This window comes from Ahaetulla prasina, chromosome 1 (genome assembly GCF_028640845.1).
Source record: "Ahaetulla prasina isolate Xishuangbanna chromosome 1, ASM2864084v1, whole genome shotgun sequence".
NCBI classification, from domain to species: domain Eukaryota; kingdom Metazoa; phylum Chordata; class Lepidosauria; order Squamata; family Colubridae; genus Ahaetulla; species Ahaetulla prasina.
The window spans coordinates 123,759,016-123,831,104 of record NC_080539.1 but is presented as its reverse complement, the minus strand read 5'-3'; the positions used below and the strand labels follow the sequence as shown (position 1 = coordinate 123,831,104).

General features: G+C 38.1%; 1 protein-coding gene across 4 annotated transcripts; it reads right to left on the bottom strand.

Annotated features, from left to right (window-relative positions):
- Nucleotides 1-20,498: 20,498 nt before the first annotated feature.
- FBXL4 (F-box and leucine rich repeat protein 4) lies at nucleotides 20,499-63,598 on the bottom strand. Of its 4 annotated transcripts, none has more exons than XM_058174948.1 (8): nucleotides 63,194-63,598; nucleotides 49,453-50,038; nucleotides 47,921-48,269; nucleotides 44,195-44,439; nucleotides 40,768-40,981; nucleotides 35,293-35,364; nucleotides 33,413-33,725; nucleotides 20,499-24,210 (listed from the first exon to the last, which is right to left on the bottom strand). In XM_058174948.1, the coding sequence occupies exons 2-8, from the start codon at nucleotides 49,959-49,961 to the stop codon at nucleotides 24,047-24,049; spliced, it is 1,866 nt and encodes a 621-aa protein (XP_058030931.1). In that variant the 5' UTR covers nucleotides 49,962-50,038; nucleotides 63,194-63,598; the 3' UTR covers nucleotides 20,499-24,046. The 4 variants fall into 4 exon arrangements, with proteins under 4 accessions (XP_058030931.1, XP_058030923.1, XP_058030947.1 ...); XM_058174940.1 differs by having other exon boundaries at nucleotides 63,356-63,598; XM_058174964.1 differs by having other exon boundaries at nucleotides 63,443-63,594.
- Between the last annotated feature and the right edge of the window lie 8,491 nt (nucleotides 63,599-72,089).

The following is a 72,089-nucleotide window of genomic DNA, read 5'->3' as shown; positions in this document are numbered from 1 at the left end:
ACCCAGTTTAGCAAAGTCACGATATGTCACGTAATTTATTTTATTTATTTTATTTTATTTTATTAAATTTCTATACCGCCCTTCTCCCGAAGGACTCAGGGCGGTGTACAGCCAAAATAAAACACCGAATATATACAATTAAAAGAATTTAAAATGAACTATTACTATGCGGCCGATAATTAAAACATTTAAAAATTTAAAATATTATTAAAACCCCAATTTAAAAACAACTATTTATGCCAGTCCTGCTTGAATGAATAAATATGTTTTAAGCTCACGACGAAAGGTCCGAAGATCAGACACTTGACGTAAGCCAGTGACGTAATGACACTGTGATGATGGGAGTTTGACACCCCTGGTTTAGATTTTATTAGAGACTTGTAAAACATATTGGATTTCCTTAGTACAATACATAACATGAGAACTTGGGAGGAGACATTAAAAGTTATTTTTTAAACTATGCAGTGGGAGCGGTGGCTGTCAACAACTATTGGAAAACAACAGCATTTAACATGGGTCACAGCATCATAGTGCTGATGATCCTATAGAGCAAGGTCCCCAAACTCCTTAGCTCTTCAATGCCTTGATTGTTTCATCTGAACGTTCATCTGAACATTTATTATAGGAAAGTAATTTAATAATTACTACTGTAATCAATAGCGTTACAAATATAAGAGCGTTACAAATATAAAATATATTTATATATTTATAAATATATTTATAAATATATTTATAAATAAAAATATATTTATAAATATAAGAGCGTTACAAATATAAGATATATTTATATATTTATAAATATATTTATAAATTTATAAATATATTTATAAATAAAAATATATTTATAAATATAAATAGTGTTACAAATATAAGAGCACAAAAGTGCCTACCGTTCCTGTCCTATTGTTCTCTTTATTATATCTAATTAATATAGCTATGCATATCCTTTACATATATATATATATGTGTGTGTGTGTGTGTGTGTGTGTGTGTGTGTGTGTATTTCATGATATGTTTTTCTTTTTTTTTTACTATGACAATGTTTATGTATACTGTTGTGACAAAATTAAATAAATTAATAATAATAACAGCATCAACCCCTTGGTAGAGTGGATTAGCTGGATACATCTAGTTATTTACTGTAATTTGACTAGTATAGTGCGTGCATATGGGACGCTATCTGAAGAACCTACAGAAAGGTGTCATTAACAAATTAGAAATAAATTATTTCATCCTTTGCTTTCATTCTAGTAAATAAAATGGGAACCACACATTCATACACCAAAGTAACTTTGGTTCCCCAATCCATGCACCACCATTAGATAGGTATGGTTCAAAGGTTACTGAATAACAACTCTTAAGCATCACTCCCATTGCATTATTTTCTGAGACACTCAGATTTGTTCAGGAACTGGAAAAGCATTGATGTTCAGAAAAAAAATCAGGTTTCAAGATCTAATGTGGATATTTGGTATTTTTCTTAAAAATAATAGTCCCCTTTTCTATCATCTGGGTGATGTAATGACTGAGCAGTTAAAACCCTCGGCTTGTTGACTGGACAGCCAGCAGCCCAGGTTCAACACCTAAGTGCTATATGATGGGACAAGCTCCCATCCTTGCCCCAGCTCCACCCACCTAGCAGTTTGAAAGCATGCAAATGCAAGTAGATAAATAGGTACCACTTCTGTGGGAAGGTACAGTAACACTGCTCTATGACAACAAGCTGGCTACATGACTGCAGAAATGTCTTTGGACAGCACTGGCTCAATAACCTTGAAACAGAAATAAGTACCACCTACTATAATTGGCAACAACTAGTGGAGTAAAATCCACAGGGACTCCTTTATCTTTTACTTTTTCTATCATCCTGCTCCTCTTGCACTGTTTATCTCATCTATGTAAGACTGGGATGGATGGATGGATGGACGGACGGACGGACAGACTGATGGACAGACTCTTCCAACCAATGGCATATATAATACTGGAAATGAAATATATAAAAGTGATTGGGACTCTGTCAGCAAGACAACTCTCTGAAAACATGGCAGAACAAGTTCAAATTTGATGTGGGAGAAGAAGCCAACAACAGAAAAAGGAAGCTTGAAAATGGGTCTGGCGAAACAGTTACAGGGGAAAAATAATCCAGAAAATCAAACTATAACTCATTTCTTCCTATCAATCTAGCCTTAATATACAGTAGATTCAGAATATAGACTGAATAAATCAGAAATGAGTATACAGTCTTGTCTCACTCATTTTACCTGGATGCTATCTTTTTAGGCTGTGCTAATATGATATGTTGTTAGGTTGTGTTGTGTTGTCCCTCACACCTTCCTCCTCATATTTTCCTCACAACAACAGTCCTATGGGGTGAGTTGGGCTGAGAGACAGTAATTGGCCCAAGGTCACCCAGTTGATCTTTATGCCTAAAGTGGGACTAGAGCTCACAGTCTTCTGGTTTCTAATCTGGTGCCTTAACCATTAGATCAAACTGAATCTCTATTTGTGAATTGCTCAGAGTCAGATGGAGTTGAGTGGTGTGTAAGTTCAATTAATCATTTCCTGTAGCCTTTTTTATTTGGTAATGATCAAACTGCTAATCTCACTTCATTGTCTAGTACTAGAAATTCTTGTAAATAGGGAATATTTTCTAAGCTATCTTGGATGTGACTTTTTTAACATAGAATCTCAGTATACTCTGTCCACATTTGTTTAATATTTGTGAATCAGTTAATATATCTCCACTGGCATCTTTTAGCATACCAGTTCAAAATTGGAATCACCTCCTGAGTTTACTAATCTCTTGGAAGGTTTTCCTTGTTTTTTCCTTGTTCATTTCCACCTCCAATATCTTCTTGTTCCTTCTAATAGATCTTTGAAATTCTTTGTTAACTTCCTTCTTTCCAGAATTTTTTATCTTTCTTGGCTTTGGCTTATCTTCTTTCAGTTTGGTGCAATTTCTACTGTCTATTACAACATCCAGTTTGCTTTTTTCTCTTTCTTGTTCTTTGGCAGTCTCTTTTCATATTTATCCATAACAATTTCTTTGATTTTATTCCATAATTCCTCTGGTTCCCTTTTAATAAGATTCCAGATCTTAGAGTAATTCCTAATGTTCTTGAAAATGATGGCTTTGTGTTCAGGATTATATCATGAAAACTGGTTAGACTTGTTCTTCCTCTTTGGAAATTGAATTTGGAACTTGCACATAAACAGTTCACGATCTCTTCCACAGTTAGTCCATGGCATTCTTTGCTGATATAGTGGATGTCTTACATCTCCTTCTACCAACATAGTTTGATTTTTAGAACTTAGAATAAATTTATTGTCACTTCGAAAGTACACTAATCAGCATAAATTAAAATGACATTTCATTGCAAACAGCTCTCAAAGGGTCTCCACCTCTAATATACACTACATAAACATGATAAAATCAATAAATACAAAATTATGCATATACCCACGTATATTATATGACACAGAGAAACAACACAGTCTAGTAAGGATATATACATGTACATGGTGAGAGAAATGAATCTTATGAGTTTGCCAGATGGATGGCATAGGGAACAAAGCTGTTACAGAATCTGGTAGTCCTGCCAGAAATACTTCGAAACCTCCTCCCAAAGGGGAGCTACAGAAACAGATCGTGAAGTGGGTGTGTGGGGGCCTCTAACAATGCTTTGAGGTCTAAGCACATAATGCTTATAAGCAGTATCCTGAATGACAGGAAGTGAGCTTCCTATAATCACTATACTAGAGTGAATTAGGGAGGAGTCAATCTGAGTTTCTTTGTCATACATTCACTGTTGCCTAGACTTAAATTATGTAGGTGTAATCATTGCTACCTCTGCTTAGCTTCTCCAAGGTCAACTCCATGGCTTTCTATAGTGGCTCAACAGCTGCCCTACCTCCAGGCCTGGGAGTAAAGCCAGAAATGATTCTGGAACACCATGAGGTTGGAATCTCTGGAGCAAAGCTATTCCAGAGGGCAGGCACTGCAACAGAGAAGGCATAGCATCAATCATTTCATATAATCTATCCAAACAGCTTTCATGGTAATTTTAAAAAAGAGTATTTTACCATTGCTTTTTCTCATGCGGTATGAAAATATGTTTTTGGACGTTGTCACTGAAGTGACAGTCTTCCTCTCCAATACCTTCCTAAATCTCTCTTGACTGATGTGGGTATCTACTTGCTTTAGCTGAGCAGCTCAGATAACCTTAATGCTATGGAATATATATACCCCTGGCATAAACTTCTAGCATTTTTTGCTCAGCCCTCCCAGGAACACACCTCATCCCCACCACTGTGAAACATATATAATAGGATTTGAGTAAGTACTATTAATAGAGTGATAGGATTTCCTATGGAAGGAACAGATAACATCTGATCTGGGTCACTGTGGGTTTTCTCCCCAGTACTTATATGTCCTAAGCTTAAAAAAAAAAGCCCGGAGTGAGAATTTTTGATCTTGATGTTCAGAGAAATAGATTTAATATTTATACTCTTTTGCCCTAAGTTATACTGACTAGGAAATTCAATAATGTTCCCTATCCACAATGCTTGGAATGGTTAGGAATGCACTTTTGAAATGGTGTATCTATCCCTAGTGCCGTATAATGGGGTGAGTTCCTGTTACTTGTCCCAGCTTCTGCCAACCTAGCAGTTCGAAAACACATAAAAAATGCAAGTAGAAAAATAGGGACCACCTTTGGTGGGAAGGTAACAGTGTTCCGTGTGCCTTTGGCGTTTAGTCATACCGGCCACATGACCATGGAGACATCTTCGGACAGCGCTGGCTCTTCGGCTTTGAAACAGAGATGAGCACCGCCCCCTAGAGTCGGGAACTAGCACATATGTGCGAGGGGAACCTTTACCTTTACCTTTTTATCTATCACCATTGCAGGACAAAATTTATACATCGGGCAATTACAAATTATTTGGACTGGTCTCAACAGGCAATTGTGTTCTTCCTATTAAAGAATCTGTGCCACAAAGTCTGTAGGATGGAGGCAGAATTCAGCCTCATCCTTCAGACTTTATGTCATAGATTGCTTAATAGGACATAATAATACAGGCATGCTTAGTATCTGCTATGGATAGGCTTTTAGTCTAGTTATCTTGTACCTTAACCTAGTTTTCTTCCTCTTCTTTTTTCTGCTTCTTTTCATTTATGACTATGAATTCTTTAATAAAACAAATAAGCAGTGCATATGGCTAAACTTGCTTTGAATTAATTTGAGGATTAGTTGACTAGATCAACTAGCAATAGAGAATACTTAAATCTATAAATATATTTCTGGAGTCTTCCTGGGAGTCTTATCTTGACTCCATTATTGGCATTTTTACAAGTTTAATTATTCAACTAATTAATTTAATTTTTTAAACATAGCTGTTATTCTGATCTCAATCATCAAAACATCTAGGAGAAAAAATTCTTGATCAACTAGGGTCTCAATTGCATTAATTACACTAATATAGCATAATCAAAATTTAATGCAATTGATTCTTCCTGAATGTCTCTGTAATATTAACCTTCTTGTTGGCTCTGTTAAGGATCTTGAAAGAACAGGGCCTATGTCTAGTAGGACTGCAGCGAGAAAAGGGAATTGTAAAGAGCAGAAATTTTGCACAAATAGATCTTACTTTGCCCTATTGGGGGAAATTTCTTTCTTTACTGGGACCTGATAAAATGCAGATTTGGTTTGTCCCCCTGACTTCCAAAGGAGAATGGAGGAGGCGTGAAAGAAGAAGAGATCTATCTTGAGCATGCAGAAAACTTGATTTCATACAACATCTCTATCAAGATATTTTAGTAATATTTCTAAGATTTGATGAATGGTAGAAAAGGCAAGGGAGTTCCAAAACAATGTTTGTTTTTGCTTTCTTGTTTACACTAAGGCTTCCTGACAAATTGTGGATAGCCCGTAAAACATGGGTATACTGGGTCATCTCTATATTGAAGAATGTGTGTGATTATCAGAAAGCAAGTGTTAGAATGGACTATGGAGCAACCAAGTACATCAAGATTGAACAGGAATAATAGGCCGTGTGTGGATATTGTTGCTTTATTTATTTAACTTAAGTGATATAACAGTGATAAAATCCTCCGAGGTCTGCTACCAATTTGCTATGTGTGTGCATGCGCAGTGCGTGCCAAACACGCTTTGTGCACATGCGCAGCACTGAAAAATGAGGCTTAAGAAGGTAAGTATATGAGCGGGAGTGGGGAAACAGTGTGCCACGCAATTTAGATTCGCTAGAAAGCAGGATCTCCTGCTTTCTAGCGAATAAAAATTATGCGGCACAGCTGATCGTCAGAAATACCAGTTCGTCTGAACTGGGTTCACCCGAACCGGTAGCTTTTATTACTATCGGTTCCCCCCAACATTTCTGAACTGGTAGCATTTCACCCCTGGTATATAGCCTGGGAAATGATGAAGTAGAAGAAAAAGTGAGCATTTAAGAAACCAAAGAGACACTTACTGAGTGACAATTCTGATTAAATGATCACTAAGAGGTGAAAGCACCTGAACAAATGCACAAGAACACTTTAAAAAGAACCATATCCATCAAGAACAGCTAAAGGACAGCAAAGGGTATTGTATATTATGACTGGAAACTTGCGTGTTGACCTTCCATTTCTCAGAATTGGAGAAAAGGAGAAGGAAGGAGTAGATTTCTCAGGAAACAGTCTGAAGACAAGAGTCTAAAATTTGCCTTTGGAGAAAGCAGAGCAAAGACAAAGATTTTTTTTTTTAAAGTCTCTTGCCTTTTATTCTTTCTCCTAATGTTCCTTGTGGCCATTAAGATAATGGTGAATCAATGCTTCTGGAGCTGTATTTGCAACATTTGCTTCTAAAATGAATTAATCTTAATAAAGCCAGATTAATATATTTTGTGCTTGAGCATAACAAAAGCATCAACTACATGATGTCAAGCATATCAGCACTAACTGCATATCAGTACAGACTCATTTGCCCTTCAATCTATTCTATGATGACAAAAGATTTGTAGTCAGTGGCATTATTTACGTGTTTCATATTTTACACAATAAAATATGAAAACATTGCACTTTGGCTACAATATAATCATGAGTGAAGTTGAGAGTAACACAGAAAGAAGAAAGTATTTTAAATTTTTGAGCAAGATAATTTTTTTCCAGAAGTATTAAGCAGGAAACAAGCCTTCTCGTTGGTGAGAAAAATGTTAAAATCACTCGACTTTTTTTTTTAAAAATTGGCAAACCAAAGTTTTGACAGCTTCCATTACTACACACAGATATGAACTTGTCCAGATCAAAACTATTTAAACAGATGCTTGTTACTTTAAATAGAAACTCCTCAGTGAGATTTCAAATGTGTGTTTTTTTATTTGTGTCTTTTCACTGCATATATAAAATGAATAAATTTAGCACAATGTTTGTAATTTTTGCCTTGAAGACTGAGGATACTGCGAGTTGCATATTTGAAAGTCACAGTTCATCAGGTCTGGTATCCAGTAAATGATTTAATAGTGGGAAGTTCTAGGTTACTAAAAATAATCTAAGAACATCTAGAAAATAATGCACTACAACCAACATGTGTTTGAAATGCCATTTCTTATATTGTTTTAAAACACACATGCACATATACCTGTATAATTACTAAACTAATAATAAATTATGGGAATACCATTGTAACGCATCAGACAATTTTGGTGAAGCATTGTTAAGCTCACTTGTGACATTTTTGTTGAAAAAATGTTAAAATGTAAACTAAGATACCTAGTTGAGCATTCATTCATTTATCCATTCATTCATTCAAGGCAGCATTACTTTACAGTTTAGTTTTAGTTTAGTTTTATTTAGATTTTTATACCGCCCTTCTCCCGAAGGACTCAGGGCGGTGTACAGCCAAGTAATAAAACCATACAATATACACATTAAAACAAAAATGCATAGCAAGCATAATTATATAAATGGCCGAAATTTAAAACAGTCAATTTTAAAACCCTAAAATTCATACATAGCCCCAATAAAATTTAATAAAACTTTTAAGCAAGACACAACACAGTCCCGCCAGACCTTCTTAAGATGGCTAAAGCTTAAAGCATGGGAGGAGAGGTGAGAGGTTAACATTTATCTGCATCCTTTCAATCTGTATGGACTTCTCTTCACAAGTCTTTAAACTGAAGGGTTCTTTTAGTCATTCTCTATAACAGAAGATCCCAAGAGTTTTGAACTGGTGGATACATTTGTAATACGGGTAATTGTGGGAGCATCTACACAATAATTCATGGCAATACCCATTCACTCATTGATTACAGTAGAGAACGTAGCGAGTTATACAGCACCAATTTACACCACAGTTAATAGTTATATCTCAAGTCGTTCTTTTATATCAGTAGTATGTTCCCTCCTACTTCTGCTTTACTTCATTCTTTTTCTGAAATAATGCTTTCCAACGAAGCACAATGCTACAATTCACCATAGAGGCATTTTTGGAATTCAGGTTGATCTTGAGGCTATCATTTGGCTTTGCAATATGGCAGCTTCCCATTATTTTTAATTAAATTAAATTTATTCATGCATCATGATTAACTTTTTAAGTAACTTTAATTCTTTTAATTTTGCATTGATTTCTAAAAATATGTCAAAAGCCTTCTGGAATAGTGGTTCAAAAGCTGAATCTAGTACTTCAATACTGTTATTAGAAATACTATTTCTATTACTTCAATTTCATAGGACTGATTTCTTATTCAAGTACTATCTAAAATAGCATAAACTCTAAACACTTATGATTTAAATGAAAATTGTTCACCTTTGTTATTAATATCAGCAGTTTATATTTCAATACTGGTAACATAAACTAAGCTTAGTCTGTCCTTGCTCTTTCTAAGAGTAAGTCAACTTCTCAATTTAATCCTTTTATTTGATCAGTTCTAAATGAACAATAGAATGTAACTTAGCAGTTGAGAAAGCATTGTTTTCTTTTTAACCTGTCTTATGCTTGATTTGGTTGTTAATGTGCATCTTCTAAAAATTTAGTAAGAGCATTATTTACTTCTTCATCCAAGTTTTTAATTAAGATATAGCAATACAGAATACTTAAGTCTATAAAAATATTTCTGGACTCTTCTTGAGAATCTTATCTTGACTCCATTACTGGCATTTTTGCAAGTTTAATGATTCCACTAATTATATTTTTTTTAACATGGATGGTATTCTGATCTCAAAACTTTTGGGAGAGTGAATTCTTAGCCAACTGAGTTTCTCAATTAAGTTAATTACACTAGTATAGCATAATCAAAACTAATACTAAATCAAACTAACTTCATAATGGAACAATGATTTCATTATGTTCTATGTGTTTATGAACAGTTTATCTAATTTTATTATTTATTTATTTATTTATAATTTATTAAACTTCTATACTGCACCATCTCCCGCAGGACTCAGGGCGGTTCACAGCCATATTAAAATACAACAGTATAATAAATAACAATATAAAAACAATTAAAACCAAATATTTGATGGCCAAATCACTAAAACGGTAAAAACCGATTTAAAACCCATTTAAAATTTCACTAAAATATTTCTTAGGCTAGTCCAGCTCGCTGAAACAGTAGAGTCTTCAGTTCCCGTCTGAAGGTCCGGAGGTCGGGGAGTTGTCGTAACCCCGGAGGAAGCTCGTTCCACAGGGCCGGTGCTGCCACAGAGAAGGCCCTCCCCCTGGGGGTCGCCAACCTACATTGTTTGGTCGATGGCACCCTGAGGAGGCCCGCTCTGTGGGAGCGCACAGGTCGTTGGGAGGCAATCGGCGGCAGAAGGCGGTCTGGTAGATATCCCGGTCCTAAGCCATAGAGCGCTTTAAAGATGGTAACCAAAACCTTGAATTGTACCTGGAAGGCCACCGGCAGCCAGTGTAGGCCGCGCAGGATAGGTGTTATGTGGGAGCAACGCGGTGCTCCCTCTATCACCTGCGTGGCCGCATTCTGGACTAGCTGGAGCCTCCTGGTGCTCTTCAAGGGGAGCCCCATGTAGAGAGCATTGCAATAGTCCAGGCGGGAAGTGACGAGGGCATGAGTGACCGTGCGTAAGGAGTCCCGGTCAAGGAAGGGGTGCAACTGGCGAATCAGGTGGACCTGATAGAATGCTCCCCGGGCGACGGCTGTCAAATGTTCCTCTAAGGACAGCCGATCGTCCAGGAGAACGCCTAAGTTGCGCACTCCTCCCCTGGGGGTCAGTACTTCCCCCCCAACAGTCAGCGATGGTGTAAGCTGACTGTACCGGGATGCCGGAACCCAAAGCCACTCTGTCTTGGAAGGGTTGAGTCGGAGCCTGTTCCTCCCCATCCAGACCCGCACGGCCTCAAGACACCAGCCCATCACCTCGACGGCTTCGTTGGGGTGGTTCGGGGTGTAAATGTACAGCTGAGTATCATCAGCGTACAGATGATAATCCCCCCCGAAACCACGGATAACCTCACCCAGCGGCTTCATATAGATGTTGAACAGGAGAGGCGAGAGAGCAGATCCCTGCGGCACCCCACAAGTGAGGCGCCTTGGGGTCGATCTTTGCCCTCCTGCCAACACCGTCTGCGAACGGTCAGAGAGATAGGAGGAGAACCACCGATAAATGGTGCCTCCCACCCCCAATCCCTCCAACCACCACAGCAGGATACCATGGTCGATGGTATCAAAAGCCGCCGAGAGATCTAACAGAACCAGGACAGAGGAACATCCCCTGTCCCGGGCCCTCCATAGGTCATCCACCAATGCGACCAAAGCCATCTCGGTGCTGTATCCGGGTCTGAAACCGGGCTGGAATGGGTCCAGATAGACAGTTTCCTCCAGGTATTGAGGAAGCTGATATGCCACCACACTCTCAACAACCTTCGCCAGAAAGCGAAGGTTGGAGACTGGACGATAGTTCGCTAATACAGCTGGGTCCAGGGAGGGCTTCTTGAGGAGGGGCCTCACCACCGCCTCTTTCAAGGTGGCGGGGAAAATGCCCCCCAACAAAGAAGCGTTGGTAATTCCCAGGAGCCAGCCTTGTGTACCATCCAGGAGGGACACGGGTCCAATAAACATGTGGTGGGATTCAACCTACCCAACAACCTGTCCATGTCATCGGGAGTCACAGGATCAAACTCAGCCCAGATAACACTCTCAAGACTCATCCCCGCCATCCCCCCTGGATCTATCCAATCAATGTCCAGTCCATCCCGAATCTGAGCGATTTTATCAGACAGATACTGTACAAAATCCTCAGCACGTCCCTGCGAGGGGTCCTCCCGAGCCTCCTGTGTGAGCAGGGAGCAGGTCACCCTAAACAGGGTGGCTGGGTGATTATCTGCTGATGTGATGAGTGCAGAGAAATAATTATGTTTTGCCGCCCTGATCGCCACTAGGTAGGTCTGAATATATGACCTCGCTAGTGTTCGGTCAGGTTCGGAGCGGCTGGACCTCCAAGCGCTCTCTAGGCTTCTTTTCCAGCGCTTCATCTCTCTCAGCTCCTCGTTATACCAAGGAGCTGGTCGAGTTCGTCGCCGGGTCAGAGGCCGCAAAGGCACGACGCGGTCTAAGGCACCAGCCGCTACCTCCTCCCAGGTGGCTACCAGTTCCTCGGCTGAGCCGTGGGCTAAGTCCCTCGGAAATGGCCCAAGCTCCATCAGAAACCTCTCTGGGTCCATCAGGCGCCTGGGACAGAACCATCGAACCGGTTCCGTCTCCCTGCGGTGAGGTGTAGCGGTTCGAAAGTCTAGCTGAAGGAGTAAATGATCTGACCATGACAGGGGTTGGGATATTAACTCCCCTAACTCCAGATCATTTAGCCACTGTCCCGAGACAAAAATCAGGTCCAGTGTGTTACCAGTGTGTGGGTGGGGACATTAACTACCTGGGTCAGGTCCAAGGCTGTCATGGAAGCCATGAACTCCCGAGCTGCCGTTGATGATTCGCCCGCCGACGGCAAGTTGAAATCCCCATAACCATAAGTCTGGGGGTCTCAACCGCCGTCCCGGCTATCATCTCCAGCAGCCTGGGCAGGGCTGCCATTACATAACAAGGAGCCAGGTACGCAATCAGCAAGCCCACCTGCACCCCACGGCTCCACCTCACTAGGAGGGTTTCACAACCGGCTATCTGCGGGACAGCGACCTCCCTCGGTTCCAGACTCTCGTTGATGACAACCGCTACCCCCCCACCCCTACCCTGGGCCTTCGGCTGATGGAATGCGCGGCAGCCTGGTGGGCACATCTCAGTAAGGGGAACCCCCCCTTCTGCGCCCAACCAGGTCTCCGTAATGCCCATTAGGTCCGCTCCCCCCTCTTGAATAAGATCGAATATGAGGGGGGCCTTATTCAAAACGGACCTGGCATTGCATAACATCAATCGAAGATCCAGGTTCCGGGGGATATAGCCACTCGGGCACGAGTGAAGTCTAGGGGCCCGGAGTGCAGTATTACTTTCTAAACCCCTTTGCATTTAAAGAAGTTCATTTTATTTCTCTTTCACTAAAAGTAAAATGTTCTTGTCTTTTAATCAAAGCAATTTTAAAACATGGCAGAAAGGTTACCCAAGAAGCTTCTTCACCATCTTTTAGATGCTCCTTGGTTAACTTGGTTTTTGCTTTATTATTTATATAGGACTGTCAAGCATATTGTTTAAGTGTTCATTCATTGTTAACAGCTGATGTGGTTTCCCAAGATATCGCTGAAAATATTTTGATACCTTCCTCTTGCAATCCAGTTGTCTTTTTCCCTTCAATTCCTTCTATTATTTTTCATTCCAGAGGAAATCATTAAGGAGAAAAACAGGAACTCCACAAGACTTCTATCTGAGAGCAGTTGCCTCAGTAACTGATCTATGACTAAGGAAGTTCCAAAGAGTTTAAGGGAAGGATTTTTGTGATGGAAATAAAATGCTTTTGTCCCTGGGAAAATTTACTCTCCCATTCTAAATAACACTTTCTTTGAACCATAGGATTATATAGGGTATTGAGCTGTCAACTACTCTATACCATACCTAAATAACTTTGTGTGTATTCTAAACTTTTGCTATTTGATAAAAGAAATAATAAAGAACAGTGGTGTTAAATTCCCTTAGAATGAGAAAAATGGTAGCAAAACTCTTTGTGTGAAACTTTCCCGTAACGATTCATTTCTTTTTCTTCTTTTTCTGTATGAAGATCACATGTAATTTCCTCTTTATGGAAAAACTTCCTCAATAGTGATGCATTCAAGATGTTTTCATTAAAAAGTTTATTTTTAAAAGCTTCACCTTATGATTTTTCACAGAAGAAAACTCTTGTAATTCAATAAGAATTAGTGTTGAAATTTAATGTTTTCAAGCATTAAATAGCAATAAGTTACTTAAGGATATTTTGTTTTTCATTGTCTTCCAAGTTGACCACTTCTCTAGCACAGGTATCTCCAACCTTGGCAACTTTTAGCCTGGCGGACTTCAACTCCCAGAATTCCCCAGCCAGCAAAGTCTGCTAGCCTTAAAGTTGCCAAGGTTGGAGATCCCTGCTCTAGCAGGTCTTCTGTCAGGTACAGTCACATTTAAAACATTTGCCAAGCATCCTGCTTTCAATATTCTGAAGCATTATCCATAAGATACAACAAATATTTTACCCCTAGAATACTAACGAAGTAGGCTTTATAAAGAATTTTAGTGATTTACTAAATAGTAAATAGTGGTATCGCTGCCTATACAAACAAAAATGTATGCTTGTTTAACATTTCCTCAAGATAATGGAATAAGATAGCTATCTTACAAGATGGATACATCTATAGTATAGATGAGAAAATAACTTAAATCATGTTTGATCTGATAAGCGAAATGGCTCAACATTATGGAAAAAATAAACTATATAAGAATGGAGTCCATCTTGGGTTATTTAATTATGTTATCTATGGTGTGGTCTTCTCATATTTAAGAGATGACTAAGAACAGCAAGAATTTTTTATAGGTTCCACCAATGTTCTCTTCATCCTGATGTTATTATCCTTCTCTTCACCCACATCTCTTCGCACTATTTTCAGACATGACAAGGATCACATATCTTAAGAGTTAGAAACTGTCAGTTCTAAATCTTATTTTCACATTACCAGTAAGGTTTTAAAAGTTATTTGAGGGAAGCAAAAATTGACTTTAACATTGGCTTTCCTACAGATTTAAGCCAATAAAATCTCCTTTAAAAGTGACATATCAGAAACCCATATAGGGTCTCTGATATGCAATATAGTGGGGAAAATAACCCATATGTTTTTCTTGTACAGTCTCTTCCCCATTTGACATCACTTCAAGTATTATTCAATCACTAGCAGCCCCTAAAAAATTAATCAACTGTTAAGTGCAATTCAATGGTAGCGAAAAGGAGAGGATACTAAACATCTTTTCATGAATATAGCAAATTTCCCCCTCCTCCAAAGCAACATATTGATAAACAATGTAAATGTTGAATACATAAAATTCAAGTTCATTTTTTCAATTGATTTGAGCAAAGCAACATTGATCGTTTAAATTATGTTCTTTCATACAAAGTGTTTATAGAGGTTTTCATTGTGAAGAAACAATGATATAAAATAACAACAAAAAATGCAGCTTTGATGAAGTAGCAATTATTATACATTTTTTCTATTACAGGTTTTGAATACAGGGAGAATTATGTGCAGAACTTATTCTTCTGGTTTTTTTTAGAAAGTTGCCTTACTTGAGCCCTTTATCAAAACACTTCCTCTCATAAAGTAATGTTTTCTAGACTTTGAACAAGAAAAGAAAGTAGCAGCAAATCATTTGGATGTTGTAACAAAGTCTCTACAAGCAACTTAATTTTAGGCCAAGCCTGTCAGCCTCCACTCCACTCTTCGCATATTTTTTTGTACAATTTATATTCAGTAGTTAGAATGTAAATGCTTCTTTCTGTAATGTAAAATAGTTAAGGATATAAGATGTATCATTGCCCCATACAGGGTAAGGGAAAAGGGCCTTTTAAGAGTGTCATCTGACATAACAGTGGGGGAGGGGTGATTAACGGCTGAATGTTAAGAGCGCGGGCTTTTTCAAGATACTGCATTCCTGAGATGATTGACAGCTAGAGACCGGCGGAGGAAGATTACCACGGGGGCCGAGAAGGAGCTGGCATTGGACCAGACCAGCCTGACCTCCTAAGGGAGGAGGGACAAATGGGGGGATATGAAATGTTAGCCATATTTTGTCTCAGATTCAACTTAGAACTGCTGCTATCCAGATTGTAACTAGTAAAAGTACTTTGCTTTATTTGCAAATTAAGGCAAGGTGTATTCTTTCCTAGATATAATCAGAAGCAGCCTGACAAAGCCTTTTTATTTCTATTATAATAAGGCTAAGGAGAGGGACGCGGTGGCTTAGTGGGTAAGACATTGAGCTTGTCGATCGAAAGGTTGGCAGTTCAGCGGTTCGAATCCCTTGTGCCGCATAATGGAATGAGCTCCCGTTACTTATCCCAGCTTCTGCCAACCTATCAGTTCGAAAGCACGTAAAAAATGGAAGAAGAAAAAAAGGGACCACCTTTGGTGGGAAGGTAACAGTGTTCCGTGTGCCTTTGGTGTTTAGTCATGCCGGCCACATGACCACGGAGATGTCTTCTGACAGCACTGGCTCTTCGGCTTTGAAACAGAGATGAGCACTGCCCCCTAGAGTTGGGAAAGACTAGCACGTATGTGTGAGAGGAACCTTTACCTTTACCTTTATCTTTAAGGCTAAGGTAATGGTGTCCAGAGTGGAGTGATGCCAAGAGTCAATAGTGGTGGCCATGACTGCATTAATATCAGGCGCCAAACCAAGAATAACACATGGTAATTCTTCCATCTGCATTCTTTTATTGTTTCACACCAAGAGATAAAATCTTGCCAAACTGGAGACTTGTGCAACCACAATATACTCTGTGAACTATTAGGGAGGGGCTATCTTCACCCTCTTTCTCTCACTCTTTCTCACTGGCTGAATTGCCTCTTACTACTCTATAATGCATGCATGCCCTACTGGGAATCCACCTCAATACATTCAATCACAATTAGTGCATGTAAAAACAAAAGGTTAGATCACATGATTTTCTTTTTGACCATGTGCCAGGCCTAAAACCTAAATCGCTGAATTAGAACTTGTCTTGCTTCTGACGAAAGCCTTTGAGAGCAGTTGTGGCATAGTGGTTAGAACACGGGTGTCAAGCTCACGGCATCACAATACCATCACGACGTTTCACGAAGTTTTCCCCTTTGTGGAGCTGGGCGTGGCCTGTGCGTGATGCATCCGGCCCGTGGGCCGCCAGTTTGACACCCCTGGGTTAGAATGCAGTACCGTAGGCTAATTCCCCCGCCTGCCAACTGGCAGCAGTTCAATAGTTCAATTCTCCTGGCTCAAGGTTGACTCAGCCTTCCATTCTTCTGAGGTAAAATGAGGATCCAGATTATTGAGAGCAATATGCTGATCCTCCCACTGTGAGGGCTCTAAATCAGGGGTCTCCAACCTTGGCAACTTTAAGCCTGCAGGACTTCAACTCCCAGAATTCTGGGAGTTGAAGTTCACCAGGCTTAAAGTTGCCAAGGTTGGGGACCCCTGCTCTAAATTACTGTGAAGCAGTAAGTAAGTCTAAGTGCTATTGCTATTGCTTGGAATCAGCAGCTTTTTCTAGGGGAAGTAAATAATCAAATCTATAGAAAGTATGAAATATGAACTTGATGGAGATATGCAAGATCCACCGCCAGGAGACAAGAAGTAAAACCTATTTCATGTGCATAATAGACAGATAATACTCAGAAGAAATTCAGACATTTATCTCTGTAACTCACTGCAGAATAAGAAGGGGGGAGGTATAGAACTATCAATTTGCAAGATAAATATATTTCTTTGCTTTTTTCTTTTCTTGCAGTTTCCTTTTTTTTAATTCCATAAAAAAATAATAATTAAAAAATAAACTATGAGACAAAATTTCCAGAATGCAGAGAAATCTAACCCCTCCATACTCCTGGGGGCAATATCTATAGAGGACTGTTAAGAGTCCATGCAGTAAATGTTCAAACATCTTGTTTCCTTCATATTATCTTTCTACTCTCTTTTGAAGTCTAATTTTTCAGCATAAACATCTGTAGATACATTTTTTGCTCTTCTGGGTTCTTAATAGCTTCCAAATATTATTATAAACAGATTGTTTTGGTGCTAATTTGTTTATTGGGGAATATCTCTCAGAAGGCCTTGGTCTCTCCAGATTACCAGAGACTGATCCCTTAAAGTATTCCTGAGTTTCAATATTAGTAAAAAGGGCAGATTTTTTAAAAATTTGACCTCATCAGGTGTGTCTCTTTTTTTTGGCATACATTGCCTGCACATAAAAATGGCTACAGCTTTGCTTACCTGATTGTGCCTTCCATTTTGGAGCCAATGTTGGTCATTTTGGACATCATTAGCCCTTGCTCCTCTAAGTCTGGTTGAGGAAGTGGTGGAAACCCATGTTATCTTGAAAGCGCTAATTTGTGCAACACTTGGTTATTCTGCTTAAGTGCAGTACAGCACAGCTCTTTAGAAATTTGCAGACTTCCTTACTGCAGCCCAGAATGAGTAATCAGTATTTCTACAGGATACAGGTAGTCCTCGACTTACAACAACTGAGCCCAAAATTTACGTTGTTAAGTGAGTTTTGCCCTATTTTACGACCTTTCTTGTGACATCTGTCGAGCGAATTACTGCAATTGGTAAGTTAGCAACCCAGTTGTTAAGAGGATATGGCTTCCCCATTAACTCTGCTTTTCAGATCACAAAAGGGGATCACATGATCTTGGGACACAGCGTCGGTCATAAATATGAACCAGCTGCGAAGCATCTGAATTTTGATCACATGATCAAGGGGCTGCTGTCATAACTGTAAAAAATGGTCATAATTCACATTTGTCAGTGCTGTTGTAACTTTGAAAGGTCACAAAAAATACAGATAGTCCAGGACTATCTGTATTTGAAAGGCTACTTTCCATTTTCCAAGGCTTTTCTTCAAAGATTAGGTCCAGTCACTTCAAAATCCAATCACATTCTCACCTCCGTGTCTTCGCATTTCTTTCAAAGAGCTTTGAGTGGTATCAGTGCAGAGTATATTAGGATAATGAAGAGCAAATATACAATCTCAACAGAGTTTAATTCATTTCTGGACAAACATTTTGGATCTACCGTGTTTCCCCAAAAATAAGACCCTGTCTTATATTTTTTTGAACCCCAAAATAGCGCTTGGCCTTATTTTCGGGGAAGTCTTATTATTTTGGGGTGCATGGAGCAAGACAGGGTTCCTTTTGCCATCCTACCTGATTTCCAGCTCTGTCTCCCTAACCCTAATCAGAGAAACTGGCAGGGACCAGCAGCGCATGTGGTTAAATATTTTCGGGGAAGGCTTATTTTCAGGGGGGGCTTAATCTAGCGAATGTGCTCAAAAGCCTGATTACACTTATTATCAGGAGATGTCTTATTTTTGGGGGGGAAGCGGTAGTCTAGTTTTTATGAAGCACAATTAGTTTGGGATGTAAACAAAGGGGCTGTTGCATCCTAAACAAAACCATTTTTTACTGATATCAGTGACATTTGCTTTGCCCTTAAGAATCCTATGCTCAAAATGGAAGGCACAACTTTTAATTAGTATAGTCTTAATATTATTTTACAGTTACATATATCCATGTGTTTGTTTAAAAATAAAACATGCTCATCATGAGCTACATAGAATACTTCATCTTAAAATATTAATATTTGTAAATATGCATAACCCAAATAAGTAATCTTCTTGTTAATAGATATGTATAAATATAATACGTAATTGTCCTGAATTCATATTTCAAAATATGTTTTAAAATGCAAAACAAAAATAGCACATTTAGTGTTTGTCAGCAAAATAGAAAGATTTAAACATTTTAACAATAGATCAACACATACACACTTTATTTTATGTATGGGAGCACATAGGCTAATAAGCAGATATATGGAAGAATCTTAAATTGAACAGGACAGTGTGAGAATATTGCTAGTCACCATTGCCATCATGGAAAATATGTTCCAGCAATCTCTTTATATGTTTTAGTGGTCAGTAATACTTATCTAAAGTCAAATAAATCCAGTAATGTACCCTTATACCTAATCCTCCAAGGGAAAAAATCCCTTTTCACTAACCCCTCTTCAAATCACAGAAAAAATAACTAAATGAAACTGGAATGATGCTGTGTGGCAGCATCTTTCAAAATAGAATGAAGATCAACACATCTTTTCAGATCTTGAATCTTCTGCAGAATGAGAAAAAAAATTGAAAACATACACTCAAGTAAAACAGATGTTATGTTTTCTGAGGTTTTTCAAGAAAAACAATCAGGATCAAGTGACAATTTACAGTTCTGTATAAAATATTTTTCCCATTTTGCATCTTTAAAAAATCTTTACCCCTAAATGCTTTCAGAGTTTTATTTGCATTCTTCTGATACAGTAAGGGAGCTGAGTGAACAAAAATTATTAAAGTTAAACACTTCTTTGTTTGATTAAAACAAAGCATCAAATTTAGGAGGGAAAAAGCAATAGTGGGAAAAAGACTGAATTGCTTCATTTGATTTAATTCAAGGGATAAATAACTAAGACCAGTTGCAAATATTTTAAATAATCAGAGTTTGCCATAAACCCTGGCTACCCTCTTTATAAGTTTTTACCAGAAAGATCCTCAATGCACATTATGTCACATTAAAAAAATTTTTTGAAGACCACTATAGAGAAATTATTTCTATCAGCTTGCAAAAGGCTATAAAACTATTCCTAAATTTCTCAGCCTACACCAAGCCAGACCCAATTAGAAATAGGGATGAAGTATTACCATTTTCTGAGAATAGCCATCCTGTCAAAATCATTCCAATAGCAGAGTGTAAAACAATGCAAAATGTTACAAAGAACCATAGAAAAATATTCACTTTGGCTAAAGCTAATAATTCAGCATCATAAAAATACTGGATAAAAAAAATGAGTTTCAAATGAGACTAGCAAGAAAAGAGCCATGGCTGATTAACAAGGACGTACTCTCAATTTTATTAAAGAGATATTTTCAAATTTGCTAAAAAACACCTAAGTAAATTCCAGACGTCTAGAAGAATGTTCCAAGGAAATACTAGTTTAAAATAGACCTTTTGGGGTTATATGGGTATTATTATGTGTAAACAATGAGATACCAACATGCCATTAAGCATGGAGATGATAGTGTCATGGTTGGGGAATCAGGTATCTTGCCATCACTGAAGAAAGTGTAAATTCTGCTTTGTAGCAGAGAATTCTACAGTAGTATATCAGATCCTCTAACCATCAGCTGAAGCAAAAGTGAATTATATAGCATTATAATGATTTCAAACTAACACTCTAGTCTACAAGAGAAAGTCTACAAGAGAATCAGGAATAAATTCAATGTTTTTGAATGCTCAGCTCAAAATCCAGGTTTAAGCCATACATAACAATGTGGCAGGACCTGAATTTAGAAATTTATGCTAGAAGACTATCAAATCCTGAAGTAAGTTGCCATAAAAGAATGGATCAAAATTCTTACAAAGAGTCACTTGACAGTGAGATGGGTGGTATATAAATTTGATAAATAAACAAAATACAAGAGTAACTTGCCAATTACAGCAAGAGTTTTGTTGTCGCAACTAAAGATGGTACATGTAGTTACTCAATCTAAAGTGGTAAAGATTGGATCACTTTGTTTAATTAATAATACTAAACTAAGTACTAAACTTTATTACTATTCATTCACTTGGATTTCTTTTCTGTTGGCAGATTCCACCTCAAGCTTGGTAAAATTCGTTTTAAAGATGTGAAAAAATTCACAAAACTTGAAAAGGGGCAAGTAAATTAATACTTTGGATTTCCTTTTATTCAGGAAATCCTCCTTATCCAATTTAAAATTTAATATATTTCTAGAATACTATATTCAGCACAAAAACGTCTTTCTTAAGAATTTAGAAGATAACTCTTTATTCTTTTTTTTATTATTGGCTATGAAATTGCATCAGTAGAGAGCAGATACGATGCAAAAAAAAAAAAAATAGGTATGCTGGTTTAAGTCCCAGAAAAATGAAAGAGGTACAGCTATCTAGAAATTCTGACACAAAATTTAAAATCAATAGTATCATGAGAGTTCATATGAAAACAAATATTTCAAAAATAAGATTGACAATGGTAATAGTGATTTTACTTGGCTTGTTTCATGATTAGTTGGAAAACAGCAGCTTTCTCACTAAAGTTTTTCTATCATCACTGGCCAAAACTTAACTTGAGATAGGAGAGAAAAGAGGTGACAGCAGTGAGGAAGGTTGACCTAGCACAGGGGTCGACAATCTTAAACAATCAGAGCCATTTGGACTCATTTCCCACAGAAAAGAAAACACCGGGAGCCCCAAAACCCTTTTGACATTTAAAATGAAGATAACACTGCATATGTCGTTTTTTTACCTTCATGCTATGTATAAAAAAACCTATAGTGTGTTGCGTTTATGAAATCAATGAACTGCTACAGAGGGAAAAATATTTCTGCATGCAACAAAAACATTTTGAACTCCGAAAAAAAAGATGGGCTGAGAAGCTCAATAAATCACATGCCGGTGGGTGTCGCACACTGGCAGTTGTGACGCATATTTTGGGTGACAGGGAGCCACAGCAGAGGGATGAAAGAGCCACGTGCGGCTCCAGAGCCGCAGGTTGCAGACCCCTGAAGTCTGATCAGAAAAACCATTGCTGCCAAAAAGCCAGATTCTATTTTTCAAATGTTTCTGGCTGACCTCGTTGAGCTGGGGGGAAATGAAAATTACAAGAATAATGTTTTTGAACTATAGTGGAATCCCCAAAGATGACTGAAATGTTTCTACAAAAGCTGACTTAATAATCTGTATTGGAACAAACAGAAATTACAATTTCCAGCATGTTTTTAAAATAAAAATATTGAATGCATTATAAGAGGGCTCATTTATGCCTATTGGACTATTCAGTAGTGAAGTATAAGGTTCAGTATTAGCATTACTGATAAAGTTAAAACACAACATCCAGTATCATTGAACAAGTTGGATTCCCCTCTTTTCTCCAGAAATCCACAAATAGTCCATGCGAATTTTCCAAACATATAGAGAAATTTGGAGAGCAAGGAAATTCTAGACCATCCTGCTAGAAATGTAACTGACGAGCCCGAATTTGACATATGTGTAGCCGTTTTATTTAGCTCTCTATTTCTTTTTGAATGGGTTTCATCACTTGGAAACCTGACAGTAAGTTGTTCAGAAAATGGACACAATTACATACAACTCAAATATCTAAGTTATTTTAGACAAAGCTCAAATAATTATTATATGAATACTGTTAGTATTTGACCGACAGAAAGATAAAAAAAAGATGTGATGACTTTTATAATTTGGATATTTCACTGTATATGTAGAAAATAGTTCTAAGCAAATTGCTGTATTAGTAAAGTTAATAGTTTAAATTTGTTTTCAGACCTCCTAATCAACTGGACAATCATTTTCCCCCCAAAATGATTCGTTTGATTAAAGTTGGTAATTCTTATCACATGGATGCAATTCTAAATTCTCAATTCTAAACGTATTTGGTAATGTTCCAAAATAATGAGATCCCTTAATGTTACATCTTGTTTTGGAATTCTAACAAGTGAGCAAAGAGAGGCAATTGGAAAACACTCCAAAAGGTGGCATGCTCATCACCACCTTTTTTCATGACTGATAATATGACAGCAGAAAAGAAAGGATCGGAGCTCCCCAAATGAAACTGGGGGAGAAATTCTCAGCTCCATCAGAGACTGTCAGGTGGGCTGTTCCTTCACTCTAGCAAAACAGCCACTTAAAAATAAATATATAAATAAAACATTAAATGGTAAAAAAATTCTAAAATAAACAACTCATTATATTGTCCCAAAGGTACTTTTTTCAGGAGGCAAATGTCTGTAGCAGTGGTGAAATCCATTTTTTTTACTACCAGTTCTGTGGGGGTGGCTTGGTGGGCGTGGCAGGGGAAGGATACTGCAAATCTCCATTCCCTTCCCACTTCTGGGGGAAGGATATTGCAAAATCTCCATTCCCACCCCACTCTGGGGCCAGCTAGAGGTGGTATTTGCCAGTTCTCCAAACTACTCAAAATTTCATCTACCAGTTCTCCAGAACCTGTCAGAACCTGCTGGATTTCACCCCTGGTCTATAGAGAGTCTCAGTCATCCAGGTCATTTTAGCTATACAATCTGGGATGAACACCCTTTGAATGGTATGGGAGTAGGAATGGATTTCCAAAGGAAAAATTGCAGACTACAGGAACCAGAAGCACTACTCAGGTGACCTTGAGGACCCAGATAAAGCTCCAAGTGCTTCAACAACCCTCTAAAAGGATGCAAATGACCAGCTGTTTGCAAGGAATATAAATCCTTCCATTCCTCACCATCCTGTCAGAGCTGAAGAAGCTTCTTGGATGAGAAGCAAAACATCTTCAAAAGTCCAGTTACCTCCTGAAAAACCACCTTTGGGACAATCATGACCTGGATGACTCAGAAACTACAAACTCTTTATATTGCATTTACTAGAAACACCAAGGCTCTCAGTCTGAATGGGTTGGTGAAACTATTTGAATAAAATAGGTGTTATACTTCAAGACATTCAGGTTTTAAGTTCTTCCAATATTTATATCTTAAAAGTAAATGTCAGAACTTAAAATGATTTTATTTTCCATTTCTCAAATGTATTATTTTAATAGTAATATCCTAGTAAGATTAAATGCTTAATGAACATTTAAGTATATATCTTCTAACATTTACAAGATGCTTTCAACAATAATCATTTGACAAGAATTGTATCACAATAAATAGTTGGCCATTATTTAAATCTTTCATATTTGACCTTCATATTAAGAATTAGCCTTTCCCACATGCCTCACAAAAAATATATATTTTCTCTTTGAAAAAAAAAACCATTACAAATTCCCAGGAAGTAGAATCATCAGATCAGTTCTATATGGCAACATATGAATTGAGTCACTGAGTGAAGCTCTTTTTGATGAGCACATTAGGGAAGCTGGCATTCAGTTCTAGGACAATTCGGTGATCAATTTGTGAACAGAAGGACACATCAAGTAAGGACAATTCTTTACAAGACTCCAGCAATTTCCTTAAAGAAGCCGGGCTTACCATTCTTGTCCCTGGAAAAGAAGAGAACAAAAAGTTAAAGAGGGGAAAAAAAGGAGTACTTAAAGAAATAAAAATCGCAGGGCTCTTTAAGGAAAGTGGCAGTGTACCTAATTAATACAAAGCTTTCATTTTAAAACTTTTCCTAGTCAAAATTAGAGCATTTTTAATCCTTTCAAATATTTATTTTTGTTTTATATTCTGCATTTCTTATAAGTCACTTTGATATAAAGTCACGCTGGTATAAATAGAAAGCTAGAATATAAATTAAATAATATTGAGCTGACATGGAATGAAGATGAAACGGGTGAAATCCAGCAGGTTCTGGAGAACTGGTAGCGGAAATTTTGAGCAGTTCGGAGAACCAGCAAATACCACCACTGGCCCCAGAGTGGAGTGGGAATGGAGATTTTGCAATATCCTTCCCCCAGGAGTGGCAAGAGAATGGAGATTTTGCAGTATCCTTCTCCTGCCACGCCCACCAAGCCATGTCCACCAAGCCATGCCAACAGAACCGGTAGTACAAAAAATTGGATTTCACCACTGAGATGAAAGAATCAGATTTTCATTCAACTCTACAATTTACTGTAGTTTATTCTACAACTCTACAATGATTTGGCAAACCACGACATTTAATCCTATGAACTTTTATTATAAACAAAAGTACCCATTTTATCCTCCTCTCCACTAACTAATCTTTCCCTTTTCCAAGTCAACTAGAGAGTTTCTTCAATGAACCTGTGTAGTATTGACTCCATCTTATCAATTATGTGGACCAATTAAGATCACAGTCACCCCAGAAAGTGCAACACAAAAAAATCTACAGTCATAAAATGTGCCTTACTTAGTTAATCATGTGGTATCTGTGCTTGAGGCCAAGTGGTGAAAAGCAATGGCCAAGATAGCATAGCTAGATTGCAATCTGTGGCATATTTACAATGCAATTACAAGCCTATCTTACTTAAAATGAGCACAAACTGTAATCTTAGCTAATATACAGTTCAAGATGATGTATCTGACACTGATTTCATTTAAGGATAAACTATATATCACAAACATACTACTGGAGTGCACAGTCCTTATTAATTTAAAGTTTTTGAATAAAAACAAATTATATTTGTTGTATAATATGAATACTGTTAACTTTATTGTGTCCCCTAGCTACTGGGGATTATACCCTTGCTTAATAAATAATAAAATAGCAACAGCCCTAATAAGCTACCAGTTTGGTCTAGGGGTGAAGATACCAGGTGAGAAACCAGGAGACTCTGAGTTCTAGTTCTGCCTTAGGCAGGAATGCTATTTGGGTGACTTTGAGCCAATTGCCCTCTCTCAACACATCCCATCTCACAGGGTTGTTGTTGCATGGAAAATAGGAGAAGGAAAGAAAATTGGGCATGTTTGACACCTTGACCTATTTATAGAAGTAATGAAAGATAAAAATAAATAAATAATACTTCGTACTAATGGTGGAAAGAACCTAAACCAGCACAACGAGGAGGGCACAGACAAAAATGCAAATAGGCTGCCTCCTTCCCAACAACCTGAATATGATGGCTGCGTACAGAAGGCATTTATTTGAAAGCAGGCCAAGCTTCTTGTGTCCCAGTTTTTAACTTAGATGGGAAGGGCGGTTGAAGAAATCCTCATAATGGAAGCTCTGGAAAACGCAGATAGGTACGTTATTGCCTCTCTCTAGTGGGGGGTGGGTGATGTTTTTAATGTGCTTATTTCTGTACAGAAACTGAGTAACTGCATTCTGAAACTGTCAAGTAAACTGATGGTTTTGACAGGCACAAGGGGACAGTTGGAACTTTTGGCATTCTAGGAAAATGTGGGAGGCATTTTTTTTTTTTAGTTTATAGCATCTAAGAAGCCGTCAAAAGAAGAATGCATTGTTATTCCTCCTTCCGTGCCTGAACGGTTTTACATATTAGGCCTTTTAAATATGTGTGAACTTTGCTAGAATTACGGTTTTTCATTCAATGAACTGAGATAGCAATTTAGGTAGGGTGCATACAGATGGTTAAACCCACCATATTCTCCTAAACTGTACTTTATGCTGCCTGGCTGCAGTCAAAATATCAAGTGGAAGTTTATTTTTCTGGAGCATGTTTTATGCCCTTATTTAAGCATAATCCAAACATATGTTGCAATTTATGTGATCACATAATGGCTCTGCATATGTTGCTCTGCAAGCGAAGAACAGAACTATACCCTTTTCACATATTGCCCATTTTCAAACTTCGGTATTAACAAGCATCTTAGTATTAGCAGCCACAAAGAAAGAGAAGGAGAAGAGCAGGGGTGAAAGTAAACTATATCAGAGCACTTTCTGAAAGGGTAGGTGAAATTTCCAAATGAGGTCAACTTGCATACTCGTAAAAAAGGTAAAGGTTTCCCTTGCCAGTCGCATCTGACTCTAGGGGGCATTAGTCATCTCCGATTCACAGCCGAAGAGCCAGTGTTGTCCATGATCATGTGACCAGCATGACTATACGCCAAAGGTGCATGGAACACTGTTACTTTCCCATTGAAGTGGTACCTATTTCTCTACTTGCATTTACATGCTTTCAACTGCTAGGTTGGCAGGAGCTGGGGCAAGTAAAGGAAGCTCACTCCATCACATGGTACTTAGGTCTCAAACTGCCAACCTTACAGTTGACAAGCCCAGCACCTATTCCTTTATTTCTACCTACTGACTGAATGGCAGGTATAGCAATAGCACTTAGATTTATATAGCGCTTCACAGTACTTTACAGCTCTAAGTGGTTTTACAGAATTAGCATATTGCCTCCAACAATCTGGGTCCTCATTTTACCGGCCTCGGAAGGCTGGAAGGCGGAGTCAACCTTGAGCCACTCAGGATTGAATTCCTAGAGCGAGCAGTGAGTTAGCCTGCAATACAGGTAGTCCTCAACTTACGATCACAATTGAGCCCAAAATGTGTGTTGTTAAGTGAGAAATTTGTTGAGCGAGTTTTGCCCCATTTTATGACTTTTCTTACATTTGTTCAGTGAATCACTGCAAGTTCTTAAATTAGTCACACAGTTGTTAAGTGAATCTAGTTTCTCCATTGACTTTGCTTATGAGAAAATTGAAAAAGGGTATGACGTAACTCCAGGACAATGCAACGGTCATAAATGTGAACCACTTGTCAAGCATTTGAATGTAAATCATGTGACTGTGGGGATGTTGCAAGTGTGATAAATGATAAGTCACATTTTTCAGTGCTGTGGTAATTTCAAACGGTCACTTAATGAACTGTTGTAAGTCGAGGACTACCTGTACTGCATTCTAACCACTGTGCCACCATAACTCATGGTATGATGAAGAGCAGGATGAAGAAATTCAGGTTCAAGCCCACTCTCAGCCTCAGAAACTCATTTGGGTCACTCATTCACTCTCGACCCAAATTACTGTATGGGAGTGGAGGAGGACATCCTACCTACTACCTCTGCTTTGAACTCCTGAATGAAAGGCATGGTATAAATGTAACAAAGAAATTAATATCTCTAAGTTATTTTTGAATAGACTTCTATAGTCATGAGAACTAAACATTTTACAGCAGAACCTTTAACTGGCTATTAAATCCTCACTATTATTGACAACAGGAAAGGGAGACCTAAAAAAGGATAAAACTAGCTTGTTGACTAAAGAGATTTTTAAAATATGTTTATTTTTCTCTATGGAAGAAATTTAAATGTTTCACATGGCAGAAAATTAACTTAGCAAGGTAGCATATTTTTGTGCTGGGTGGGGAGAGGATGTGTACTGATCTATTTAACAGCAGCAGATGTACATTTTTCTTGTCTTTATGTTGTCTATTTATTGTTGTAATAAAACTTTGAGCATTGGAGAACTCTGACATTTATTTATTTATTTATTTATTTGAATTTTTATACCGCCCTATCTCCCGAAGGACTCAGGGCGGTGTACAGCCAAATAAAAACATAAGAATAATACAAGTAAAAACAACAATTAAAAAACTTATTAATTAGGCCGAAATTAAAATACCACTAAAATAGTATAAAACCCCATTAAAACTAAATTTAAAACTAAAAACGCTAGGCTAGCCCTGCGCAAATAAATAGATGTGTCTTAAGCTCAAAGCGGAAGGTTCGGAGGTCGGGAAGTTGGCGCAGCCCTGGGGGAAGCTCTTTCCAGAGGGTGGGAGCCCCCACAGAGAAAGCCCTTCCTCTGGGTGTCGCCAGTCGGCACTGCCTGGCGGACGGCACCCTAAGGAGTCCCTCTCTGTGAGAGCGTACGGGTCGGTGGGAGGCAATCGGTGGCAGTAGGCAGTCCCGTAAATAACCCGGCCCTATGCCATGGAGCACTTTAAAGATGGTCACCAAAACCTTGAAGCGCACCCGAAAGGCCACAGGTAGCCAGTGCAGTCTGCGCAGGATTGGTGTAACATGGGAGCCACGAGGGACTCCCTCTATCACCCGCGCAGCTGGATTCTGAACCAACTGCAGCCTCCGGATGCCCTTCAAAGGGAACCCCATGTAGAGAGCGTTGCAGTAATCCAAGCAAGATGTCACGAGCGCATGAGTGACCGTGCATAAGGCATCCTGGTCTAGGAAGGGGCGCAACTGGCGGACCAGGCGAACCTGGTAAAAAGCTCTCCTGGAGACGGCCATCAAATGATCTTCAAAAGACAGCCGTCCATCCAGGAGAACGCCCAAGTTGCGCACCCTTTCCATCGGGGCCAATAACTCGCCCCCAACAGTCAGCTGTGGGTGCAGTTGACTGTACCGGGGTGCCAGCATCCACAGCCACTCCGTCTTGGAGGGATTGAGCTTGAGCCTGTTTCTCCCCATCCAGACCCGTACGGCTTCCAGACACCGGGACAGCACTTCGATAGCTTCGTTGGGATGGCCCGGGGTGGAAAAGTACAGCTGAGTGTCATCCGCGTACAGATGGTATCTCACCCCAAAGCCACTGATGATCTCACCCAGCGGCTTCATATAGATGTTGAACAGGAGGGGCAAGAGAATCGACCCCTGTGGCACCCCACAGGTGAGGTGCCTCGGGGCCGACCTCTGCCCCCCTGCCAACACCGTCTGTGACCGATCGGAGAGATAGGAGGAGAACCACCGATAAACGGTGCCTCCCACTCCCAATCCCTCCAATCGGTGCAGCAGGATACCATGGTCGATGGTATCAAAAGCCGCTGAGAGGTCTAATAGGACCAGGGCAGAGGAATAACCCCTATCCCTGGCCCTCCAGAGGTCATCAACCAACGCGACCAAAGCCGTCTCCGTGCTATATCCGGGTCGAAAGCCAGACTGGAAGGGGTCTAGATAGACAGTTTCATCCAGGTACCGGGGAAGTTGACATGCCACCACACTCTCTACAACCTTCGCCACAAAGCGAAGGTTGGAGACCGGACGATAATTACCTAAAACAGCCGGGTCCAGGGAAGGCTTCTTGAGGAGGGGTCTCACTACCGCCTCTTTCAAGGCGGCAGGGACGACCCCCTCCAACAATGAAGCATTTATAATCCCCCGGAGCCAGCCTCGTGTCACTTCCCGTGTGGCCAGCACCAACCAGGAGGGGCACATAAATATTTAGAAAGAAACAATAACATATTTTATGTTTAGCTACAGTCATTCCGCAAACACTCTGCAGCAGTAACTTTCAAGGTATTTTGTACAATGAATTAACGCAAAGCACACAAAGAAATCTATCACTTAAAAAAACTAAAATAAGTCCAACAAACCACTTTCCCTCAAAAAATGAAGGCCTTGATAAGCATCCTGAAATGTGGGGGTGGGGGGGAAAGCTGGCTAAAAACCAGGGGTGAAAACCAGCAGGTTCTGACAGGTTCTAGAGAACCAGTAACCGAAATTTTGAGTAGTTTGGAGAACCAGCAAATGCCATCTCTGGCTGGCCCCAGAGTGGGATGGGAATGAAGATTTTGCACTATCCTTCCCCTGCCATGCCCACCAAGCCACACCCACCAAGCGACACCCACAGAACCGGTAATTTAAAAAAATGGATTTCACCACTGCTAAAAACTGTCACCTGTACCTCATACTAAGCTTCATACCCCACTGGTTTTGTTTTTATTTGATTTTTAAAATGAAGCTGAAGATTTCTCATGTTTCAAAGTAAAGTTCTCACTTTTAGCCCCACCCTACCTGTCAGGATGTCCCAAGCATCCTTAGAAAACAAAATGGGTAGAGAACAGCATCCCAGCACTTTTTAAAAAAATATACTACTCTTCCAGGAAACACTAACAGAGTATAAACTGGGAGATGGTGGAGAGATTCTGGAAATTTCAGAGAAACACAGCAAGGACAATGCTTTGCCTGTGAGGTGTCTTTTACATACGTTACCTCTTTTTGATAGTGTATGGTGGGTGCATGTGTTTTTACAAGGTGTGTGTTTTTTGCCTGAAGGGTATGGCTCCATTATTTGTGAATTCTTCCTTAGTATAAAGATTGCAAGCAAAATAACATGGAAGTATATTGTCAGCAGATGGAGCAAACATAATAAAATAGCATTAAACTTCCATTTTTGGTAAATAATGCAGCTTGTACACGGTACAATTAAGCAAATTAAATGTTATTGCATAGACTGCTTTTTTTCTTATACAGGGGTATCTTGGTACTCATCATTAATTGGTTCCGGAAGGCACAATGAGTACCAAAAACAATGAGTATCAAACAAATTTTTCCCATAAGGAATAATTTAGTGAGTCACAAGGCAGCTAACATAGACAAGTTCTAGTCTGTGTGTGTGTTGCATGCCAACAAATGATGAGTACCAGGACAAAATTTTCACATCAAAGGGCTAAGAAGTTAAGTGAGATTAGTACTTGATTGGAAATATTATCAGAGAATTTCAGGACTGTTAAAATAGATTGGAAAAAATCTAAATATATCCAGATTAGTGGCAAAATACATAAATACAAAATACATTAAAATACATAAATACAGTTTGAAATATGTTGAGAAAGAATTTTGGGGTCTAAACACAATTGAAAACTTAAATTTATTTATTTTTTATTTATTTATTTATTTTTATACTTTTATACCGCACCATCTCCCGTAGGACTCAGGGCGGTTCACAGGCATATTAAAATACAACAATAATAAATAAGCAATTTAAAACCCAATTAAAACAAAATATTTCAATCGCCAAATAACTAAAACGGTAAAAACCGGTTAAAACCCATTAAAATTAACTAAAATATTTTATTCTTAGGCTAGTCCAGCTCGTTGAAATAATAAAGTCTTCAGTTCACGTCTGAAGGTCCGGAGGTCTGGGAGTTGCCGTAACCCTGGAGGAAGCTCGTTCCACAGGGCCGGTGCTGCCACAGAGAAGGCCCTCCCCCTGGAGGTCGCCAACCTGCATTGCTTGGTCGACAGCACCCGGAGGAGGCCCGCTCTGTGGGAGCGCACCGGTCATTGGGAGGCTATTGGCAGCAGGAGGCGGTCTCGTAGGTACCCCGGTCCTAAGCCATGGAGCGCTTTAAAGATGATGACCAAAACCTTGAATTGCACCCGGAAAGGCTACCGGCAGCCAGTGTAGGCCGCGCAGGATAGGTGTTATGTGGGAGCAACGCGGTGCTCCCTCTATCACCCGCGCGGCCGCATTCTGGACTAACTGGAGCCTCCTGGTGCTCTTCAAGGGGAGCCCCATATAGAGACCATTGCAATAGTCCAGGCGGGAAGTGACGAGGGCATGAGTGACCGTGCGTAAGGCATCCCGGTCAAGGAAGGAGCGCAACTGGCGAATCAGGTAAACCTGATAAAATGCTCCCCTGGCGACGGCTGTCAAATGATCCTCTAAGGACAGCCGATCATCCAGGAGAACGCCTAAGTTGCGCACTCCTCCCCTGGGGGTCAGTACTTCCCCCCCCAACAGTCAGCAATGGTGTAAGCTGACTGTACCGGGACGCCGGAACCCACAGCCACTCTGTCTTGGAAGGGTTGAGTCGGAGCCTGTTCCTCCCCATCCAGACCCGCACGGCCTCAAGACACCGGCCCATCACCTCAACGGCTTCGTTGGGGTGGTTCGGGGTGGAAATGTACAGCTGTGTATCATCAGCGTACAGATTATAATCCACCCCGAACCCCCGGATAACCTCACCCAGCGGCTTCATATAGATGTTGAACAGGAGAGGCGAGAGAACAGACCCCTGAGGCACCCCACAAATGAGGCGCCTCGAGGTCGATCTCTACCCTCCTGCCAACACCGTCTGCGAACGGTCAGAGAGATAGGAGGAGAACCACCGATAAACGGTGCCTCCCACCCCCAATCCCCCAACCGCCGCAGCAGGATACCATGGTCGATGGTATCAAAAGCTGCCGAGAGATCTAATAGAACCAGGACAGAGGAACAACCCCTGCCCCGGCCCTCCAGAGGTCATCCACCAACGCGACCAAAGCCGTTGGTGGATAATAAATAAATTAATAAATTTATTTATTAATTTTTAAATTAGCATTTAAACATATTTTTAAAAGAAGTAGTTTTGTTTTTGCTCTTCAAGAAATTCTTTTATGATAAGGTCCCCACTTTGTAAATTTATCCTGTCATGCACTATTACAATTCCAAGAACTTCTCAAAGCTGGCAATAGTACTTGAATGAATTTCAGGAATTCATTAAAAAAACTAGATTTTTTTAAAAGAAGTAGTTTTGTTTTTGCTCTTCAAGAAATTCTTTCATAAGGTCCCCACTTTGTAAATATATCCTGTCATGCACTATTACAATTCCAAGAACTTCTCAAAGCTGGCAATAGTACTTGAATGAATTTCAGGAATTCATTAAAAAAACTAGATTTTTTAAAAAAAGAAAAAGTAGCAGCAAGGAATAAGTAATTAGGCAAATGTTCCCAATTTTGTTAATCAAAGAATTTGGAATTAGACTGATTTATCTCATCACCAATGATTCGTTAAAGCAATGAATGTATCTGGTATTAATTGTTTTTACGCAGCAATCTGCCATCAGGAAGTAAGAGATGTCTGAATATAGTATTTCCAACAGAAGAGAATATTTGTAGCTTAGGGTTGGACTGTGGGGTCTCTGGTGCTATCTGAGCTTGGCTGTTGTCTTGCAAGAAAACAACCAAACGCAGAGAACACCAATGGCCCCACACATAGTATTTCAAAATCTCCCCTTTATGCAACCTATAATTTTCTCTTTTGAGTCAGATAACAACTAATTAATTTACAGGAGAATAAAGTGTTCTTGTGGGTACTTACCTAAAATATCAAGCTGCCGAAGATTTGTACAATTTGCAGCAAGTTCTTCAATGTCAGAATCACACACCGATCGGTTAGCTGTCAGAAAAAGCTTTTGCAAATTTGGTAGTTTTCGGGCAAGTTTTGCAAAGCATCCTGTACTGCTCTGAAGAGTCGGGCACCAGCCAAGATCAAGCTCCTCCAACAGTGAACAGCCAGCAGCCAGCTCTGCTAATCCATTTTCAGAAATGTTTTTACATCGCCATAAATCCAATGTTCGAAGTTTTTTGCATTTGGCTCCCATCATACTAGCTATTGTGTCATAGTCCTCAATCTGTCAAATTAAAAATATTTTTAAAACCAAATGGTGTTATCTACTCTCACTGTAAATATCTAACAATGTCTATACTTTGTCCAGCCTATAGACCCATAAGGAACCTAAGTATTTATTTAATTGGCCTTCAAGACCTTGTAGTCAAGAAACCATTTCTGATCAACGCCCCAGCTTAATAACAATTTTTGAAACAATTCCATCTAACATCTAACATACCATGGTATTTTTAATACCATATGCCTCAGAAATGGAAAATAAAATAAAATAAACAATTCTGATAGATCTTCCCTAAATTATTACTCTATAGTTCGTCTGCTGAAAAAGTTCTGCTTCAAGTCTTGATCCTCATATTTTTAGTGATCACTGGACTTGAAGAACAATTCGAAAATAGGAACATTATCTGTAAAAAAGTTGTTTCTTATATCATCATCAAAAAGCATTTTAAATGAAGTCACCAGTGTGCTGGCCGGAGTTAAATTTGCACAGTATAAATGTAATATGATGCAGACTGACTTTACTCTTACTTTGAAACTAAGTAGTCTCATTTTGAACTATGGAAGTTTATAGACTGTCTGATAACAGAACCAGTCTGATTTAAAATAAAAAAAGTAAACTAAAATGCAGGGTGATTATAGAACAAATTATTGAACCAATCCTTCCCCCCTCCCCCCCGGGGGGAAGTAACATAATTTATTAATTAAATTTATTTGCCACCCATCTCTCAACAAGGCAACTCAGGAAATAGCCAGAAGATATCAATAAACCGGAATTATATACCACAGAAGATATTAAAAAGTAATATTTGTAGAAACAAGTTCTATTTCATATCTATATCAAGTTTTAAGACATGCTAGTATTTATGCAGAGGAAATAGTATACTGAAGTGATAAGTAGACTACCATATTTATATGCAGAATTCCTGCATGAGAACAACATGACATGTGAAAACTTTTTCATATATTTGAATTTATATAGCTATTCACTTATGTAAGCCAAATTTCAAACAAGGAAAGATACTTTTCTGTTTTTCACTTCTTCAGCGGTTATAGATCTCAAATAAGCATTCATTTACATATTCTATAATATAGAATGTAGAATTTTATATCAATTCTATAATTCATTTACATCAACAAAGTCAAACATCCTTGGGCCAATTCTGGAATTATTTTCTCCTTCAAATGAACTGGGTTGAAAATGGAGCCTTAAAACTCAAAACTCTTCATTTTTCTTACCGGAAGATTTCATAAACAGACAGTAACTGCACATGATTTATAGGGAGAATGGGGGATGGGGGTTGAATTCCTAATTTCAATAATTCATATGATACAAGTAACATGATCACCTCAAGATAACAGATGTAAATAAGAGTAATTTTTAAGCACGTATTTACAACCTTAATCAAGTGTATTTGTATTTGGGTTGAAGTAATTTTTAAAAAATGGTTTATTTTTTAATTTATTTTTCTTAAATTTATTTGTTTAATATTTGGGGGTGGGGGGAAGGGGGAGGAACCAAGCTAGCAAACTTGAGCAGCATCTCCACAGAGTCAAAACTTTTAAGAACTCACCATTATACAGCTTCCCAGGCTGAGGTGCTGAAGTTCTGAACAGAAGTTCAGAATGCTGAGCAGTGCCGTTTGCTGTCATTAGGGAACACATCAGAAGCAAATATAGAAAGCAAACATAAAGAGGAAGGGTCAATTAGACATTAAAGGCTGTCACCACTTTCCCTGAAATCCAACTCAAAACTTAGGAAACAGACACCACAAATACCATTTAATGAGTCCCCAGATGCTCTAACCATTGATTGGCTTATAGTCAAGGTAATCATTACAACCCTTTATATAATAAGTCACTGTGGATGTGGTTGTGCATGCCCTAAAGACACCTTTATTCCCATGACCTATCAGCTCTTTTCCCTCAGGAGAACTCTTAGAAGTCTGGTAAGTTCAAACAACAAGCAAGGCCAAACCAAAAACTCAGAGGGCTGGTGACATCCTGAAAAAGGAGAGCACCTCTTGACATTCAGTGATCAGCTACAGCCTGATGGAACTGCCAATAGAGTCACACAGCATCAGGATCGAGTTGGTGACTTTAATGTCACAGGATGGTCTTGCTGACAAGGATGCTGACAATCATTGAGCACCTGTCACAAGCAACATGCAGATGGAAACAAATATAACGTGCACTTTACACTCGTGTTGTTGCCATTTTAAGCATGTTCACAGTGAAGTGCCACCTCATTAAAAAAAAAAATGAAAAGAACTCTAACAGAATATCAGATGTACTTTGAAAAATGGTTATTCTTTCGAATTTATGGATAACTTTTGGACACAGGCATGCATACTACTCAAACTCAAATTAGTAATTCATCTTTTCCCAAACACTGTTCTTTGTTTCCAATTATTGTTCAGATTTTATAATTCTTAACTGACATGAAACTGACAGGAAAAGAGTAACAGAAAGACGATTATGAATTTCTTATAGTGCAGTAAATAATTCAAACCTGTAATCTTTCAATGTAATTCACAAGTTGTATCTATTCATTTAAGTCTTTCCAAAACTCAACCATACCCTTTCAGGATTGTTACTGAATAAAATATTACACAAAAGACTTCTGTTATAAAAACTGATTTAAATTTTATAACTTTATCTGGTGTTCCAGTTTTAAACACTTGAATCAGTCTACCTGCTGCAATGTAAATACAATATTCAACACACACAACTATAAATAGGCATCTTTCTCATTAAGTAGACACCTTGTTAAAAGTTTTTAGCCATTTGCTAAAGCACATACTATATTTTTGTAGTCAAGTATAATGTTCATAGTCTTTTTAATATTGAGGCCTTTATAAATTATTTTTATGTATTTGGATTTACTGTAATACCAAATAGGATGAGTAAATAGATTTAATCTCTAGCAAAGATTTCTACAAAATTATAATGGGAAAAGAAAAAAGAGCAACAAAGGTAAAATCCAATGATTAAAGGATGCACAATAATGCATCTTTAATAATGGAAAGTTATCCAGTCTTGCTCTATAACGGGGTGTCAAACCCGTGTCGTCATGGTGTCATTACGTGACATGTTGTGACTTTTTCTCCCTCCGCTAAACCGGGTGTGGGTATGGGCAGTGCGTGATGCATCCGGCCCATGGGCTGCATGTTTGACATGCTGCTCTATAATGTTGGGTTATCAGACATTTGTTTCGTATTTATTAAAGGAAAAAAAATACTAGATTCTGCTAAAGTGTACATAACATTAGAAAAGCCATAAATGTTATACATGTTAATTCCATAGTATTATAATCATAAATAAAATGGATAGTAACAGAAGTTTCAGATCCTAATATTAAAATATTTGTAATAAGTACAGAAATGATCAAATGGGATTCAATGTATTTATATATAGTGAATGAATTTCACTGTCGATGAATTTATATACAGTGAAAAGATGGGCCTCTAATCATTCATAATTCTGCTAGTATGAATTCAAGTCCAGGTAACTTATAAAAAGAAAGGGCACATTCCATTCAATAGCTACAATGTCACCATTGGACTAAACATATACATAAAATACAATTATGAAATTATTGGTTTATATCTAGTTATAAAACAATCTAATGTTATACAAAACTTTTAAAAAAATACTACCATGGGGAAAAAACAAAAGAATTTTGTATAGCCCCCAAATCCTTCTTTGTGCTGTCCAAACTTCAACAATAGCACAAAGCAACACTTTTCGGTAGCAGCACCTGCCCTCTGGAATGGTATTCCTCCTGAGATTAGATTAACCACAACCCTGCCGGCTTTTTGAAGGCTTTTAAGACCTGAGTTTTTTTTCTCAAGTGTGAAGGTCAGGAAAGGGTTGAACCCACAAATGGAATGAATTTGTTGCTGACTGATTTGTCTTCAGAACTTTTTCTTTTGCTGTCAAGTGTGTTCTATTTATTATTTTGTTATTGCATTGGTGTACAGGTAGTCCTCAGCTTACGACCAGAATAGACCTCAAAATTTCTGTTGCTAAGTGAGACAGCTGTTAAGTGAATTGTGCCCTATTTTACTACCTTTCTTTCCGTAGTTGTTAAGTAAATCCCTGCAATGGTTACGTTTGTAACATGGTTGTTAAGCAAAGTCAATGGTAAGATTCACTTATCAGAAGGTCGCAAAATGTGATCATATGACCTTAGGACACTGCAGCCGTCATAAATATGAGTCAGTTGTCAAGTGTCTGGATTTTGATCACATGACCGTGGAGATGCTGCAATAGTCATAAGTGTGAAAAATGATCATAAGTCCCTTTTTTCAGTGCAGTTGTAACTTCAGATGGTCACTAAATGAACGGTTGTAAATCGAGGACTACCTGTATTTATAGTCTCAGCTATCCAAAGTGACTTGATGTGAGATGGCAGACTTTATACATATACATATAATAAATAAAGATTGATAACATCAGCTGTCATCATTCTGAGTTGCAAAACATGTAACCCAATTCTAAACAATGAAACACGTGACAACACATTCTGAACCACAAATCATATGGCTTAAAGTTAAAATGTTCTCCAAAGACCCTCCCTCAAATCCATTTTCCACTCAGCTGACATCACTAGCACCCATAGTGGTGCTTGGGCTCCCAAAAATAAGTTTAGCTCTCAAAAATCGAAAGTTCCCCCCCGCACTCCCCCCACATGGCATTACGAGATAGATGGTTTCTTCTTAAGCCTTTTACTTATCATGGATTGAATGAAATCTTGTATATGTATCCAACATTGATTGGATATTTATCCTAGCAGTCCTGGGTAGAACCTGAAACCTTTACTACACTTAATAGATCTTCTTTTCAATATAAACAATCCCATTTCATTCTATCCACAACTCAATGCTTATCCCAAATGCTAGAGATATATAGTTGATATTTTTTCAAAGAGAAATTCTAGCTTCAAAATAAATGTGCAAACAAAAATTAAGATATATATCCAATCAAGTATATACACCTACACAGAATTATTAAAGTTCATAAGAAATTGACAATATTCTGTTATTGTCCATTGTGCACCTTAAATACATTCAAGACAATAAATTCTGAATGCATGTTATGAATGCATATGTAATGAATAAATTAAATGAATAAAGATTAAAATCATGTATTAGCAAATGGTGAGACCATTAGCACAAAAATATTCTGTGTACAATAATTGCAAGTAAGATTGTAATTGAATAGACTTAAGCCAATAGGCTGATTGAAATAAAATTATAAATTATGTTAAGTACTCTCCAAAATTAAGAAGCTTTTAACAATTATTTACAATTAGGAGATGAATTGCATATTGTGTTCTGGTTCTGGAAACAGTTCACTACATTTTGTGAAAGGATGTGATAGTTGAATTGTGTAAAAAGAGGACTTTCTATCTTTTAAAAAGTACTCTAGAGTTGAAAAGTGGAACATTCTGGCCATACACATTCAAAAGTGAAAGACAAAGGGCAAAATGAAATATGTGGCAATTAAGCTGCAGTCAGAGGAAGTAATTGAAAATTGGAAATCATGCATGCTATTACATATGTATTTTCTTCTTATATTTCCTTGTATTAAAAAGGAGCATTTTTCCATTGGCAGCAATTAAAAATTCATTCTTGCAGAATGCTGACTGCATATGTATGTATAAATAACTAGCTGTGAAAACTGGTCTAGAAGCTTTATGTTCAACAGGTGGTTTCTACCTGTATTACTAGCAGTTTCTAAGGTAAAAGGTAAAGGTTCCCCTCGCACATATGTGCTAGTCGTTCCCGACTCTAGGGGGTGGTGCTCATCTCCGTTTCAAAGCCGAAGAGCCAGCGCTGTCTGAAGACGTCTCCGTGGTCATGTGGCCGGCATGACTAAACACCAAAGGCGCACGGAACGCTGTTACCTTCCCACCAAAGGTGGTCCCTATTTTTCTACTTGCATTTTTTACGTGCTTCCGAATGGCTAGCAGTTTCTATAAGTGATGAAAAAGAAGAAATAAGCAAAAACATGTTTTCATAATCTTGGAAATAACAAATTTCTTACGATACTGTAATAACTGATAGAATACTGGCATTTTACTATGGACATTGGCATACTAAATTACTATGAATTTCTGAAACAGGGTTGATTATTCCTTAAATGAATTTCAGGGCAACACTCAACCTAGCAATCAACATGACAAACACCAGAAAGCACATCAAATCATACATGCAATAAAAATGTAGAAAATAAATCTTACCCAGTCATATACAGTCATGTGAAAATGTTAAGTATACCCCACTGAAATTTATGTTTTCAATATACCAATATTTGATTTTCATTTCAACAATACTGATAAAGGGGATATAGTACAATGACTACCATGCACTACTTACAATTTGTAATCCATTCTGTAATTTAAATAAACACTAGTGCAAATATCTCATGTGGAAAAATTAAGTATACCTCTATATTTATCACTACTACAAATACATAAAATTAGTGTCTGGTGCCCAGTTAATCTGCAGATCTGCAGGCTGTCTAAGAACATCTAACCATCATACCAGGTTAGATAGGGTGGGCACACTCTTAGTCTCTTTCTTTAAACATTGCCACCATATTGGAGCATTTGTGACAGTTCCTGTCCTGTGGAACATTCTTCTCTCTAAAGTTCGGCAGGCCTCTAGCCTCCTAGCCTTCTGTAGACCGTTTTCCCCCAAGCACTATGACAAATGAGGTGACTACATATCAGAAGCTTGACTTGTGCCAGGTTTTTGTTTTTAATGTTTAATAGTTTTAATATGGTTTTTATGTTATTAAAATCTGGTCACTGCTCAGAATTCATTATAAGATGGGTGACTATACAAATGTTTTAAATAGTAAATAAACAAACAAACCATAATTAATCATTACCAAGCCTTTCAAACATCCTATACTGAAGTTTCTCTTCCTCTGATATTTACTATGTTTAAAATAGTTTAATATGTTTAAAATATGTTTTCTCTATAACCTTACAAAGACTGATTTAACATGTAAGGGTGAAAGAAAAATGATTTTCATACCTCTATTTTTGTTCGATAAAGAATTAAACGTGTAAGGTTGCACAATTTGGCAATGTGGTTGAAAGCCTGCGATGGAATTTTATCACAGGAGGAGAGATTTAATTCCTGCAAATTTAAACATGTGTCAGCAATAACTTCCAAACAAGCCTCATTGAGGAAATGGCCACAAGACAATTCCAGGCGTACTAGTTCTGAACCACAAACTTTCAGGAACCTGTAAGAAGCATAGATGAATCAATTCACCAAGAAAAGTAATGCATTTGCTTTTAATTCATTGTAAAAACTGGGTAGATTCCAATGCCATGTCTTAATAGATCAGGAGCAAAATTATGCACGCCTAACAAGGAACTATTTTAGCATAGCAACAACCTCCTCTGAGATAATTGGAAGGTAATCATAATCAACTCCAGTATCCAAGACAATCCAGTTAGCCAAGGATTCTTTGTGACATTGCAATAGGTCAAATTCCAACATGTAAGCTTTTAAATATATTTAAATCCATTTACAAGTGTTACAATTTAGTATCCAAAAATAATGTGATGCACTGGAATGTATTGGGGATCAAAATGCAGTATCCCATTATATCTGCGCAAACAAAAAACAATACCCTCTCCAAACTCTCCTGTAATTATGAACTACAGCTGACAGCTGGGTTTCATAATAAGTAATATAAGCATTATTTGTATTCATTTACTGCATCTCTGTTCAGGGTTTCCCATGAGAGCTTGAATTCACATACATAAAGGCACCCCTGCAATTTTATCCTTATAACATAAATCCTAAGAGATAGATTGGGCTGGGAGACATGATTTAGTTCAAAGTCACTCAGATGTTTTGTAATGGAGACTTGACCAGGGGTCTCGATACATCTGGATCATGGTGCTATCTGGCTTCCATACCTTCTCTGTTTTGAAACCTATATCATATTTCTTGTTGTTGCATAGAGGTACAGTTCAACTTCATGTTAGAGTTTTTGTATGTCCTACACAACTCTACAACTCATCCCCTGAATTGGAATGCTCAAATATGCTTGTCAGTGTCAGGTGCAAATCAGATGGAAAAAGCCCAAGGAAACGAAAGGAGGTTGATCCTGAGACAAAATTATTTTTTGAGAACAGAAACTACGATCCATGCAAACTAACCTCTTTATATTCAACTGAAACAGTTCAAGCAAGATAAGAAAATAGCAGAGCAAAAAAATAAAATCACTTCACACAGCAGTCAAATTACATAGCTAAGTAGTTAGATTTTTTAAAAATATCAGAATAAATTAATTTGTATTGATTCATTCATTGTTTAAAATGTCACCAGCCGTAAAGAAGTTTTTTTTTTAATTTTTAAAGGAGGAATATTGCTTTAATGTAGACATTTCATGTTGCCAAAGCATTTAAACAGAATTAAATGTTCTTCTGTTACAGAAGAAACAACAGCCTCTCACTACTGATATTTCAAGCAGTATCAAAGACATTTACTAGTCTGCTGTTGTCAAAAAAAGAATCTCAATTTAATTTATTGTATAAAGAATTTGTACGTGATAATATATCTCATCTATTAAAGTGCCCAAAGATTACTGATAGAGCACTATAAAATTATTCAGCTACATCACATTAACATCGTTTGATTATACATGATTTATAGTCCCATTTAATATTTCTCAAACTCTCTGTCTAGCTCAAGCAAAGAAGTTTAGAACGTTTAGCAATTTTGATAAGTGAAACATTACAATATTCTTATATAGCCCTACAGAGGTGGACACTATCAATAAGTTAAATTACCTTCAGCCTTGCCTCAGGATATTGAAATGCCTGAAGCATTCTGTCCTCTCATGGTAATATTTTGTTAGCTTGTCAGCTATCCTAGATTACTATTCTAATTTGCTCTATTTCTTATTATTAATACATACCCTACTAATATTTACATTTTCAGAAACATAAACAACATGTCTGCTGTATATATTAGCAGTACATATTAATGCTAAAAGTGTATATTAACATTAAATTATGCTCACTGAAGGATAATTTACTCATTGTTTATAAACTTCATAGATGTATGTACAGTGTAAAAATATTATAACGTATAGATTATTATTCTTCAACAGTTCAAAAAATTGTCAATTATTCAGCCCATGAATTATTAATTTTAAAAAAGAGAAAAAGAATTTTAAAACTGCAGGTACAAACTGATTATAGCCTACTTATACCATTTACAGAATTTCCATTATCAGCAATAAATGAAGTAACTAGAATTTTGGATGTGTTCTTGATCAGTATTTTCTTAAATGTTTTGAATAAATAAAGTAGACTGTAATAAAACATGCCAACATTTCAACTGTCATTTACAGTCATGGCCCTTAAAAATTTACATATTTTTTACTGTATGAATTCTGTGACAGAGCCAACCATTAAAATGGACCCTGGTGGCATAGCGGTTAGAATGCAGTATTGCAGACTAACTCTGCCCACTGCCAGGAGTTTGATCCTAACCGGTTCAAAGTTGACTCAACCTTTAATCCTTTTTAGGTCAGTAAAATGAGGACCCAGATTGTTGGGCAATATGCTGACTCTGTAAACTTCTTAGAGAGGGCTGTAAAGAACTGTGAAGTGGTATATAAGTCTAAGTGCTATTGCTATTAAATCTAAATCTAAATAAGATTCTTTTGCGGGAAGAAAAATACAGACTAAAAGATATACACTCTCTATTATAGAGATAGTTTGGAGTTTAAAAATCTGCCTTTTCAGCCAATGGCAAGATGTCCTAGAAAACAATAATGTTGAGATACTGGTTTTCATAAAAGACAGCAATGTTGTTAATGCAAAGTTTCTTTGGCCAGTGTTTTTTATTAGTTTGCACAAGACACACAATACACAAAGACTTTACAAAGGCTGCAATTTTCTACCCCTTAGCAAGTTTAGCTTTTTTAAAAATCCAAATAAATAGTTCTCTGACAGAAAAACCTATTTTTGCTGAAAATCTCATCTGTATCCCTACTTTTTCCCCTATAGGAGGAGGAATTCACAAATGCCGTTCCAGGAAGCATTTTCTTTCTTGCCATGTTTACATACAACTTTAAATTTCAAAACCAGCCAAATGTTTGGTAGGTGGGGTAAAAAATGAGTAGGAATACAAAAGACAACAGAAAGAAAATTTGAACTTTTCAACTCCTACTCTTGAAAAAGTGTCAGAACAAAATCAAGTACGTGAAAAGAAGTTGCTAAACTTGCCTGCCAGGTTATCTCTCTGCCACTGGATTTTATGTCTTTGATGCTGCCAATGCATGACTAAACATATGCCTCTGACCCTGAAGTATTATCGATTGGCTACAGTCATGTTAGTAACTTTTATTCTAACTGCTAGGTGATTGGGATAAAGGGATGAGTCTATGATTCTATTTTACAGAATACGTTATATACCTCTTCAGAATACTGACCTGCTAAAAGCAGAAAATGAAATGGTTCCTCTGTTCCCAGTCCAAGATAAATTAAGCCACTGGACCAGGATACAACGAGACTGCAGATATTCTAAAGCTGTATCATTAATCCTTGCCCAATATGGTTGCAAACTGAGATGAATATATTGTAGTGGATCACAACAATGTTGATATAGTAGCTTACATGTCTGTGAGAGTCTACATAGATCCGGAACTGTAAGGTGACTCAAAATCAACTGGATGAGCTGAATTGAAAAACAACAGTAAAAGAAAATTACTCTATCAAAATCGTATTTTCATGCAAGGTAAATATTTTTTTATTCTAATTAAATTAATCTCCCCAATTTAATTTCCATTATTTTCCTATTTTTTATACCATGGTATATACATTTGTATTTTGTGCTTGCTTTCAACGTCACCTTTCAGATTTAACCTGGGCTGCACTTAGCCTTAAATCGCATACTGGTAGCTATACCCTAAAGAGTTGAACAAGAGTTGAAATCTGATACGATTTCAATTAAATGTACTTAAAATTATATATGTTTACACTCCAGTCACATACAGGTGGTTCCTGCTTAACAACTGTCTTATTTAGGGGCCATTCAAAGTTACAACAGCACTGAATTAGTAATTTTATAATTGGTCTTTGAACTTACAGCCATCATAACATCCCCACATCACACGATTGAAATGTTGGTGTTTGTCAACTGGTGGCGCATTTACAATTGTCACAGTCCCACAATTTCCATTTGTATGCTTTACAGCTGGCTTCTGGCAAGTAACAGTCAATAGAGAAGCCAGTACTAAAAACACAAGTCCCCCACATGTCTTGCTTAACGACCTGCAGTGACCTACTTAAAAACTGAATGGGAAGTGCCATAAATCCATGCCAATCGTGTGTTGTTTTGCTTAGCAATCATGTCATTTAATGACAGAGTTGCTGGTCCCAATTCTGGTCACTAAGAGTTATTAAAAATCACAATCTGATAATGCAAATGGGCATAGAATAGATGAAGAGGTTTTTTGGGGAAGTGCAAGCGCCTTTGACTTGTTCTTGACTTCTGGTAAGTTCCTGCAGTTTTCTTGGTAAAGTTTTTCAGAAGTGGTCTTTATGCCTAAGGCAGGAATAGAACTCACCATCTCTTGTTTTCTGGTCCGATTCCTTAACCATTGCACAATACTGGCTCTTTTTACATGAAGTATTTTTTTAACATGTTTGAACATTTAAAGTTTCACTTCTAGTTTTGAGTAGAGTTCTTCTGCACATATACTAAAATCAGGATTTTTTTAATGTCATGTTTATTATGACCATTACTGTGCATGGCTCAGCTGAAATACCTTTAAGTCCTTTTACTTTCAATGGGACAGTAACACTTAGGTTTTCTTCACTCTTTCTGAATTAAATGGGATTTGATTATATCTATTAAAAATAAAATACATATCATTACCTCATCTATTATATAGGATTTGAATGTATAAAATACAAAGATTCATGTTATTAATGACCCCTACCTGTTATTTTTGTTGTTGTTGCCATATAGCCTAAACTATATTTCAGTAATCTAAGTTGGGTGCTTATGAGCACTGTGCTTTTTGGATTCAAAGGTATAAATATGCTTCAGATTATACATTAGTGCAAACAATCACAATCGGGACTGGAATTTCTATTGCTAAGCAATGCGATTTTGAAGTGTGATATCACAGGACACGTTGCTTAACAACAGTAATCCATACAGTCCGCACTGTTGTGGTTAAATAAGGATCACGAATCGTTAAGCAAGGACCTCCTCTTCGCAACTTCCTGATGGCTTCCAACAGGCAAAGTCAATGGGGAAGCTGGCAGGAAGTCACTAGTCCTGGGCAGTTTGTAAGCAAGCCAGTAGGTGGGCAAGTAGATGGTGCAGCACAACATGAGCACACCTAGGTAGAAGTGGTTGCTGCTGTGTAGGGGAGGCTGTGCAAGTGATTGCTGTGGCACAAATGTGGTCAGGGAAGGGATGGCCACTGCCAGGTGTGAAAGGTTGTGCAGGCAGCCGCCACAGCACCATACAAGCACAATTGGATGGGTACTATGGAGGGGGGGAGTACACTGAGGATAGGCATGTGCTATAGAATATGAGATACCTAGAAGAAAAAGTAGTGGAAGTGGGATCAACTTAAAGAAGCCACTTGCAACTTTCCTGCTGGCTTCCTTATTGATTATGCTTCTGGGAAAGTGGCAAATGGTGATTACATGACTAAGGAATACTGCAACCATTATAATCTGAATCTGAAGAACACAGAATTATGATGTCTGCCATTTGTTAAATCAAATTTGGCATTTAAGATATAGCAGAGAAAAAGTTCAGAAAGTAACATTATAGCCAAGATAAATATCAAAAGTCTACAAACTGTCTTGGCAATGGGATAAACAAATATTAGCCCAAGAAATACAGGCTACAGAGTGGTTTATTTTATATATAATGGTGACAAGACTGCATCAAGTAAAAGTTGTGAGAAGAACAAGTTATCTTATTTTCATTGTACCAGGACAATCAGCCTAACTAACAGAACAACAAAATAACAGAATTGGAAGAGAACTTGGAGGTCTTCTAGTCCAACCCCCTGCTTAAGCAGGAAACCCTATACCATTTCAGACAAATAGTTGTCCAATCTCTTCTTAAAAACCTCCAGTAATGTAGCACCCACAATTTTTAGAGGCAAGTCATTCCACTGATTAATTGTTCTAACTGTCAGGAAATGTCTCCTTATTTCTAGGTTGATTCTCTCCTTGTTTAGTTTCAATCAATTATTCTAAGATAATAATTATACGCTATATAGATAATAACACATCAGGATCAGAAATAAACAACTCCTAACATGTCAGTATCTATCACCACCGGAAAAGGTGATCCCACTTTACACTAAAATTGCATCTTAATACCTGAAATGAAAAGGATATAAACAAATGTCACCATGATGACGACACTAAAATGTAACTGCAGTATAAAATATATTTTGCTACTAATCAAACAAAGAAAACAAATTTCAAGCCTATCTAGTAATTATTACTCATACTTAGTTTAAAATTTAGTAACTTGCTAAAAATTTCATTCCGTATCTGGCTCAGCATAAAGCACAATTTGATATTATAATATGTGAGGACTTCAGAAAATTCCAAGAATGCAGCTTATGGCATAAAAATATGGCATCTGAAACTCAGCTGGCTTTTTGAAATCTTAGAACTTACATTTAAAAAGGAGTAGGAATATAACATTTATGTAATGAATATATTTTACAGGCTTAACAGTTGAGATATTTATAATATATTTTCTGTTCAAAAGAAGAAAACAAAACATTCCTATTTTAAATAATTTGATTAACAGACGCTTAAAATAGCTGAATTAAAAAAACCTAGAGTATTATCCTCAAGAAACTTCAATGAATAAGCATTCATTTTTATAAGCACTTAACACAGAAATAAAAATGAATTTGCATGGGGAGATCAGCTAACAGATTCTTCTATTTTTAAGAATCTACTTGAATCAGTTTCAACCATTTTAAGAAGAAGAAAAAAAGCTACACTAACTAAAATCCAGGAAGCTAACAGAACTAAAAAACAGGCAAAATTCATAAATCTGTATATGAAGCTATAACTACTTATGTACCTCAAGATATAATGAATCTCTACAGCTTAAGTAATTATGACAGTTTTTTCTTAACCCTGTAAAATTCCCACGCTTTTACCTCATAAGGCAATTTATCAAAGTATCCATTAGTTGTCCAGTCTTTGAAGGCAGCAGTGCTAAACTGCTTGTTGAGACTGTCCACGCTGCTGTAACTTTCTCTCTCCCCTTCTTCATCGTCATCTAGATCATTCATATCAATAATTGGAGTATTGAGTAAATGCACAGGTCTCTCTCTTAAACCATGTAGCACTACAGCATCCAACTCAGTATAATAATCCAGAAGGGAACTGTTTATTTCCAAACGGATTAAATTTATAGGAAAATTTATTTGTTTGATACTAGGTGTAAATTGACGTGCCTGAGGCAAAATCACCTTGGAAGGTAGCTCTGACCAAAGGGTTTCCCACCTACCAAAAGAAAAGTACAGGGCAGTTAATACAAATATTACTAATAAAGAACTTAATTTCTTTAATAAATTTCAATTTGGGGAGAAAAAAACCACAACTAATATAAAAAACATCAAACTATGGCCAATATAAATACTATTTTAATTATACTCTTAATAACTCTACAATGTATGATAAATATCTTAATTCCCAAACATTAACTAACCTTAACATTATTCAACGTTTTAATATTAATTCTTTCTTAATCTACCACTGCATTGGGAAGAAAACAAAGAGAGTAAGCTAAAGTGACGATGCACTTCATCACAGTAACAAAATAGTTAAAGAGATCCTTTGGTTAAATCTGAAATTAAACCATAATTCATTCAGTAGGACAAGAATTTAGAAATTTGATTCCAAATCTAAATTCAGGCTATTTAGCATTTGGAAACCAATGAAGTTTAATGTACAGGTAGTCCTCGACTTACAACAATTCATTTAGTGACCATTTAAAGTTACAACGGCAATGAAAAAAGTGACTGACCATTTTTCACACTTACGACCTTTGTAGCAGCCCCATGATCATGTGATCAAAATTCAGATGCTTGGCAACTAATTCATACTTATGACCGTTGCTGTGCCTCAAGGTCATGTGATCATCTTTTGCGACCCTTTGACAAGTAAAATCAATGGAGAAGCCAGATTCACTAACTTATCAACTGCAGTGATTCACTGAAAGATTGTGGCAAAAATGGTCATAAAATGGAGCAAAAATCACTTAACAAATGTCTCACTTAGCAAATGTCTCACTTAGCAACAGAAATTTTGGGCTCAATTGTGGTCGTAAATCGAGGACTACCTGTACTATTAAGATAGATCTACAGAACAGGTTTCTGAAGCATTTTCAAGAGCTTGGTTGCCCAAATATATTACATCAGGCTTTCTTAAACTGAATCACTGCAAAACATTGACTACTGTGAATATAAAAAGCAAACAAATGGGGGCAGGCAGCTTTCACTTGCAAAGACCAGACCAGAATTCCTTTCTTGCTACCTGTGAAGTCCAAACAGTGTGTAGGTAGCAAAGACAATTCTGGGGGGGCGAGGGGGTTAAATATGTAGAATTTTCTAAGAAAAAGTGTTACTTTAAATATTTGAACATACCACATCAAAGAAAGACAGAGAAAATTAATGAAATGAATTACCTTACTTCACTGGGCTGATTTTGAGAATAAGGACTTGCAGAACATGCCAAAATCCTAACCACAGCACCAGGATGATACGTTTCCAAAATATGTATGGCTGTAGGATATACTTGTTCCTCAAACGCAAGTTCTACATAGTCCTGACTTTGGAAACTGGGTGGGGTCCTTGTAAATGGCATTCGTGCGCTAGGGCACATATCCCACCACTTTCCATAGGTCCTAAACACAGCGGTTTGTGTAAAGTCACCTGAGCTAGGATAGACATTAGGAGTTCCAGCCAAATTCCACATGGTATACGACATGCTGTTTTCACTGCCATAATGTGAGCTGAAGTCCAACACTTCTTTGGCATACTGGACCAATTCAACATTGATAGGTAGGGATCTATTTGACTCAATGGCTCTCCGATTGTTCATCAATTCTCCTCTTGTTGCTGTCCTGGCTCGGCGCCGAAGGCAAATATAGTAAAACATACTCAGAACTGTTAACATAGGAAATGCTGGTGACATCCAGACAGGTAGTAAAATGCTCCTGAAAGTCGGTATCTTCAAGACTTCTTTGTGAGAAGTTTAAAATAGAAGAGTTCCTGAATAAAAGCCCAAATAATTAATTGTCAATTTAAAACAGGCTCAAGAATTCAAGGAACCTTTAATTTATTTGAAGCAGAAAAAAATGTAATATAGGTAGTCCTCGACTTACAACAGTTCATTCAATGATCAAGTTTCATTTATTTCATTTATTTATTTATTTGTCAAGAACGTATTAGATAATATATATAAGTATAAGCATGGGGAGAACAGCAGCGTGCTGATGGAAGCGCTGCTGGGTCAGAAAACTGCCAGCCGGCAGTCCGAAACCGTTCCAAAGCCCTCAGAGGTCTCAGATTTAAAGTCTTTCACCCTGGAATTGAATATTTCCAAGAATGCCAATGAATCTGGAAGCAATAGAGAAAGAGAAGACACGTCTGTCCAGCTTGGGACCGAGTCAAAAAACTGAAGGCCAACCAGAAGAGGCAGGGCTTAAAAGTTTCTGCAGACTTGGTCCTCCAAGCTTGACAGACGGGTACAACCCTCATCTGACTGCTGTTTCCAGCCTAAATGGAGAATGAATACAAATGGAGGGAACATTAAGACACGCTGGTGTTCTTATACACGCCCCTTGCAGACCTCTTAGGAATGGGGTGAGGTCAACAGTAGACAGTCTTAGGTTAAAATTTTGGGGGTTTTGGGATGAAACCAGAGTCAGGTAGTGCACTCCAGGCACTGACCACTCTGTTGCTGAAGTCATATTTTTATGAAATTCATATATTTTATATGAAAAAAATATCATATATTTTTATGAAAACATATTTTCATAAGTTACGACAGCACTGAAAAAAGTGACTTATTGCTGTTTTTCACACTTATGACTGTTGCAGAATCCCCATGGTCACGTGATCTAAATTCAGATGCTTGGCAACTAGTTCATATTTATGACTGTTGCAGTGTCCTGGGGTCATGTGATCACCTTTTGCAACCTTTTGACAAGCAAAGCTAATGGGGAAGCCAGGTTCACTTAACTCTATTGCTAACTTAACAACTGCAGTGATTCATTGTGGCAGAAAAGCTCATAAAATGGGGCAAAACCCAACAGCTTTCTCATTTAGCAGCAGACATTTTGGGCTCAATTGTAGCTTTAAGTTGAGGACTACCTGTGTAACATAAAAACAGTTACTAAAATATCCAATCCAGGATAGCAGCATCTAATAAAAATGTTATATTAAAAATAAGCATTGCTAATAAGATTTGATAATCAATTAATTAATTAGTAACTATATTTGATTCTGAGCCACTTTGGCTCAGTGGTTAAGGCACTGGGCTAGAAAACTGTGAGATCGTGAGTTTTAGTCCTGCACAGTTCTAGTTAGGTGCAAAGGCAGCTGGGTAACCTTGGGCCAGTTACCGTATTCCCTCTCATCCTTAGAAGGAGGCAATGGCAAACCACTTCCAACGTATTTCCAAAAAAAACAAAGCAATAAACCCCATAGGAACTAGTTCAGGCAATTAGCAAAGTAAAGGCACTCCCCCCCACCAAAAAGTAATAATTGATTACAATATTTATGGTATATTGTAACAACAACAACAAAACAAAACTTAATCTCAAAAGAACTGAAGAATCGAAATGGAAATTAGGAAACAGGTCCTACAACAGGGCATAGCAGAAAATGATTGCTGCTGTGGTTATATGAACTAACGATTACTTTGCTCAAAAGACTTGACAACAAATAGTATAAGACCACGAGTGCTGAAATCACAAACGCTTTTAGTAAGTAGGGTTGTGCAAAGAGTATTAAAGAAGCAACATCCTTTAGAAGATCATAGGGCTGTTTCAAAGACAGTCCTTGTTTGACTACTTGTACTGAGGATAGCCTTTGTTAAGAACAGGCTAAGCCTTTTAGAGCAGATAGTTTCTTTAACACTTCAAACACGGTTGTTTCACTTCCACTTACATGCTTTTTAAGAAATATAATTTTAGTGCTTTGCACAGCTCTAATAATAAAAATCTGTTTGAGCCTTTTGGGTTCAAATCCAGTAATACCTATTTCAAAGAAATTCTTCATAGAAACAAGTTCATTGCTCACAAATATGAAGGATACAATAAGTGAACCAAAATCTGAAATAAGACCTCCCCCTAAAATAAACCCTCCCCCAAAAATAAGCCTCCCCGAAAATATTTAAGCATATGTGCAGCCGGTCCCCGCCATTTCCTCTAATTAGGGTTAGGGAGCCAGAGCTGGAAATCAGGTAAGATGGCAAGAGGAGTAGCTCAATGCATTTTGATAAATAATAAGATTGATTCCATTCCATGACTTATATTTTGATTGAGCAGAGCTGAACCCAGAAAGTGCCAGATGGTAACAATGGGTCATTTTGGTATTCCCAGATTTATAGTCTGACAGTTGTTCTATGTTACTACATGCCATTTCATACAATTATTGCCAGCATTATATCCCTTAACAATGTCAATGAAGATTCTCAAATCATCCAAGCAGAGCTATCTGGAAATTGAGTCTTGTTGGTTTGAAACGTTTCGTTGCTTATCCAAGTAACTTCTTCAGCCTGAGCAAGTTGGTTAGGGGGACCCCATATATAAGCCACCCTGGAGGCCACATGAGGTCCCCCTAACCAACTTGCCCAGACTGAAGAAGCTACTTGGATAAACTATTGAAAATTTCAAACCAAAAAGAAAAGAAGTCCAGTTGCTATGATTCAACTTCCAGACCCCTTAAAGATATTTTTGGTAGAGTTCTCAAAAGTACACTATAGATTTTAATGAATTAAAAATGTTTTTATATAAGTATAGAAATAATGCAAAGAGCAATGAAATATGTTTACCAACATATATATACATGGTATAGGCACCATTTTTTATATTATATATTATTTTATGGCCTATAAAAATTGGCTAGAATAAAAACTTATTACACTATAGCAGTGATGGCAAACCTATGGCACACGTGCCACAGACGGCATATAGCGCCCTCTCTGTGGGCACGCGAGCCAACGCCCAAGTTCAGCTCCACTGTGCATGAGTGCACGCCTCCCGCCAGCTAGCTGGTCATCGGGTCTCTACTGCGCATGCCCAGGGTGCATGGGGGGGCGCACGCATGCCTAGGGGGCACACGTGCATTGCATTTTGGGGGTTTGGGCACGCATTTCTATGTGCACGCTTTGGGTACTTGGTCTGGAAATCATTAGCCATCACTGCACTATAGCTTCATATGTGGCACATCTAAAGCTACAGTTATATAGCAGGTATACATATATTCCATATATTCCTTATTTGCCTTGTTCTTTTTTATACGTATGATTAATATATTATATTCATTGCACCAGGGGTCCCCAACCCACTAGTTGGCCATGAGCCATTCAGAACCACGCCACCAAAGTGGGAGGCGAAAGCACACATGTGCATCCCCACAGGGGTGTGTGTGCTCCATTTGCACAAGCAGCAGGTGCCCATACCTGCCACTTTCGCAAATCAAGTTACACACACACACTTGCCAGCCATTCACACAGAACCATCCCCTCTCCCCACCCCATCCTCACTAGTCCACAAAGCCAGAAAAATTGGGGAATTCTGGATTACAATTACACACAGTAAGGTAAAAGAAAAACTTTCAAATATGTGATCAGAAAAGACTAATGATGAAGATGAGAAATGAGAAATGAGAGGGGGGGGCGGAGAGAATTTTTTTTTATCCTACCTTTATTATTTATAAGTAATTCAAGGTGGCAAACATATATAATATTCCTTTCATCTCCTTTTCCCCCACAACAATAATCCCATGGAGCAGGTTGGGCTGAGAAACTATGACTGACCCAGAATCTACTTGATTTTCATGCCTAAAAAAAAATTTTTTTTTTTTGCATTTATATTATGCAAAGTCTTCTCCGAAGACTCAGGGCGGCTTACACTATGTCAAGCAATAGTCTTCATCCATTTGTATACTATATACAAAGTCAACTTATTGCCCCCCAACAATCTGGGTCCTCATTTTACCTACCTTATAAAGGATGGAAGGCTGAGTCAACCTTGGGCCTGGTGGGACTTGAACCTGCAATATTGCAAGCAGTTGCTGTTAATAATAGGCTGCATTAGTCTAACTCGCCTCTCACAATTGTTATTATGGGAAAATAGAAGGAGGAAGGAATATTGGATGTATTTGCTATCCTGTATTATTTATAAAAATAATAATGGAAAGGTATAAATAAACAACAATTTAAAAACATTGTGATTATATACTCCCTAATCTATTAACACAATATTATATAATTTGTCGGTTATATTATATAATTATATAATGTCCATTTTAAAAAATTATTAACCATATAACAAAATTCTCATGAACATCTTTACATGTATGTACATGCATAGGCATGGTTTAAAAAGTCATTTTCATGACTTTTTAGTCATGAATGAGAAAAATGCAAGGTACATATTCAAAAAGGCTTACAAATGTGAGAATTAAATTAACCTTGCAAAAGATATTTTTGTATAGATTTATGAACTCCCTCAGTTAACCTTTTTGGCTTTGCTCATAGCTTTTTATGTTCAATGGCAAAGAGAAGTAATGCTCATAACCTATTGGGAGTTTGCAAAGAGGATGACAGAATACGTCTTAAAATAGATGCAGGATTTTTGTAAGAGGCATTTACCAGAACATGAGCTATATTTTACTAAACATTGTCTGCATTTCAAAGACATTCTATTTTTTCTAAAAATAAAGTCAAAAAATGTTAATAATTCTCATTTTGATATTAAAACATCTAAAGAATAGACAGTGCAATTCCATGCATTTCTGTGCAAAGAAATGTACAGGCAGAATAAGCAATAAAAGCAGAATTATTTTGTTTTGGCAGGCCCAATTTTCTCTTTCTCCATTTTTTTAAACTAGAAGTTATTTGAAAAGACAAATAGCCTCACATTGTTCTGATGTATTATTTCTTACCAACGTCCACTCAAAAACAGAATTGAGATTCATTTTTGCTTCAACAATATAATTTTCAGAATAAATTTAGAACGATTTAAAAATAAACTGTATGATGATTTGATGTTTGCATATCGCACTTAATAATGTTTGAAAGATATTTCTTCAAGGAAATTTCGAAGAATCTTCCCAAATAACTGTTTTCATTGTAATATATGCTGTTTATTCATTTACATACATTTTTCCCTTAAAATTTACTATGGAGAATAACAAACTATAGTTATTTAATGCTACTTACTTAAATTCGGTCTATTAATGTAAGCTGTAATAACAATCTACTTCCGATCATGCATTTCTTTATGTAATTATAATATGTATTTATTCATGATTATTTCTTTAATATCTCATCTTTCAGGAGCTCTAGGCAGCATATAAATTAAATAAATAAACAAACAAACAAACCCCTTTCCATTTCTTTCATTACAAAGTTGTGCACAAAGTATGTATACATTTGTAGTACAAGTTTGAGGGGCTCTGCTGAGCTTTTATATTAATTACTGGTACTAGCTGAATATTCAGGCTCCGCTACAAAACTATGTGATTGGACTTGATAAATCGACACTTACAGCTTGAAAATTAATGAGTAGTTACAGATTGGCCTCTCCTCTCCCCTTCTCTCCCTCAGCCTTGCCCCAAAGAAGCCTATCCTATCCTATCCTATCCCCTTCTCTCCCTCAGGCTTGCCGCACAGAAGCTTTCCCTATCCTATCCCTTTGTCTTCTTCAAGCTTGCCCCACAGAAGCCTCTCCTATCCTATTCCCTTCTATTCCTTAGGTTTTCCCCACACAAGCCTCTCCTGTCCTAGCCCCTACCTATAATTTCTTTAAACCAGTTTAGAGTGAATTGAGTATGAACAGGAGATGTTTAAAAAGTAAGTGCAGATATGGTCTAAGTTAAGGAATTCTAAATCTGCATTAGATCTTTTCCAAGTAATCAAAACAACTTTTTAATTTGATAAAGGAACAGAAAATATTCTGATCTATTTTATTCTCTTCAGATATACCACCTTCCCATGTGCATAACTTCAACTTTGCCTTACACAATGTAAGCCGCCTTACACAATGTAAGCCGCCCTGAGTCTTCAGAGAAGGGCGGGATATAAATGTAAATTTTAAAAAAAACCTGCTTGTTGGGTTTTTTTGTCTCCCAAATTAATTGCTGAAATTATCTCCCCTTTTTATACTTTAGCATCACTGCCCTCTTCCATAGATGTCTACTAATCTACACATTCAGTCTAAACTTCTCAACACATCATATTTAGGTTTTTGTAAAACTATCTCAGTTACTGCAGCCGTGAAAGCCTATTTAAAACTAATTTTACATCTCTAATTCACAAACTTTTTCAGTTTAGCAAAATATTATATAGATAGACCTTGAATGATGACGATAATTGAAACTAGAACTTTCCTCACTAAGTGATGCAGTTGTAAAACATGTCACATGACTGCATCATATAGCAACAGCAACCCTAGCAGTCCCTTTTGCCGTTGTTAACTGAATAACATCAGTCAAGGCAAGGACTCATCTTAATCAAGCCATTCCTGGCTTGGTCCTAACTCAATCCCAAGCCTTGGTAAGGGACTGCTTCCCTTGACTTCTCTTCAACTCCCCCTCTCACTTATCTCCCTCCCCCCACTCATTTCTAACCTTTTGGCCACTCTGCACATTAGTACTCTTTGGTTGTGGCAGCGCTGGGACTGAAGTAGAGCTTAAGAGCCTTTAGCAGTTTCAGCTGATCACCACCATCCCCAGATTCTACTTCAGCCACTGCTGTCCTGCCCTGCTGTCACCAAGAACTGCTACCTCAAGCCCCAAGTCATTGCCAGCCACCCCAGCACCACAAAACTTCTGCTTTTGGAAAGCTTCCGAGGCCTTCTGAAACCTCACAGGAAGGCTACACTCACCATTCTCAAAGTCATACGCACTATTCTTGTGATGCTTCAGAAAGTCTTCACAAGCTTCTGAAACATCACAAAAACAACTTGCATAATTTGGAGAATGGTAGGCATGGCTTTCTTTCAAGGTTATAGAAGGCCTCAAAAGCTTTCAGAAGGCTTTCTGATCTGATTGGAGAACACTGTGCGCTCCTTGGAGAACGATGCAAGCAGCTGTGAGAAGAAGGCCTGGTGTGGCCAGCAGCTGCCTCCCACAGGCCAGGCTGAGTTTTAAGAGGAAGACAGTAAAAATCAAGTCGGTACACAGGGCCTGAAGACTGCAGGGCAAGGGAGGCAGCTGGAGATTTGCACTATTGTTGCTAGCTGCAGCACAGGGCTTGAAGCAGCACTGTCGGGTGACAGCATGGGAGGAATTGAAGTGCACCTGTGGCCATAAGTGTGGAAGGGCTGCCAAGCACCTGAATGTTGATCATGTGATTGCAGGGACACTGCAACAGCCATAACTTCAGAGACTGGGTGTAAATACCATTCATTCAACACCACCATAACTATAAAAGGTCACTAAATGAATGGCTGTTAAGCGAAGACTATTAAATTAGTACAATGCAGAAATAAAACTTCAATAGGGAACAAAACTATTTTTAAAAAAACTATTTCGAAATCATGAATCTCCAAGTTTAGGCTGTATTTACATATAATGGCAAGGTAATTAGAAGGAAGTGTTAGCTCTACAGCAGCATTTGTCCCTGTGGAAATAAATAGCTACTCTTTAATACTTGACACAATGGAATATGGACTCTATAATTAATTTTAGACTACTATGGATAAGTACTAAATAATTTAGAGAACTGCTACCCACAAATTTTCCTAGTTATACCTATTGTGCTGGTAATATTTGACACTTTCAAAAAATAAAACATTAAGCTTGTTTTTAACCCATCTCTAGAATGAATATACTAAGAGATTTTCATAACAATCACTTTTTCTTCAAACTAAATACTTGTGAACTACAACTGGCAAACTTAAAAGCTGTTCTGTTGCTCATTTGAAGTTAAAAGTCCTAAAAATTAAATCATTTCCCATTTTATTTCTTTCTCATCCACTCAAATCTGCCTATATACAGTAGCTGGAAAGTGGAAAAGTCCTTTAAAGAAAGCTATTTTGGCTAATTCTTGTTGCTTAAGAAACTAAGTTTAAATTCTAGGACTTCTTAAGTAAATTTCCTCTGCCACTGGTATTTACAACTTCTGAGTTTAGTACAGGGCTATTTATTAGATTTTTGATAACATATGATATTATAGTATTCATATTGGGCACAAACTCATTTTATAACTATACAATTTTTATAAAGTTTTATCTTTTAATAGTGTTAGCTGCCCAGAGTTACCATATAGTAAGATGGGCAGATAATAACTTTTACAAACAGACAAAGTACCCAGTGTGTATCAGAAGCTCCCTGGAAATATGTATTCAGCACAAGATAATGGTTTTTATCTTCCAAGGAAAGGGAGACAACACAGATCTGTTTCCACAATACCTTACGGGAATAAGATAAGTGCAGAAAACATTTTTTCCCCTACAGTTTTCCATCTATAATTTAAAAGCAATATTTAAGGAAAGATAGGAAAGGTTAGTAAAGTGAAAATTAAAATATACACAGGAGGTTTTTTTGTTTCGTTTTAAGTTTTTAATAGTTTAAATTTAATTTTTTTTTATTTTGGACTATATTTTGTAAGCCTCCCTTTTGTAAGTCCACTGGAGTAAGAGCTGTATTAAATCTAACAGATGTTAATATACTATTATTAACATATTATATAATTATAATTAAATAGTATTTGTTTTTCAATCATTTCTTTAATTTTAAGAAAATTAAGCTAATTATATATAAATATTGTTTATCATTTAAACTAATGTTATTAATACAAATATGCTATCTTTCTTTGAATATTCAATTAAAAAAAGAAACAACCACTTTCAGTTGTAATTTAAGCACCACGTCAGCTTAGTATTAAAAGGCCAAACACAATAGAAAACAACAGTATTCTAAAAGTAAAGCAGCAATAATTAAAAAAGCAAACAAACTAGGGATATATGAAACCAATTCAGTAAAGCCAATCTAAAAAGAAATGTATAATGCTCTAAAAAGCATTAAGGAGGTATAACTAGTTCCAAAGCTTTTGCTATATTTATGTATGATGCCAAGTAATTTACGAAGATTCCTAAAAGAGCCAATGTACTAATCTATAGGGATGCTACTGACAAAATGAGTATGGAAAAATTAAATAATAACAAATTGCAAAAGGCAGCTCTACTTGGAACAGCTTACAACCTGTGATGATACCTTTAACTCCATCAAAAAACAACATCAGGTCCCTGGGAAGGATTCGACAAGCGGATAAAAATGCTAAATCTAGTCTGAACATCTGGTTGACTATACAACCAACCATAAACAATAAACCATCTTGTCTTCCTAGATCAGGTCTGGCTCACTCATGTTGAAGAGAGGGCCTGTGGTGGATGCCATCAGTCAAAGAACTCCAGCTGTCAGGGTCCAGAAGAAGAGGCCACTGGCTTAGCATTCACCCTCTGAAACATCCTGCCCCCCCACCCCAATGAGATCTGCCCCACCCACCTATCCTTCCACAAGAGCCTGAAGACTTGACTCTGGCAATTGGCCTGGGGATCCAATGGGGGAACAGCATACTGGAGATGGCTACTAGATTGACAGCAATCCTCACCTCTCCCCTACATTCCCTGCTTCTCCTTGCCTATCTTTTAATCTCTTATTAGCAACAGCAATAGCAATATCACTTAGTCTTATATGCTGCTTCATAGTGTTTTACAGCACTCTCTAAGTAGTTTACAGAATCAGCATATTGCCCCCAACAATCAGAATCCTCATTTTACCAACCTCGGAAAGATGGACTTAGTTAATCTTAAATTGGTGAGGATCAAACTCCTGGCATGGAGCTGAATTAACCTGCAATACTGCATTCTAATCACTATGCCACCACCCATATTATTGTATTTTCATTGTTTATTTTATTGTTTCAGCAAAACAGTATTTTGCTACTGTTAATGTTTACACTTCTTTTCATTTCTTTGTTTTTACTGTTATAAGTCAACTAGAGTTGTCCCACAATTAGCTAGCTGGTAAATAAATTTAATAAACAAATAAACAAATAATTTCCTCAAGGGATGCTCCCTTTCCCTCCACGGATAATTGGATATATCCCTTTGTCGTAGGAAAGACCTCTACAGATGTGGCCACTGCTGCCTCTAATCACCATTTTGCACAGCAAGGAGAAAAGCAGGGAGGAATTGACAAAAGGAGAGAGAAAGCCAGTAGCAGCAATTTCCTCACTGAGTAAAAAAAAATAATGTTGTAAAATGCAAAATAATGAGATATCTAATACCCCTTTGATCCCCAAGATACAGAGACCATTTAAAGCATAAAAAATGAGAGTTGGCTGACAATATACCTATTTCTATGGCAGAAGAGGAGCCCGTACAGGAGAAAGATGGAAAGAGCAGACCTAGGATTCTAATACCATAGACATTAATTGGAAAGCAGTGTTTGCTCTGTCTATCCAACTTTCCCTAACACCACAATAGCAAACCATAGGCCTTCATTATGAATTTGGATATTGTCCAGAAAATTCTATGATTTAGTCTGAAATGTCCTTATATTTATTCTATCTCAAATGTTATATATTCTAGAAATTCACTGGATTGTTTAAGGCTTTGTTTCTTAATAATATGTGTTTTTAATTTAGATCTATGCTTTTCCATTTCTAGATAACACCTCTAGTATATGGAACCACTTATTTTTTATGACACTGCTTTGCTACTCAGCAGATTGATAGCTGCTAAATCGAATTCTCATTTAATGGGATCTTCAATGAAATCTTCCAATGTATCGTCCCAGTTAAAACAAAGCATTTTTTTTCTCCCTGATGCTATTCTATGTTTGTTTTCATTTGAATTTCTGTGGCTACCAAGCATATTTCATTTTCACAGAACTGTTTGCATTTTTTTTTTGGCATCTCACTACAATAGTTATGTTCTCATTTTCCTGGAGTATAATTTTGAAAAGTAAATACTGTACTTCCCCCTGTGTATATTCTTCTGTACATAGAAAAAGAATACAAAAAAGAAAAATCCACCTGAATTGTCTTTTAGAAGGTATAAAAGTAATAATAGTAACTGTGAGTGAAACAGAGGGTAGAAAAATAAACCGTAACTGTTCAATGTTGCATGGGTTACATATGTCAGACTGGAATAAAATTTACCTTAATAGAAGTTATGTTAGATTAGATTATCCAGAAATCAAATGGGAAAAGGTCTGCAACTCAAAAGAAATATATTTAGCCATACTTTCCAGGATAGGAGTAAAGGGATTTAGTGTACCAACAGAAACAAGGTTTAGGACAAACAAGTCTACAGCATCAGAACCAGTAACCTCTCAAACGTATGCTGAACATTCGCAAGGCAGTAAAAACAGTTCTATAATCAGATTACTGACAAGGTAAGGCACATTTGAAAGAAGCAGTCTGAGAGGAGGCATTAGATCTATTATCAACCAAAGTATGAGTCCCACTTTACAAAGACCTGGGACTCACTGAACAGGCCACATATTTATCACAACTGGCCAATAAAAACCCATGTTTAAATAATTTAACTTTTCTTTTCTTTTTTATTTTTTTAAGTTTGTAAATCTGAAAGTAGAGAGACCGTGTGGCATATTAAGATGATACACTAGGATTGAGGACATCCAGGTTCAAGTATCCTTGATTACAAAAGCTCACTGAATGAGATTTCACAGTCTAAGTCAGGGGTGTCACACGCATTGTCGTCACGCTACGTATCATGACTTTTTCCCCCTTCGCTAAACCAGGGGTGGCCATGGCCAGCCCGTGATACCCCTTGTCTAAGTCAACTAAAATGATTGTTGGAAAGGGGATTTAAATATTAATTTATATACAACATGTTGAAGAAAGGGAAACTATAACTCTTACTTCCAACAGTAAGAAAGTGGAGTAGAAATGTAAGTAAGAACGTAAGAAAAAAGTGTAAACTTTTTCTGTGAAGAATAAAAATAATTATAAATATTTTAAATAAATAGAACTTAACAGGTAGTAAATGAATACCTCTTCATTTTTATTTAATGAGTAAACTTGTGATTAGATCATGGCTTTTAAACTCCTGGCCAATGGGCCGGATGTGTCACATGCTGCCCGCACCCAGTTTAGCGAAGGGGGGGAAAGTCCCAATACGTCACATGATACCACCTTGACAATGTGAGTTTGACACCCCTGGGTTAGATGTCAATAGAATAATTGGGCATAAAAAAGGAGTTTCAATTAAATGTTGGTGGTAATTAGCTAAACCTTACAGCAGGCCAGAAGAATCTGAGGTTGACACTGTTAGTCAACCAACATTTTTCAAGGACCAAGTTGCCCTGACATTCTGGCTTCAAGAAATATATGCCAGGCTTCCCTACTTTGTACAATAACAATCTCCCCTGCCATTCAGTGGTCCAATGTAGTTGATGCAAAACTGATCAATTTCTAATTGATACAATAGTTGTCTCAGAAATTAATTCTGGGAACTGCTGCTTTAAGATTTGACCTGCCCTACAGTCATTCTCTTTCAGCCCAAGAGAGCAGGCAATGACATATCACTTTTCAAATCTTACCAAGAAAACTAGAGAAACTTCTCCTGTTGGTCACTCAAAAGACCAACCTGAACACACACATACACACAGAGAGAGAAACAACCAAACTCCAATCAAGAAGCTTTTAAAGTTGTTCCCAGTTTCTCTTTGAAGCTACAATTGGTTCCCACTTGCTTTTCAAAGCAGTCATAATAAAATCTTGCTTTCATTTAGCATTTTTAAGTATTTTTAGTAGGTCTGCTTTTAGGCTAGGGTTTTTATTACTTTGTTGTGGTTTATGTTGAAATTTACTGTATCCTTTATTGTTTCCCCGCTTGATTTCTTAAAGACAGCATTCAAATATCTTCAATAATTATTCTTGTAAGATGAGCAGGGAGCACGGATAAGGAAGTGTCAGAGCTCAAATGTCCTTAAGTAATATAGAGCTACAACACCTGCCCCGTCCTTAAAGAAAAAAAAATATGCAGGATGATCTAACTAAAGGAAGTACGGGATCTTTTTGAAAGTGATGTCACCATGACGGACCTATTTTATTTGGAAATGACGGTGACCCGAAGGTTGTTACCGATGCGGGGGGGGGGCGAGGCGTGGCGGGGGGGGAGAGAAACTGTCAAGGTGCAAGTGCCCTGCTTCACACACCTGAAAAGCAAATTGCTCGACTTCAACTGCAGGCAACGCGACCCAGGCAGGTGCTCAAAATAATAAAACGGTCCTCAAGCAAGAGCTTGCAGGAAACGGCTCTGCCCGGGCGGCGTTGTTTACAAGGGGAGACGAGTTGAGAGCGCGCGCACGCATACATACACGGAGAGGTGCTCACAAGGTGCAGCCACCGACCAGCGCGCGGCGGGCGATCACTCCCGCATACTAGCTACACCATTTCCTCCTTGCCTTTCTGGGCCCCCCATCTCCCCGCCAATTTGGAGGGCGCGCCATGCAATCGAGGCGGGGTGGGGTGGGGGATGAGTTAGAGTCAGAGCCCGGGCCTGCTTCAAGCACCGAGCGGCCCAGCCGAGACTTGTGCACCGATTCGCGCGCGCGCGCAGGTTTCCCCCTCTCCCCGCGCTTGGCGAAGGCGGAGCTTCGAACAGGAAGAAGCCGCCGAGTGCGTGGCGTAGTTAATAAGGAAGAGCTGGACAAGGAGGGAGGGAGGGTTATCCCAAAGGTGCTTTGTCAGGAGGCAAGTGGACTTTCTCGTGTCTTTTTCCTTTTGAAGACGTTTCGCTTCTCATCCAAGAAGCTTCTTCAGCTCTGACAGGACAGTGGGGAACGGAAGGATTTATATTCCTTGCAGACACCTGGTAATTTGCATCCTCTTAGAGGGTCGTTGAAACACTTGGAGGTTTATCTGTATCCTCCGGGTCACCTGAGTAGTGCTGCTGGCCCTTGTAGTCTGCAAGTGACTTTGAGGACACAGATAAACCTTCAAGTGCTTCAGCGATCCTCCAAAAGGATGCATATTATCAGCTGTCTGCAAGGAATATAAATCCTTCCGTTCCCTACTGTCCTGTCAGAGCTGAAGAAGCTTCTTGGATGAGAAGCGAAACGTCTTCAAAAGAAACAAGAAGAAAGTCCAGTTGCCTCCTGAAAAAGCACCTTTGGGACAATCGTGACCTGGATGACTCAGAATCTTTACAGAATGGTGGGTTGCTTGCTGCGGGGCGATTAGCAGGGTAGATGGCAAGCTTGATGGCAAAGGGCGGTAATTCTTACAAAAGAGATCTGGGCAAGTTACCAAGCGGCTTCAGTGAAAGCACAAATGCATGCCTGAATGGAGGTCGAGCACCTTTTACCAAAAATAAAAGTGGTGAAAAAGATAATAAAAAAAAGAAAAGAAAAGGGAATAGCAATAGCAGTTTGATTTATATACTGCTTCCCAGTGCTTTATAGCCCTCTCTAAGGGGTGGTGGTGGTTTAAGGGGTTTAAAGGGATGTGGTAGCTAAGATCCGGAGCTTTTCAATCGAAAGGTCAGCGGTTACGACTGCCTCGTAACAGGGCGAGCTCCCATTACTTGTTCCAGCTTCTGCTAACCTAGCAGTTCGAAAGTATGTAAAAAATGCAAGTAGAAAAATAGGGACCACCTTTGGTGGGAAGGTAACAGTGTTCCGTGCGCCTTTGGCATTTAGTCATGCCGGCCACACGACCACAGAGACGTCTTCAGATAGCACTGGCTTTTCATCTTTGAAACAGAGATGAGCACTGCTTCCTAGATTCAGGAACAACTAGCACATAATGATCTTTATCTTTTAAGGGGTTTAAAGGGATGTGGTAGCTAAGATCCGGAGCTTTTCAATCGAAAGGTCAGCGGTTACGACTGCCTCGTAACAGGGCGAGCTCCCATTACTTGTTCCAGCTTCTGCTAACCTAGCAGTTCGAAAGTATGTAAAAAATGCAAGTAGAAAAATAGGGACCACCTTTGGTGGGAAGGTAACAGTGTTCCGTGCGCCTTTGGCATTTAGTCATGCCGCCACACGACCACAGAGACGCCTTCAGATAGCACTGGCTTTTCATCTTTGAAACAGAGATGAGCACTGCTCCTAGATTCAGGAACAACTAGCACATAATGATCTTTATCTTTTAAGGGGTTTAAAGGGATGTGGTAGCTAAGATCCGGAGCTTTTCAATCGAAAGGTCAGCGGTTACGAGTGCCTCGTAACAGGCGAGCTCCATTACTTGTTCCAGCTTCTGCTAACCTAGCAGTTCAGTATGTAAAAATGCAAGTAGAAAATAGGGACCACCTTTGGTGGAAGGTAACAGTGTTCCGTGCGCCTTTGGCATTTAGTCATGCCGCCACACGACCACAGAGACGTCTTCAGATAGCACTGGCTTTTCATCTTTGAAACAGAGATGAGCACTGCTCCTAGATTCAGGAACAACTAGCACATAATGATCTTTATCTTTTAAGGGGTTTAAAGGGATGTGGTAGCTAAGATCCGGAGCTTTTCAATCGAAAGGTCAGCGGTTACGAGTGCCTCGTAACAGGGCGAGCTCCCATTACTTGTTCCAGCTTCTGCTAACCTAGCAGTTCGAAAGTATGTAAAAAATGCAAGTAGAAAAATAGGGACCACCTTTGGTGGGAAGGTAACAGTGTTCCGTGCGCCTTTGGCATTTAGTCATGCCGGCCACACGACCACAGAGACGTCTTCAGATAGCACTGGCTTTTCATCTTTGAAACAGAGATGAGCACTGCTCCCTAGATTCAGGAACAACTAGCACATAATGATCTTTATCTTTTAAGGGGTTTACAAGAGTCAGCATATTGCACCCAACAATCTCAGTCCTCAATGGGTTTTTTTGCTTTTTCATATTTGACAATACAAGTAGACTTCAACTTAACAACGGTTCCTTTAATGACCGTTCCAAGTTACAATGGCACTGAAAAAAGTGACTTATGATTGTTTTTCACACTCACAACCTTTGCAGCAGCCCCATGCTCATGTGATCAAAATTCAGATACTTGGCAACTAGTTCAGGGGTGTCAAACATGGCCTGGGCAGGTCACACCCACCCCAGCTCCGCAAGGGCAAAAATCCAATACATCACAAAATGGCCCGTGATGCGATGGTGTTTGACAGCCCTGAACTAGTTCAGGGGTGTCAAACATGGCCTGGGCAGGTCACACCCACCCCAGCTCTGCAAGGGCAAAAATCCAATACATCACAAAATGGCCCGTGATGCGATGGTGTTTGACAGCCCTGAACTAGTTCATACTTACAACCGGTGCTGTATTTCAAGGTCATACGATCACCTTTTGTTTGACACCCCTGAACTAGTTCATACTTACAACCGGTGCTGTATTTCAAGGTCATACGATCACCTTTTGTTTGACACCCCTGAACTAGTTCATACTTACAACCGGTGCTGTGTTTCAAGGTCATACGATCACCTTTTGTGACTTTGACAAGCAAAATCAGTGACAAAGCCAGATTCACTTAACTGGGCAAGAAAGGTCATAAAACGGGGCAAAGCTCACTTAACAAATGTCTCACTTAACAACAGAAACTTTAGGCTTCATTATGGTCATAAATTGAGGACTATATTTCCTTTTCAACATTATTTCAGAGCAGGGATATGGAAATAAAAAATAGTAAGCCAAGGAAATTTAAAGACCTCAGTATAAGAAAATGAAACAGGACGAACCTAGCTAACACCAGTTAACACTTTAGAGCAGTGATGGCTAACCTTTTTGCCATTGCGTGCCAGGAGGGGGGGTGGGGGGTCACGTGCATGTGTGCCGACACCTATAATTTTATGCACCACGCCCCCACGCATGCACGTGCAACTCCCCACCACCACCACCACCCTCGCTCCTGGTACACGATGGCCCGGTAAGCCTGTTTTTCTCTCTCACCTAGCTCCAGAGCCTCTCTATGAGTCTTGGAGGGCGAAAACTGCCTTTCCCCCCGCCCCCCCCAGAGGTCCTCCGGAGGCCAGAAACAGCCCGTTTACCAACTTCTGGTTGGACAGGAAGTGATGTTTTTTGCTGTCCCCAACGAACTAGTTCATACTTACAACCGGTGCTGTATTTCAAGGTCATACGATCACCTTTTGTTTGACAGCCCTGAACTAGTTCAGGGCTGTCAAACACCATCGCATCACGGGCCATAGGTTCACCATCATGGCTTTAGAAAAGCAAAGTCCACAGTTGCCTTTTGAAAAAGTACCTTTGGGACAACCATGATCTGGGTGACTGAGAATCTCCATAGACTTGTCTATATATCTACACTGTGTCTGTATTTCTTGTCCTTTGAATTTGACAGTTCTTTTTGAAGATTTCCTCAACTCGGTCTAACCAATGTTATTGGACTACTTCCTCTTGACTCATTATGCTGCTTTCACAAAGCATAATTTTGTTTTATTCAGTTCTCATTCATTTTCTCTGTAACCAAATCACCTCAATGTACTTTCATATTGGCCACTCTTTTTTGTATTCACTCTGCATACGTTCAGTACCAATTCATTCTTAATTTTAAATTTCGACCATTTGTTACAGTTCTTCCCTTAGTATATCATCCTTCCAATACATATTTCTAAAATATTGCTTCCATATTTTCCTCATTTCAGTTTCACCACAAATCATTTCATAACTTTTAATGCCATTCTCTGTGTTAGAGTCCTCATGTTTAGCTCTCTTCCCTGACTTTCAAAACAATCTATTCCAATCAAGATCAGTTCACATTTTCTTTGCCTTTTAATCTGAACTGTTCCTTCTCTTTCACTATGTTTTTTTGCAATTATGTTTCTCCTTATATACATTATACAATATCATTTCTCATTTTTGCAGCAATCATTCTCTTATATGCAATTTTCTCATCCACAGACTTTCACTTTATCATTCCAAGCATCAATTTTCACACTTTCTATCAGCATATCCTGCACAGTTTTCTGGCACCCTGCAACATAATTCTTTTTACTCTGTTCCAAGCAGTGTACGTATCTTCTTTCTTATCCAGTTTCCTTTTACCTCAGATCATTCCTGACACTGCCAAATTAATGCTCTGTCCCACACAGAGAATTTCTCAACATTGTTATATTCTTCACTTATTCTCTAATCATAAATAATTATAAACAAGGCTTTTACATTTATATTCATCCCTGTCATGTAAATATGTATGAATGTTTATGCTTAAAACCATATATTCAAACAAATTAAAAAATTTTATTTATAACTAGTAAACCACCATCAACATTAAAAAATAATAGTTAAAATCATGCAAAAGCAATTAAACCAGCAAGCAGCATAATTGTTTTACATTTACAGGAGAAAAAACTCACAATTATGAAATCCTTAATCTATGCCTCCCATCGACCCATACGCTCCCACAGAGAGGGCCTTCTCAGGGTGCCGTCCACCAAACAATGTCGGCTGGCGGCCCCCAGGAGTAGGGCCTTCTCTGTGGGAGCACCGACGCTCTGGAACGAACTCCCCCCTGGCTTACGTCAAGTGCCTGATCTTCGGACCTTCCGTCGTGAGCTAAAAACATATTTATTCATTCAAGCAGGACTGGCATAAATAGTGGTTTTTAAATTGGGGTTTTAGTAATATTTTAAATTTTTAAATCTTTTAATTACCGGCCATTTAGTAATAGTTTATTTTAATTTTTTTTAATTGTTTATACTCTGTATTTTATTTCGGCTGTACACCGCCCTGAGTCCTTCGGGAGAAGGGCGGTATAAAAATTTAATAAAATAAATAAATAAATAAATAAAATAAATAAATAAATCTATAATCTGATAGCTCTGTTGTCTATCTTTGCTACTAAATCTAACAACAAAACTACTCTAAACCCACAGCCATTACCAATATCTGCTCACAATCACTTCCACCAATCCTCATTAAGTACCTTTTCAAGTGAAGAATATCTGTAAAGTATAAGGAGAGAAGATAGCTCTATAACCAGGGATGCACATAAATGAAAAGAAACAACATGCAGAAGGAAGAAATGGAGCAAAGCTAGTGTCCTATTGAATATGTTGGTTAAATAGACTCATGCCAACATATTTGCTGGGGTAGGTAGTACAGTACAGCGAACTACAAGGCCTTAAGCATTAACACCAAGAGTTTAAATTGGGCTCTGGCTTTAATAGAAGCTGGTGTAAGGTACAGCAATAGAAAAAAAAGATGTCAGAAATAAAGGAGGTTCAAAACAATGCTTACTGCATATTTCTGGACAAAGGTCAGTGAACAAAGAAATAGGAACCAAATACAGGTAGTCTTTGACTTACAACAGTTCATTTAGTCTGAAGTTACAATAGCACTGAAAAAAGTGACCGATGACCATTTTTCACACTTATGACTCTTGCAGCATCTCCATTGTCACATGAACAAAATTCAGACACAGAGTACTAGCATACACCACTAATAGAGAAACCACCACCAGTCAAAAGGATTTGTCTCCTGAACCTGCCATCTTGCTGAATTAGATTGATGGAATTTACGTGCAATAAAGCAATGTGTTACTCCAGGACCATCAACTGGTTAGGGCATGGGTTTTCAAAGACCACAAAACTTGTGAACTAAAAAGAACAATCCCCAAAACCCTTGATCAAGATACAAAGAAAGGAGTTGTCACGTTCAAAAGTATTTATCCATACGATCCATGACCTGCTGAAAGGCCTCTTTCCCACAGTTACCTTTGTAAAAATTGCTATACATATCTCTGGCTTCATTCAAATGATTTTTTTTATTTCTAATTTGTCTCTTGTGAAATTCCATCTAGTTGTCATGGAACTCTGTTTGACAAGTCCTGGGTTAGGATAGGATTGATTGATTGATTGATTGAAAGAATGAATGAATGAATGGCATTTTTGCACATCCTTTTTGCTTAGCTGGGGAAACTATTGACTGGTTTGGAGAATTCTCAGCTTGTTCTCAGGCTTGCAGAACTGAAGATGATTACAAAGTAGCTTCCAACAGTTTGGGAGAGTTTGGGAGCAGTAACCCTAGAGGACTGATAGTAGCAACTTCAGAAGCTCTTTCCTAAGCTATTGAAGGATAATACTATGTCATGGCCTAATGCCTGACATATTAGCAAACTAGCTGGACGCCTGTGCTTCGCTACGAAACTATGTGCTCGGGCTTGATAAATTGACATTTGTAGCCTGAAACTTAATGTAGAATGTGTAACTCCGTAACATCAGAGTGTGTTAATATAATGCAATTGGCAGCTGGAACAGAGGGGGAGTGGGAGTAGAGTGTCCCAGCCCGGAGCATCCATCAGTATTCATCTGGCTAGCATCCTGTCAGCGTGTGAGAGAGTTGAGGGGTGTTTGGAAACTCAAACAATATTTGCTGTGTGAGCAAGGAGACAGGAAGGAGGCTAGGCATGGCTTAGCTCAACTGTTCTGTAGTAAAGCTGCTCGCTGCTGTGAAAGTAAAACTAAAAGTGAAACTCCTCTGCTTGTGTTTTGCATTTGGAACAGATTTCTTTTGAGGTGGGAAGGGGGAGTACAACTCCTTAGCATCAGAGCGTGTTAATAATAATATAGGAAATATTTTTGCTCTGATGGCCATTTTGAAAAATCCTTTCTTAGTGAGCACCTAGAAGCCAAGAGGAACATGTATGGCAAATTTCAAGTTTGTAGGCTTTACAGTTCTGGAGATTTCGTGAGTGGTTTTTGCTTAGTTAGTTAGTTAGTTAGTTAGTTAGTTAGTTAGTTAGTTAGTTAGTTAGTTAGGTAGGTAGGTAGGTAGGTAGGTAGATAGATAGATAGATAGATAGATAGATAGATAGATAGATAGATAGATAGATAGATAGATAGATAGATAGATAGATAGATAGATTCCTTCAAACTTTGAAAACATGGTAACCAGAGGTGCAGTGCTTTATAGCTGCGAACTGTAAAGGTTTAGGCAGTGGAAGACAGCAATTACTAGAGCAATTACACAAAATGGTTAGGGGCTATGTCATGTATTAGGACAAAATCTGGATTTCCTATTTCTTCCTAATCTCATAAATTTAAATATTATTTTAAATTACATTAAGACATACGCTACAGTTTTTTCATTGTAAAACTGCTGAGGGTCCTTCTTACAGCGGCATGGAAATACATTAATTAATAATAACAAATAACAATGTACAGTTTTATGTTCCTATTCCAAAACAAGAGGAAATAATATTTCTGATTTTCAGCGGTCATGCCACCAATTTTACCAGTGCAATCTGAAGGAGCTCAGTAGGTGTATACCAGGGGTGAAATGTTCCCGGATCAGACCGACTTGCGAGATCCGGTAGCGATGGCGGCTGCTGGTTCGGAGGACCAGTGGCAAAAATCCCTGCCCCCCCGCCTCTGCTGAGCCCCACCATCAGCAGAAGGGTTTTTTTTACTTTTAAAAGAAGGTTTTGCTTCAGCTGAAACATGCCTTTAAAAGTAAAAAAAAAGCCTTTGAGGATCCTGCCCCTCAGCTGAGATCGGCAGAGCCTTTAAACTTAAAAAAAAAATTTAAAGGCTACTCTGGGGATCTCACCTGAGTTCCTCATCAACAGAACCTTAAAAAACATGTTCTCTGTAGAAAACATGTAGAAAAACTCCTTTTAAAAGAGTCTAAGACACTTACCTGATTACTGATCGACCTCATGGCTTTTTTCCCAGCCGGAAAGCCCCAAGTTTCATTTTCAGCACCAGACAGAACTAATCTAACTTAGCTAATCTATTTCATCACTGAGTGATTAATGCTGTCTGGCTGAGGAACTCTGGGAATTGAAGTCCACAATAAAATAAAATAAAATAAAATAAAATAATAAAATATTTGTGCAGCTTTCTGAGATTTGGTGTGTTTCTGTAGTGTTTCACTCTAACTACACAAACACACAAAATCTCAGAAAGCTGTATGTGGTATTTTGTGTGTGTGTGTGTGTGTGTGTGTCAGTTGTGTGTGTGTAAAGTGTGAAAGTTGGTTTTTGAGCTTTTTGTGGCTGTGTGAAGTGTGAAGTGCAGCTGCTTTTACATTGTGTGTGAGTCAGTTGTGTTGTGTTGTGTTGTGTGTGTAAGTGTGAAAGTGTGAAAGTTGGTTTTTGGTACCTCTTATTTTTTTTT

Bases quoted from the DNA above. Each gene is read 5' to 3' on its own strand.
- FBXL4 (XM_058174948.1), bottom strand. From the start codon at position 49,961: ATGTCACCAGCATTTCCTATGTTAACAGTTCTGAGTATGTTTTACTAT. The intron at 48,270-49,452 runs GTAATTCATTTC...TTCTTTTGGTAG, and splicing joins AATCAGCCCAGTGAAGTAAG to GTGGGAAACCCTTTGGTCAG. The intron at 24,211-33,412 runs GTAAGTACCCAC...CTTCTTTTCCAG, and splicing joins TCGGCAGCTTGATATTTTAG to GGACAAGAATGGTAAGCCCG.